General features: G+C 31.9%; 8 protein-coding genes and 1 pseudogene across 10 annotated transcripts in view; 5 read left to right on the plus strand and 4 right to left on the minus strand.

Moving 5' to 3' along the window:
* Window positions 1-4,655: 4,655 nt before the first annotated feature.
* LOC129904298 (uncharacterized) lies at window positions 4,656-10,165 on the plus strand. Of its 2 annotated transcripts, none has more exons than XM_055979844.1 (10): window positions 4,656-4,972; window positions 5,068-5,135; window positions 5,825-5,921; window positions 5,999-6,127; window positions 6,406-6,514; window positions 6,610-6,754; window positions 7,151-7,193; window positions 8,373-8,546; window positions 9,424-9,539; window positions 9,688-10,165. In XM_055979844.1, exons 1-9 carry the CDS (start codon window positions 4,712-4,714, stop codon window positions 9,523-9,525), a joined length of 1,128 nt encoding a protein of 375 aa, XP_055835819.1. In that variant the 5' UTR covers window positions 4,656-4,711; the 3' UTR covers window positions 9,526-9,539; window positions 9,688-10,165. The 2 variants fall into 2 exon arrangements, with proteins under 2 accessions (XP_055835819.1, XP_055835818.1); XM_055979843.1 differs by having other exon boundaries at window positions 9,718-10,164.
* A 3,385-nt stretch (window positions 10,166-13,550) lies between these two features.
* LOC129902921 (BEL1-like homeodomain protein 3) lies at window positions 13,551-18,380 on the plus strand. The gene is made up of 5 exons (XM_055978368.1): window positions 13,551-14,274; window positions 14,766-15,784; window positions 16,622-16,989; window positions 17,076-17,136; window positions 17,508-18,380. The coding sequence occupies exons 2-5, from the start codon at window positions 14,876-14,878 to the stop codon at window positions 18,153-18,155; spliced, it is 1,986 nt and encodes a 661-aa protein (XP_055834343.1). The 5' UTR covers window positions 13,551-14,274; window positions 14,766-14,875; the 3' UTR covers window positions 18,156-18,380.
* A 2,509-nt stretch (window positions 18,381-20,889) lies between these two features.
* Window positions 20,890-23,549, plus strand: LOC129902924 (BEL1-like homeodomain protein 11). The gene is made up of 5 exons (XM_055978370.1): window positions 20,890-21,903; window positions 22,272-22,651; window positions 22,733-22,793; window positions 22,893-23,037; window positions 23,266-23,549. Exons 1-4 carry the CDS (start codon window positions 21,223-21,225, stop codon window positions 23,034-23,036), a joined length of 1,266 nt encoding a protein of 421 aa, XP_055834345.1. The 5' UTR covers window positions 20,890-21,222; the 3' UTR covers window position 23,037; window positions 23,266-23,549.
* Window positions 23,550-24,032: 483 nt separating this feature from the next.
* Window positions 24,033-30,374, plus strand: LOC129902922 (uncharacterized). Its single transcript, XM_055978369.1, has 13 exons — window positions 24,033-24,483; window positions 25,343-25,485; window positions 26,052-26,168; window positions 26,434-26,548; window positions 26,624-26,761; window positions 27,563-27,658; window positions 27,742-27,855; window positions 28,055-28,123; window positions 28,237-28,307; window positions 28,390-28,483; window positions 29,024-29,152; window positions 29,280-29,369; window positions 29,842-30,374. Exons 1-13 carry the CDS (start codon window positions 24,109-24,111, stop codon window positions 29,932-29,934), a joined length of 1,644 nt encoding a protein of 547 aa, XP_055834344.1. The 5' UTR covers window positions 24,033-24,108; the 3' UTR covers window positions 29,935-30,374.
* A 945-nt stretch (window positions 30,375-31,319) lies between these two features.
* Window positions 31,320-33,188, plus strand: LOC129903241 (peroxidase 9-like). Its single transcript, XM_055978746.1, has 4 exons — window positions 31,320-31,596; window positions 32,087-32,278; window positions 32,377-32,542; window positions 32,656-33,188. Exons 1-4 carry the CDS (start codon window positions 31,372-31,374, stop codon window positions 33,066-33,068), a joined length of 996 nt encoding a protein of 331 aa, XP_055834721.1. The 5' UTR covers window positions 31,320-31,371; the 3' UTR covers window positions 33,069-33,188.
* A 6,143-nt stretch (window positions 33,189-39,331) lies between these two features.
* LOC129903231 (uncharacterized) lies at window positions 39,332-42,082 on the minus strand. Its single transcript, XM_055978736.1, has 6 exons — window positions 41,821-42,082; window positions 41,389-41,529; window positions 40,835-40,954; window positions 40,595-40,690; window positions 40,365-40,477; window positions 39,332-39,541 (listed from the first exon to the last, which is right to left on the minus strand). Exons 1-6 carry the CDS (start codon window positions 42,037-42,039, stop codon window positions 39,535-39,537), a joined length of 696 nt encoding a protein of 231 aa, XP_055834711.1. The 5' UTR covers window positions 42,040-42,082; the 3' UTR covers window positions 39,332-39,534.
* A 2,818-nt stretch (window positions 42,083-44,900) lies between these two features.
* On the minus strand, window positions 44,901-46,271 carry LOC129902366 (uncharacterized; annotated as a pseudogene).
* Window positions 46,272-53,098: 6,827 nt separating this feature from the next.
* On the minus strand, window positions 53,099-54,486 carry LOC129904289 (bZIP transcription factor 11-like). The gene has a single exon (XM_055979836.1). The coding sequence runs from the start codon at window positions 53,807-53,809 to the stop codon at window positions 53,378-53,380; it is 432 nt and encodes a 143-aa protein (XP_055835811.1). The 5' UTR covers window positions 53,810-54,486; the 3' UTR covers window positions 53,099-53,377.
* Window positions 54,487-68,733: 14,247 nt separating this feature from the next.
* The window catches only part of LOC129902173 (mitogen-activated protein kinase homolog NTF3), a 6,841-nt gene continuing 4,287 nt past the window's right edge, over window positions 68,734-71,287 (minus strand). For both annotated transcript variants that reach the window (XM_055977249.1, XM_055977248.1), the window contains one exon: window positions 68,734-69,660. In XM_055977249.1, the coding sequence (XP_055833224.1) occupies window positions 68,965-69,660 (696 nt within the window). In that variant the 3' untranslated portion in view covers window positions 68,734-68,964. The remainder of the gene's footprint in view (window positions 69,661-71,287) is intronic.

Raw genomic sequence — 71,287 nt, forward strand, 5'->3', positions numbered from 1 at the left:
GAAAAATCATGATAGTAGGTCTGTTGGTTCTTTGCTACTTTCTAAAGTGAATCAGGCAAACTATAACCAATGAGAAAGAGATCATGGCCCCAGTCGTGGTCGTGGTCGAAGAAGAAATTATAATCATGATGCTCAGCTGGCACCGAGAAATGATCAGCAATATAAAAAGAAGAGTAAAAAGCCAAAAGCTATACCAAAGAAAAATTCAGAAAGTATATGTCATAGATGTGGAGGTATGGGGCACTGGTCACGGACCTGTCAATCATCAAAACGTCTAGTTCAGCTATATTAGGCATCCTTGAAGATGACAGAAAATAATCCAGAGATAAAATTTATCTCTGAAGATAATATTGAGCCTATGCATCTGGATGTAGCTGATTTCTTTAATTTTCCAAAAGAAAATATGAACATTGATAAGCCTAATAATATTTAAATAGTTTTCTATTTATTTGTCTGTACTAAATAATATTTTGTATTTTTCTAATCCATATAAATAAATAAAATTTGTATAATGAGTCATGTTTTAATTATAATATTTACTTTATTTTTTTTTGAAGAAAAATAGGGATATGCCTCAAATTTTGTTTGGATCAATGATCAATCACGAGGATATTTGTGTAATTGATAGTGGAACAACCCATGCCATTTTTAAAGACGGAAAATATTTTTTCAACCTGCTTAGAAGAAAAGAAAATGTTATTACAATTTCTGGTAATTCAAAAATGAGTGAAGGCTCCGGAAGAGCTACTATATTTCTGCCTAAGGGGACAAAGATTGTTACAGTAGATGCATTATTCTCTTCTAAATTCCCAAGAAACTTGTTAAGTTTTAAAGATATCCGCAGAAATGGATATCATGTAGAGACACTAAATGAAATGAATATTGAATACCTTGGTATAATCAAGAGTATCTCAGGCCAGAAATATATTTTGATAAAATTACCAACTTTTGTCGTCTGGCCTATGTTATGAAAAAATTAGTGTCATTGAAACACATTTGATCGTAAACCAGAAGTTTACTGATATAAATACATTTGTGCTATGACATGATCGAATGGGTCATCCTGAATCAATAATGATGAGATGAATTCTTGAAAATTCAACTAGACATCCATTAAAGAACCTGAAAATTCTTACGAATAATGAATTTTCATGTGCTGCTTGTTATCAAGGCAAATTAATTGTCAGACCATCGACCTTGAAGGTTGACATCGAATCTCCTAGCTTTTTAGAGCGTATACATGGAGATATATGTGGACCTATTCATCCACCTAATGAATTATTTATATATTTTATGGTTCTAATAGATGGTCTCATGTGTGCCTCTTATCATCTTGCAACTTGGCATTTGCGAAGTTGCTAGCACAAATAATAAGATTAAGGGCGCAATTCCAAGATTCCAATTAAGGCTATTCGCCTTGATAATGCTGGAGAATTTACATCCCAAGCTTTTGATGATTATTGCTTATCAATTTAGATAAAAATTGAACATCATATTGCTTATGTTCATACTCAAAATGACCTTCCAGAATCATTTATTAAGCGCTTACAATTGATAGCACGACCTCTACTAATGAAAACAAAATTGTCAATTACTGTTTAGGGTCATGCTATCTTACATGCAGTAGCACTTGTACGTCTCAAACTGATAAATTATAATAAATACTCTCCGTCACAATTAGTATTTGGTCATGAGCCAAATATAGCCCATCTAAGAATTTTTGATTGCGTGATATACGTGCATGTAGCACCACCACAACGTACAAAGATGGGGGCATATATGTTGGGTTTGTCTCACCCTCCATAATTCCCTTCCTTGAACCGTTGATAAGAGACTTATTTACTGCTCGATTTGCAGATTATCGATTTGATGAAATAACTTTTCCGCAATTAGGGATGAGAAAAAGGATCCCGAAAGAGAAATTGCGTGGAAAGTTTCATCACTATCTCATTTTGATCCACGTACCCGCACATATGAGCAAGAGGTCTAAAAGATCATCCACTTACAGAAAATAGCAAATCAAATGCCAGATGCATTTACTGATTTACAACGGATAACTAAGTCACATATCCCCACACTGAATGTGCCTGTCCGAATTGATATCCCCAAAAGACCATCTACTAGTATCATAGCTTATGAATCCCAAACACGCCTGAAGCGTGGTATACTATTGGGTTCAAAGGATAAAAATCTTAGAAAGAGAAGTGTGAGAAATAATAAAGATGATACTGCAAAAGAACCTCAAGAAGAAGGTCAAGATTTGAGTAATCTTGATATTTCTGAAGAAATTAGTAAATCCGAGACTCAAGTAAATGAAGAACTTTCAATAAGTTTTACCGGTGATGAGATAAATTTAGATCGATCAAAAATTATGGTGGATAATATTTTTGCATATAATGTTGCACTTAACCTCTTGTAAGATAGTGAAAGTCTTGAGCCTAAATCCGTCGAAGAATATCGACGTAGATGTGATTGCCCAAAATGGCAAAAGGCAATCTAATCAAAATTAGACTCACTTGCTAAATGTGAGATTTTTGGACCTGCAGTCCAAATTCCTAAAGGTATAAAACCAGTTGGCTTTAAATGGATTTTTGTGCAAAAACGAATAAGAGAAATGAAATTATAAGATACAAGGCACGTCTTGTTGCACAAGGATTCTCTCAAAAATCCGTAATCAACTATGAAAAAACATATTCACCTGTTATGGATGGAATAACTTTTCGATATCTCATCAGTCTAGCTGTACATAAAAATCTTGAAATACATCTAATGAATGTAGTTACAGCTTACCTTTATGGTTCACTTGATAGTGAAATTTACATGAAAATACCAAAAGGATTAAAATTGCCTGAAACAAGTACTAAGTCTCGGGAGATGTACTCAATGAAATTGCAAAGATCATTATATGGCCTGAAACAATCAGGGCGTATGTAATATAATCGTCTTAGTGAGTACATGATAAATAAAGGTTATATAAATGATATCATTTGTCCGTGTGTTTTTATTAAGAAAACGGAATCAGAGTTTGTTATATTCGCCATTTATGTTGATGACATAAATTTTATTGGAATCCGTGAACGGGTCGAAAAGACGATTGAATATCTAAAGAAATAATTTGAGATGAAAGATCTTGAAAAGACAAAACTTTGTTTGGGTCTGCAAATTGAATATTTAGCAGATGGGGTCTTTGTCCACCAATCTGCTTATACTGAGAAAATCTTAAAACGATTTTACATGGACAAAGTACATCTATTAAGTACTCCAATAGTTGTTCGATCACTTGAAATGGAAAAAGATCAATTTCGATCTCCAAAAGAGGATGAAGAACTTCTTGGTCCTGAAGTACCATATCTCAGTGCTGTTGGTGCACTTATGTATCTTGCTAACGCAATCAGACCTGATATAACATTTTCTGTTAATTTGCTGGTAATGTATAATTCATCCCCAACGCGAAGACATTGGAACGATATCAAACATATTTTGTGATACCTAAAGGGTATTATTGATATGAGTTTGTTTTATACTAACAAAGGTTGTGCAGACCTTATTGGTTATGCAGATGCAAGTTATTTATCAGACTCACATAAAGCTCAATCGCAAATAGGCTATCTATTTACACACGGAGGAACTGCTATATCATGGCGATCTACAAAACAGTCTATTGTTGCTACTTCTTTAAATCATGCTGAAATAATAGCAATTCATGAAACAAGTAGAGAATGTGTGTGGTTTAGATCGATGATACAGTTTATCAAAGAAAAATGCGTCCTGAAAACTAATGTCAAAGTATCCACAGTGATATTCGAAGACAATGCTACATGCATAGCTCAATTAAAATATGGCTTCATAAAGGGAGACAGAACGAAACATATTTCACCAAAGTTATTTTTCACACATGATCTCCAGAAGAATGGTGATATTGATGTACAAAAAGTTTGTTCGAGTGATAATCTTGCAGATTTATTCACAAAGGCATTATCAACATCAACTTTTGAGAAGCTAAGGTATAAGATTGGAATGCATCGTCTCCAAAATATCAAATAAAATTTTTATCAGGGAGAGTAAAATACGCTCTGTACTCTTTTTCTCTTAACTAAGGTTTTGTCTCACTAGATTTTCCTGGTAAGATTTTTAATGAGGCAACAATCAAGGCGTATTATCAGATGTGTGTACTATTTTTCCTTCATTAGGCTTTTTCTCATTGGATTTTTCCTAATAAGGTTTTAACGAGGCACAACATCTATGGAGATTCAGAATAACTATATATTTTTGTTCTTTCACTAGAATTTTTTATTTTTTTGAACATCCAAGGGAGTGTTGTAAAAGAAAGTGGATGATTTCCATTTCTTCTTTTACTTTTTCTTTTCTTTTCCCTCTTTTCCTCCCTTCCACTCATACTCATCGTTGTCCCCCCAATTATTATCTTGTACGTATAAATAAGGTAGTGTAAAATAAAAAAAGACTGCACTCAATTCTCTGAATTCTCTCGTTTTTTTTATTCTCTTACTATATCTTCTTCTTAATTTGTTAAATTAATTTATTTTATAACAATAAAGAAATCTTCGGATACGAACACACCTTGCATTTATCTCTATCTAATATAACAAAACCCCCCCCCCCCCCCCCCCCCCCCCAAAAAAAAAAAAAAAAATCAACAAAAAAATTAAGCTTCAAAAGGGCTCTTCTTTTTTCTTGAAGAGCAGAATCAAGAATGGTGATACGGCGCTATAATCCCCTATCCATGTTCTCCTCCTCTGTCTTCATCCCATTTCCCCGGCAGCAGTTTTACAGATGCAATCTTCCAATATTCACTCAATCTCTCCAACCCCACATTCTCCCTTCCCTTCTTTCTACCACCACCACCTCCACTCTCGGTAGACATTTCACCCTTTCATTCTATTCCAACAGTGCTCAAACCTCCACTGATGACTCCCCTGATGAACTGCAACATCAGCTATCCAAATCTAAACAAGTAAAGTTGCTATCTTTGTCTTTCTTGATTTCAATTTTTAAAATTTTCTGAGCTGGTGCCAGTGTGAATGAATTGCCCTTTTTCTTTTGTTTTAGTCCCCTTTGAAACCAGGTTTGTATCTCGTGGGAACTCCAATTGGAAATCTTGAAGATATTACTCTCAGGTAAATCACTTGGATGCTTTACTAAATGGAACATGACACCAGCTAGTACAAACCCACCCTGCCCCTTTGGCTTGAACTATACATTATAGCTGAGTAAACGCCCGCAGACACTAAGTTCTCTCTTTTATTCATGCTTATCCATGTATTAATAGTCCTTGTTTAGTTATACACCTTATAATATTGTATAGGGTGGTTATACATATGCTGAAAATACTACCAAACAAAGGATTAAATAATACCATGAGTAATATATGTATTATGGTTTTTAATATGTTCTGCCAAACGACCCCTAAGTTCAAACCTAATGTCACAACGTGGAAGAATAGCATTACACCTGTAAAGTTTCATGGATGTTATACACCAACTACTATTGCATCTCAATCCTGAGCTCGTCGAGGGTCCGTTATATGAACTTCAGGTTCTATTCACTTGGACCTAGTTTCATTCTAATATGAGTTCTATAACTTTGAGGTCCTCTATATGTGTTAGATAAGGGTATAATGGATATTATAGTCGAACAATTTGAAATGTATTTGGAATAAGTTCGCATTCATTACATGTATTTGCCTCTGCTTAGGAATGGATTAATTATTGGTGTTTTTGAAGCTCTAATCTTGAAATCTGGACGTCAAGATTGTTTCATTCTTCCATATTCTCTGCCTTTTCGGTGAATTTTTCGATGCTTTCAGGGCTTTGCGGGTCTTGAAATCGGCAGACGTGATTCTTTCGGAAGATACAAGGCACTCTGGAAAACTGCTACACTATTACAACATTAAAACTCCTCTTGTAAGTCACTTTGGGGTTATGCTTGCCGCTTTTCTTAGAGTGCTTGTTTGTGTCAAAGAATAAACTTAAGGTTTCAGCTCAGTTATCACAAGTTTAACGAGTCTCAAAGAGCACAAGCGGTGCTGAGGAAATTACAAGATGGTGAAATTGTCGCCTTGATCAGTGATGCTGGCACACCAGGCATCAGTGATCCCGGAATGGACCTGGTGAGCAAGGAAAACCCTTAATAGTGATCTTGTGGATTATTCGATTCTTTCTTCCAATTGTGTTGAATATCCATTACTATAGGCTATTTCTTAGGAGAAATATATTGGTAGTTGTTTGTGTTCCATGAATCATGGTTGGTACATACAGTGCGGAATAGTTTTGACGTGAACATTCCTCTATATACTTGCGAAAAGAGCAGTAATTAGGTTTATCAGGCTTCACGTCCCACATCTTGTCTATTGAAAGATATGCACGTGAAATAATTTTTCAATTGTAGGCTAAGCTGTGCGCGGATAAAAATATACCTGTTGTTCCCATCCCTGGGCCTTCTGCTGTGGTAACTGCTCTTTCGGCCTCTGGCTTACCCACGAATGAGTTCTCATTTGGTAATGCTCCGATACACTGTGTTTCTTAGTTTCTTAATTTCAAGAATATTGAGGGAAATACTGGTAAAATTGATTACATGTTCCCCATTATGCAGTTGGTTTTCTTCCAAAACATAATTCTTCGAGAAAGGAAAGGCTGATACTTTCAGCAAATGAATCTGCCACACAAATCTTCTTCATTCCACCTCACAAGCTTTCTCAATTTCTTGAAGAGGCTGCTGCTATATTTGGTGAGAGTAGGTAAATCTCTTCTGTTCATGGTTTCGTACTCAACTATGGTGTGCACAAATACAAGGGTTCCCCTGACACTCCTTCTATCAAATAAGAGCTGACACTTACACTTTAATATCCTCACCATATCTTGGTTAGCTGCATGACATGGAAATCAGCGGTTGCAATTGCTTCGTTCCTCTTTGCTAAATTTCAGAAACTCTAGTAAATTTTCTTCCTTAAGATGGCGGAGGGACCTTAACATGGGGTGGAGAGGGTGTAAACATTTCCCCACCCTCCACCGAGCTCCCCCTTCTCCCTTCAAAAAAAATTAAAAGACAATTAGGGAAGGAGAATTCGTACTTCCACTTTTACAGTTCAATTACTTTTACATGTTACTATTTTACATTTTATGCTTCAATGTAGGCAGTGTGTCATGGCTCGGGAGATGACCAAAGTTCATGAGGAGGTAAGTATTTATGATTTAAGCTTACTATCCCAAGGAAGTTTCCATTATTTCATTATCATACTTGTTAAATTTAGAAGCTAGTGCATAAGTAGCTATCTAAACTGGAAGAGGCATAAGTGAGCTCATAGATATTTGGAAGAGGGGTAGACATTAATACTTGTTTCTTCTGGAAGAAGACCGGGTTGGGTTTTCCTTTCTGTGTTTTGTATGTTTCAACTCTATAAAATAGTTCGTATGTTGGTTAATCTTTCGTATTTTCTGGTGTACTCTCTTGTTGTATGTCAGCACTGGCTTGTATAATTTATACGATTGATTCGAATTATTAGAAAAGTAGCTACCTGCACTGTAAACAGAATTTTAAAAGATACAGAAAGGGGGTGGCATACTCTCCTCAAGAAAGAGACTAATCTCATTATAGACATAAAAATATGATCATCTCACTGACTCTACTAGTCATTTTATGCATCATACCTATAATAAGTATTTGAGACTTTGTGGATTGAGTACACACACATCTTCCTACGTTGAAGTAACGCTCTGATGTTTAGATTAGTGAAGCATCTCCGCAAGTAACACTGCAACCTTGTTAGTTATTTTAAAAATCTTTTTTGGGCTGTTCAATTGACAAGAAGTGACTCATTGCAAACGGACAAAGGGAAGAAACCATGTTGTGTTTACTAACATTGAAGATTTTCTTCTTAATTTGCCTTTTCTATGAAGGGTAGTGTCATTTAACCTCCGATGTTTTCGTAAGTGTACATTGTTTGCTAACACCATCTCCCAAATTGTGCTTGTTCCCCATCACCCTTCCTAGCAAATGGATAAAACAAATCCTTCTCATTTATCAAGTGGAACCTTAAAAATGAAGCTTCTTGATTCAATGACCTTCTTTATTCATATATTTTAGTTCTTCCAAGTGCATTTTTCTGGACCCTGCGCATAGCGGGAGCTTAGTGCACCAGGCTGCCCCTTTAGTTATTAAGGTGATCCGTTATAATTGTATATTTTGTAAGTTCAAAAGGTTTATTCTGAGAATTTTTTTCATCTCATTTAGTCTTGATTGGGAAAAAGCTCTTGTGAACTCTGTTAGTCATGCAAATAGTAATTCATGATGTTTCCTTGCAACCTCCACGTTGTTCCTGATTTCTTAACTTAAGTATTGTTATCCAAATTGATTAGTTCTGGCGTGGAACCATCAATAAAGCAAAAGAAGCATTCTTGGCACACCAACGAAAGGGTGAAATTACTTTCTTAATTGAAGGCAAATCGATCAGTACAGATGAGGGCCCATCAGAGTCCCAGCTGGAGAACGAGTTGAGAGAGCTGATTTCGGAGGGACATTCTCTTTCAATGGTAATTAAGTTTCCCACAATGCAGATTTTATTTCTTCAGATCTCACTCTGTAGAGAAATCAAAATTTTCCTGAGTGTTTACATAGTTTAGTAAAGATTACTAGTTACCACACTTATCTTGAAAAATCTCTTCATTCGAAATTGTTCATGGAGACTTATGGAGTTAATAACATACTTATTTTTTGTCAGCTTTCTTAAATAAACTGTGCTTAGAAAACAAAAAAATAAGTACCAATATTAGGTGACCCATCCCATCCCATTCTTTTGGTGTTTACTTTAGTTACATTTTACCATCAAAATTTGGTTGCTAATTCCATGAAAGAACCATGTCTGCAAATTCACTTGCTCAAGGATTCGGAAGCTGTGTAACATCAATTTGTTGTAAATCCTATTTTTTTACTCATTTTCATGGTTTACTTGATTAAATCAAAACACCTTTCAAGTAAATATGTAAATGATATTGCTGTTTATATATGGAAAATTTGTCTCAAAACACCTCTCTGATATCTCATTTTACTGATGATTTAAGTCTATAGTTAGAATGAGGGGTTTTGCTGCTCAGTAATGCGTTTCCTTGCACAAATGTTTTTTATTCTTTTATACCAGGGGGAAACTAAATATCATTAAGAGGATGCAACTAGAATGATATAAATATATGCTTGACAATGATAGTGGAACAATATTTAGCAACAAATTGATGGACATGGCTGGGTTTCCCTAAAAACGTTCTGTAATGGTTCATTGAGATGCAAGTTATTGTTAGATGATATTTACATCACAGAAGTTGGGAGTATGTTTTTTTTTTCCATTGCAACACTTAGTCTTTGTATGATTCGAATCTTGATCTTCACTACCTATAAGATATCATTTGATCACAGGCCGTCAAGTTGGTAGCAAGTGGAAAATTGATGAAACGAAAAGCAATATATTCTCTTGCATTGAGGAAATTCGGAGGACAACTAGATTCAGAGGATGACTAGACTAACTCTATCCGGTGAGTGTCTGTCTGTCTATTACCTTCTCTCTCTCCCAACCACTACCCCACCATCCTCCCAAAATTAAGAAAATGGAAAGATTACTCTGTTGCTTTCTTTGTAATTTAAGTAACAACTTATGTTTATTGTTGCTTTGATGTTGACCAGTTTGATATTTTCTCCAACTGCTTTGATTAGGAAAGTTCTGCTATCTTCCATGTCCGTATGATAGCTGAGTGCAAGTTAAGGCAAAGGGAGTGCAGCACACTATAGTACTGAATTCTTGTTAGAGAGGGGTTATTTTATACTAATGTGGATACCATGGAGCTAAAAACTTCTTTGTTATAGGAAAATGACATGAAATTTGGTAAGAGAGCAACTTGTTCCTATAGTAGCAAGCAATTGTTTGTTAAACAGTCTATAGTCTTAGTCACATATATCACATCTGATTAGTTTTTCTTCTTCTTATTGTTACTCTATTGTACTTGGGGCTGCTACCTCGTATCTGTCAACATTTTTCAATTAGTTTTTGTACAAAATCGCGCGCGCTTGGTGCACATCAAGTAGTTTTATTTCTAGTCTTTGTCAAGTGCCATTTTGGTTATTGAATTATTAGTGAACAGTCAGTTTTAACTCATCTCCTCATCTCTTGTAGTTTTGTTGTCCTCCAATTTATTTCTGTTCCTTTTCCCAGAAGGATTTCTCATGCTTTCTATAGTACTTGTGCCATGATTTCTTCACTTTCATTATTTTTTTTTCGATCTGTGTTTATATGCTTTTCCTTGAGCTGGTGGTCTATTAAAAACAACCTCTCAAAATAGGGGTAAGGTCTGAGTATATTCTATGATTACACTGGTTCGGTTGTTGTTGGAATCAGTTTTAACTCATGTTTGAACAACTTGTATTTGTATTCACATTAAAATATGTACTGTGTGAAATGTTCTTAATACTCAAAAGTAATCTCCAATTTCTTCTACTAGAAGAAGTTACTTACCTTAATATATACATAACCAAAAATATAAATAAATTACGGACCAAAGTTTTCAAGATATATTTTTGTGGGGGAAAAGTTACCAAGTTTTCTTTATACCAACTTTTCACTTTTGGTGTTAAAAGACTTTATGAAAGTAACAAAAACCATTTAAAAATCTTTTCCAAGCAGTCATTTGCTAAATTAATTCTAAAACATATCCTTTTAATAATTCACTTAACAAAAAGAATAAAATCTTAGGGGTTTGTTTATTCCAAAAGTCAAACATTTCTTTTTCACTAAAGCTTAATTCTTTATTTATGAAAATTAAGTTAAGGTTTCTCCTAGAAAATCCTTGGGGTTTATCTATTCCAAAGTCAAACATTTTCATTTTTTATTTTATTAAAAACCCTCTCTTTTACAATAAGAATGGAAAAGCTGACTATTGAAAACTTTGTTACTACGTTTTCTTTGAGGAATAATAAGTTGGCAGACGTTTTTAAAAGTTAAACTATTATTGTAGCCTTTAGAATATTCACTTTTTAAAAAGAAATATAAATTTCATCTCTCGTATATATTTTTTATTGGCATAATACGTCAAAAATTTCATTTAACTTGGGTTCAACTAACATCTACGCTCTTCAACTTTTGATGTATATAAGTAGATATTTAAACTTGTATAAAGTTGAACGCGTAGACATATACGTCCTACGTAGTATAATACACGTAGTATACCACATGGGATGATGTGTAGGACATAAATTGTCACGTAGGATGCGAAGTAGGACGTGTGTGTCTACTTGTTCAACTCTACAAATTTAAATGTCTACTTGTGCACACCTAAAGTTGGAGGGCGTAAATGCCAGATAAAATTTAGTTAAAAGACACGTTTAAAATGCCTTTTTATTTCTCATCCAATGTAATGCCTATTTTGAGGGCAGATCACTTTAATCCGTACTAGAAAGTTCTAATTTAGAAGGTAAAGTGTTCTCAACTTAAGATAACTTCATATTCATGATTCAAATTCGAGAACTCTTTTGTTAGTTTCTTTTGATTTTTATTTTTATTTTTTTAAAAATTCCCTCGGTTTATATTGGAAATTGGAAATGGAAACTCTTCAGTTACAATCACTTTAATTTTCTCCTCAAGTTTCTATTTTAAATTTACTCATTATCCATAACTTAACATATTAAAATAAAGAAACTCACTAAAAATAAAATAAAAAAGGACATTTCCATTCACATGATCCCAGGACAACTCCAAACTGGTCGGCTGGTCGCTATATAATTAAATGTATACTGATGACGTGTAGCCTATAATAATTAATAATCTTCTTAAGAATTATTAAAATTTTATAAAAAAAATTATACCATTAGGTTAATTTTCTCACGACATGCAATTTCCCAATCCAAGTCTTATATGACAATTTGAAAAATTGAATTACAATCTCCGTTTGTAAATAGAAAAATATATTTTAGGAAATTCTCAAGTTTTCGATCACAAAATTTCAATTATGTTTTCATAGGATGAAGAGAAAAGAGAAAGTGAATGTACAAGACTATGAAGTTTGGAGCTTGAACCTTTTATTTCAACTGTCAGACAGAAAACTCACCAAGTAAACTAGCCTTCAACCTTATTTTTTTCAACTTAATTTTAGGTACTTTTTCTTTAACGAAAATTTTAATAAGTCATATCTAAACACCTACTTAATATAAATATTTCTCAGATTATCGATATATATAATTTAAATTTAAAAGGTGATTACGTGCAATTATAATAAAGTGATGTGTAAATATACTACTTAAACAATGTAACGTTTAAATACCATTCTTTCTATTTTCTACTATTTAAATCCAAATTATTATTATTAAATAGAAAAGTTGGAAAGGACACGTAACCCGCTTTGTATTTACCGAAACAACGCGTAATATCGTTCGTTTTTTCGATAATCGCCAAATTTTCAAGATTTTGACATATTTTTTAAAACATTAAACTACAACCTACCACTAAATATTTGATATTTATATTAAAAATTTAATTTAATTTAATTATATCTATTAAAAAATTTCACATATACAAATAATGTATTTTAAAAGATGACTTAATTAACAAAGCTCGAGTCTATAGCCATACCTTTCTAAACACGTCTGTTTAGACTTGTGACTTTTGTCATTGTTTTTCTTCGTTTAATTTCCAGTTTTTCCAGACGTCTCTTTTCCACACACTGAACAACAGGTGGATAACGAGGGCCCCACTTTAAAGAATTTTGTGTTATAGAAATATACACATTAGGTAGATATTTTTTTTCTTAGTTTGAGGATTTTTTGTTTTTTTGCGCCCGATATCTTGGAACTTGACTAAATTTGAATCATGCATTATAAAATTCATTTGAAGTTGACTCTCTCAATAGGTTTCTTCTCTCCATCAGAACAATAGGGCTGTTATGCTCATTATTTCTCTATACACGAAAGTCAAACTTGAGATCTCTGGTTAAGAATGCAGAAGAACTATGATAAAGAAATTAAATAGTCCATCAATTATTTAGTACTTAAAATTATCTTGGTTCATTCTAGAGTATTAAATATGAAGATATGGTGAATAAATGATATCTTTTTTTTATATAGATTAAAAAGAAAAACTCATTACATAAATTAAAATAAGAAAAAACTTGTATTACTTATTTTATTTTGATATTGATAATTCTTGGATTGTCTCACATTTTTAATGCAGTATAAAAAGTATAACAAGAATCCAATATCAAGTTACACCTCCTATTTATATCCAAAATAAAAATACAATCAAACATAAGATAAAATAATGTATCAATTATTATTTCCATTGTATTCCTCTCCAAGACCTTTCTCCTCCAAACACTGAACAACAGGTGGGTTTAGAGGCCCCACTATTTTTTTAAAAAAATAATTCTAATTTTATAATTTAAATATTTTTTGGAGGGTGGGGCCTACCTTAAGGAATTTTGAGATATATAGAAATACATAGTGTATGGTGTGTATCACACCTATACATTGTATTATATAATATTGTATATGAACAAAAAAAGAAAAAAAAAAGCAACTACCTAACCAAAGCAAGCTGTATCATCAAACTGTTTAACAACACTTTGGTAACTACTAGGAACAAAGAACAAAACTTTGTTTATATTTTAGTTTTAAGGAACCCTTAAGACTAAAGATCAAATTTTTATTTTCTTGGTTTAGGTCTACCAACTGGTGGTTACTGATTCAGACCCTTAACCATCAAAAAAATCCAATATTCTCCTCACCAAGATAAAAACAACTACCATCACAATACCAATTTTTTGTTCTTAGGAGAAATCCCTCTATCACAAAAAAAAATATTAAAAAAAGAAGAAGAAGAAGCTTCTGGTTTTTTTTTGAGTTTTGAGCTGGTACTTTGAGACCCCACTTGAAAAAAGTTTGGTATTATTGAAAAGGAATATATTATTATTATTATTATTGTTGTTCTTTTTTGGTTTTGATGTAATTTCAAGAATGGAAGGTTGGAGTTGCTTTTTATTGTTTTTTTTCATGATTGTTGTTTGTTTTTGAATATTTTTTTGGGTTGGTGTCATTGTTCAATGATAAGGAGTGGTTGTTGTGCTTAGGATCTTTGAGATCATTTTTTGTCTCCATATTGGGAAGCTTTGATTTTGAGCCAATTGGGAGTTCTGTTTTCAATCTCTCTCTTTGCCCCTCTCTCTTTTTCTCTGTGCAGTGTGTGCCCCCTCAGTTGAAAGCACAACGATTTGTCCTTTCACTTTCCAGGTAATTTCAATTCTTTGTCCTATCCTTTTCATTTAAATATTTTAATAGTACTTGTGCAATTAAGTAATGTTTTCATTCATGAAGTTCTTTTCTTGATGATGGAATTTGATTTTTGTTGGTTTTTAATATTGTGGAATTTCTATAGCTACTGTTGCTGTAGTGGTGTTTGATCATTTCATTTTCTTCTTATTTATGATAATCTGATGGAAAAGAAAGAAACTTTCTTTTGATGATTCACAGTCTTTATTTTCCCCCCACCCCACCCCCAAAGAGAATCAATAGTATTCCCACTTACCTTCCTGTGTGACTCGAATCAGTGGAGGTGCTCAACCACTTGAGCAAGCTTCACTTGTCTAAAACATGTTTTGATGTTATTTCTGATATTAAGTAGTAGTTCAAAATGGTCGATTGATGATACGTCTCTTTGAAATTTGGCTTTTGTCTCTATGAGGAACATGTTGGCTGAATCTTGTTTTCTTCTTAATTGACAGCTCTCAAAGAAATTCGTCGAACATTCTGCTAATGATTTGTAGTTCAAGTGAGTCAGTTACTTGAGCAGAAACCTGTAATTCTTGAGACATAATAATAGGGGATAGATATAATGTCGGCTTACTATTCGAATTTGTCCAATCAAAGAGAGGTCTTGCCAATGTCTTTTTTAACGGACCAGAAATTTGCTTCTTATCAATCAAATGGTCTTTCTGATAGTCCGGCTCATCTAAACCAGCATTCTGCTTCAGTCTCATACTCGGAGTTGCCTAGTCAAAACTATGGTGAAGTTCAAACAATGAGAGGCAAAGATGAGATGTTATTCATTCCACCAACCAGTGATTCAGGAGGTATGCAACCAATTGGTAGGGCGGTGAATGCTGTACCAAACTTTTTGGAGAATTCAGTTATGATGGATCCCCATTCTTTTCCAATAAAACAGCTTCTTGTGCCTAACGGTGAACAAAGCCTTCAAAATCAAGGATTATCTCTTAGTTTGGGTACGCAAGTTCCTCCTTCGCTTCATGTGTATTCATATCAAGATGACTATACGAATTCTAGTCTATCTTCTCTGGTGGGTACCCATGTTTTGCACTCAGAGCAGGGATCGGAAAACAAGGAATCTAAAGTTGCTGAGTACTTGTCATTTGATCTAGCTGGAGGAACTAGAGCTGCAAATAATCCCCAAAGCTCCATGACCCTTAGAGAATTGAATTCTGGTGCACGTTCGCATGTAGGATCAGGAGCTGCAGCAGCCATTTACAATTCCAAATATCTAAAGGCTGCTCAAGATTTGCTTGATGAAGTAGTTAATGTTCAAGAAGCTCTAAAACAATCAGATAAACTACGTAACTTCAATTTGCTCGGCCACGATCGCTCAGAAGATGCTGATCTCAAATCTAGTTGTTCAGCTACTGGTATATCTGGTGATCATAATAATTCAACAAAAAGTGAACTTTCACCTACGGAACGACATGATCTTGAGAGCAAGATGACAAAGCTCTTTTCAATGTTAGACGAGGTAAAGTTGGATTTCTCCTGACTCATCTCAAGGTATATTTTTTGCTAAGACAGGATAGATTTCTTGCTTGTAATGTCTTTAGATACATGTTGTAGCAGTGATCTGTTAATCGGTTTGTCTTGAGTAATAGCTCCAAGGAATCCAAGTCCAAGGTGATTTATTTGTATTTCGGTTTTGATAAATGATATGTGCCGAAGGTAAAACTAAGCCTAAGGGAATGAACTAGGACTTTGCTTGCGCTCTAGCCTAGACATGAATTCCTTCTATGTGACAACTGAGGTTCGACATTCTTTCTTTTTTCCTTTGTATTCCTCAACTATAGACTTTAACATCTGGTTGAATTGCACAATTAGGATGTTCCTCTAGTCTTGTGTCGCTCCTAAATATTCATAAACCATTTGAATTGTCTGTAAATTTGTCATATATTGATGAAAGACTTCTCTGAAAATTGTTGTTCTTTCACAGATATTGAACACAGAACATGTCCAAAGCCATTGCTTTTGTGCTTTGCAAGTCTTTTTTTAACATTAGCTGGCACCCTCCCTGAGTGACAATCATGAAATAACTCTACAGGAAATAGTCTTCAGAAGAATTAAACTCCAAACTAATATTTCTTTTATTAAGAGGATTTATTTCTGTATTTTACCTGAAAAACCGGGAGAACAAATTTCGAGAACTTGGAATGTTTCTATCCCAATCTTGAAATCATACACAGGTTTGGTTTCAAAGTTTCCCTTTGTTGTGTTACTTAAGTGCTTGTTATATGAATTATTAGCACATTCTTAGAAAAGTTTTCTGAATGATAACTTGTCAATTGTGATTATATTTTTGCTGTAGGTGGATAGGAGATTCAAAGAATATTACCAGCAGATGCAAGTAGTGGTATCTGCATTTGAGATGGTTGCTGGACTTGGTGCAGCTAAACCATACACATCGCTTGCCCTTAAAACCATATCTCGCCAGTTCCGCTGCTTGAGGGATGCAATCAAGAAGCAGATTCAAGTTACTCGTCGAAGCCTGGGGGAGCAGGGTGATAGTCAAGGGGAAAGGTTATATCGTCTCCGTTATGTGGATCAGCAATTGAGGCAGCAAAGGTCCCTTCAGCAATTTGGTATGATGCGCCAGCCTTGGAGGCCACAGAGGGGCCTGCCAGAGACTGCTGTTTCAGTCCTTCGTGCTTGGCTTTTTGAACATTTCCTCCATCCGTACGTCTCTCTTTCTCTTTCCTTTTTTCCCAAGTGTCATCTGTTAACATGCATTCTGAGTCATTTTAGTTTTGGTGTTTCTTCAGCTACCCAAAAGATTCTGAGAAAATCATGCTGGCTAGGCAGACAGGTTTAACGAGAAGTCAGGTATGTCAATCCATGGCTATTCCACTTTGAATTATAAAAGAAACTTAACACTCTTCTTTTGTATGGAACTGACAAATCTATTACTCCCTCCATTTTCAATTTGTTTGTCTACTTTCCTTTTTAGTCTGTTTCAAAAAAAAATGTCTCTTTCCTTTTTTTGCAACTCTTTGAGTTCAATTTCACACATGTCATGTTCCAATCACAATGTATAAAAATTCTCGGACAACCTATCTCCATGTATTTTCATATAGCATTCTAGTTGTATCTCTTAATTGTTAGTTCAATATTGTACTTGGCATTGAATTTAAGTAGACATCTTAATGCTCAACTGATAGTCAGCTACTAATTAATGAAACTTGTGCTTGAGTCAGGTGGCAAACTGGTTCATAAATGCTAGGGTGCGCCTTTGGAAGCCCATGATTGAAGATATGTACAAGGAGGAGTTTGGTGTGGCAGAAGCAGGATCCGGAGCTTCACCAGAACAAGTACCGGTAGACTCCAAAGAGAAGTCAATAGCTGAAAACACAGGAGAAGAGATTCCGGAAAGCTTTACTACTCCAGCTGCTAATTTTAGTCATCTTGACCCATCTGACGAGTCAAGTAATGTGGTTGCTAATGTAAAAAATAATTCATTTACAACCAAATTTAGCTTTCAAGACGGTGTTTATGAACCTGAGAGGATTGATTGTGGATCAAATAAGTTGCAGAGCGAACAAATTCCTATTACTCACAGCTTTGGTCCTAAACCGACTAGTGATGGAAGCATCATTGGTGCTGTCAACACATACCATCCTTCCATGTTAGGTGATATAATGGGCAATCAAGTATCACTCGCTCTGCGTCTGCAAAACAGTCAAATGGACCAGCAGCCAATGTCTGGTAGGCCACAGTTAAGAGAGGACGAGAAGACGGATTCTACTCATGTGGACATTGGCAAAGGCGAGTATTACTATATCGACCCAGTAAACCAGCAAGAAAGGTTTTCAGGTCCTCATCTGCTATCCGATTTTGTAGTGTAAAAATGTGGTTTCTTGCATATATTGGTTATAAGACCTTTTTGCCACGTGTTATATCAATGAGAAAAGGGTTACCAAATATGTAAATATACTACTGGATAATCCATCTGTATAATAGTGAGGAGATTGTGAATGTTAGTCTAGAGATAGAATCCTCCATTCATATACAAATATTGTAATTTTGTGTTTGAATATGAGAATAAAGCTTGCAGAGAATTTGAATTTTAAGTTTCTGTTAGTGTATGGAATCTTGAACATTGATTACATCATTTTTCTCTAGCAAGGGTAGAGTGATCAGGAAACATTCTTCCTCATGATCAATCTGAAGTGCTGCCCGATTTTCTCGGAGATCAAATACATTACAAGTAGGCCAACATCATATCCTTCATTCAAGAAACACGTTGTTTCAGCCCTGGAATCAAGTAAGAAGAACTCAGACACAAGAGAGGAGATACTTGGAGTTGCACTTCAGCATTTATCAACAAAAATGATTTTTCCCCTCTTATTTCGGGGAGAGGTGATTAGACATGACATGACATATCTTTAGCTTTAAGAGGCATGACCTTAGATAGGAGGTCTCAGATTAGGGTAGAAGGTTAAAAGTTAGTTGAACGTTGTCTCATTTCCAAACAGAATAGGCTTGGGGGTAGATTGGTGCATTGTACCTGTTTCCCCATTTATACCAATACTAGTACCATTTTTCTTGTATTTGCATGTCTTACGATTTTTGTTACTCCTCGTTATTTACTGTGCTTCAGTTATCACATTTGTTGGTTACTGTTATTGCTCCTTTTTATTTTGAATGCTATGTTGTGTTTTCCCTATTATTTTCTATGTCCTCCTTACTTATGCATTTTTCTTTTAACTGCTCTAATGTACGTGCTCGATCCGAAGGTCATTCAAAAACAACCCCTCTACTCCTTGAGTTTGAGATAAAGTCTGCATACACTTTATCCTCTCCACAACTCCTTTATGGGACTACACTAGGTTTGTTGTTACTTATTTTGAGATTGCACCTATTTGTTTCCTCTATTCAGAGTTTTTCCAGGTTTTGATGACTTGTAGATTGTGGAGGGCATAGGCTCTGAGTTTTAAGATTGACCATCTTTAATGCTAAGCTTCCTGTAACATTAGATTTGTGCCTGTACACTACTACTCTCTAGCACTCATATTTTGGTGGTGTTAATTTTTGTCACTCTTATCTTTATGGTGTAAGTTGCCATTATGATTCAAAGGGTAAAAAGTGAATCTTTTTTTATGATGTTAATATTCACCAAAGAAGATTACAAGGAAAACACAACTTTCTGCTGATAAATTTCATTCAGCTATTCAGATTTGTGGCAGGCACTTTAATCAGTGAGTGGGCCTTTAGTAGGCTTCTAGCAACCAATATAATTAAGGAATGAGAGAGTGACAACTGGAAAGGCCAATAGAACAAAGATAGTAATCATTACACCACCATCACTAATTCACAACTAACCAAACTCCTCACCTCGTTGAGTCAGAATTTTTAATATAATTCAAAATAATTCGAACATGCCACTTAAACCATTTTTTTCTTCATTAGCTTTGCCGAAAATTGAGGTTTGCTCAAGTGGTTGAACATTTTCATCATTATCTGATTTTAATTTGACATGAAATTTAAGAAAATAAGAAAATCGACAAAGGAATTCGATTGAACTGTCCAAAACCAATCAATCACATAAGCACACCATATCAAAAATTAATCTACTTGTACTTATCCATAGTGATACAATCTCAACCAAATCTTCCGAAAAGCCTATTTAATAAGATTTGTTCATTATTATTGAGACATATGATAGATTTTCTAATATATAGGTCAATCAAATAGGACAAATGATAGATTTGTATGCAGTCTTACATTGCATTTATGCAAGAATTTGTTTTTACATTTATGACCTTTTGATTACATGATAATAACTTTATCACTTACGTCAATACTTCTCACACTCATTTTAAAAGAAAATAAAGAGAGAGTTAAGTATAAGAGGCATTGGTTTGATAGTCACACTTTCCATTGGAAGGATTCTGCATGCAGTGTCCTTTCAACATCTTTATGTAAGATAAAATAAACAACAGCAAAACAGGAAAAAGAAGTTAAATATTCCAATATATATTATCACAGATTCACAAGCAGACAATCTTAAGACTGGGAGTGTGCAAAAGACACTTTACTTTTTTCCTTCTCTTTTTCTCCCATATGTCACAAATCTATTCAGCACAAAACTGCTATCATCCATATTTGCTTTTGCTTCCTTTCTATCTACCCCCTCTCAAGGTACTTTTTGAGTGTCCCAAAGAAATGCAACAGTTATGTACTTTTTTTTTACTAGCCAAGGAAAAAAAAAAGTGAGTGGGGGACCATAAATTTCATGTCATTTTCAGCATTTTCTGCTTAAATAGTTAAATACTTTTTCTTGTTTTTTTATGAGCTTGAAAGAAGGTCTATAATACTTTAGGTTCTATAGCTTTCAGCTGCTAGTGTATAGGGTATGCTAAACTTCAGAAACAGAAAAAAAAAGAGTGCATGCAGGGGAATCTTTGCTTTCTTCATTCAATGAAATATGTCATGTTTGTATTATTCATAAACTAGTGTTCTTTTTTTCTTTCTAGACCAATAACTTCTTTAGTTTTATGCTTATTACTATCATAGGGCTGGAAAATACAAGTTACTCCTCCCCTCGTATCAATTTAAGTGTCTTACGTTCAATGACTCTTTCTATATTTAGTAAGTTTTCCAATTTTAGATCACAAGATTTAAAAGTTTTTCTATATTTCTTAAACTCCGTGCTTAGTTAACTAAGACACTTAAATTGGGAGGGAGGGAGTATTATAATACAAGTACTTAAAAGGACTTTCTCATGTTAAATGTTCTCCCTTTTTAATCCCCTCTGATTTTCCCCTTTCTCCAAGTTTTCTTCTTTAATGTAAAATGAAGTGTTTGAATACTTTAGTGATCACATTTTCATGAAATCTTTGAGTTGCAATGCATAGGTTCCTAGTGTTCAAAATTTCTTGATTATTGATTTTTGTTAACTCTATAGCAAAAATGGTTTCAAAAGACTCACCCCCACCTTCACACTCAAGCATTTTACACCAATTCATAAACTCAGACTCCATCATGACTAGTCAAATTGGAAGCCAACATTTTGACATGTATCAATCTACTACTACTACCTATCAGCCTCATGGTGGACTGTCCAGATCCATAGAGTTAGTTAATCCTCCTCATTTTACTACTGATTCTCATGATGTTAACCACAGTAGACATTTGATGGATCTTCTTGGAGCTTCACATGATGCTACTAACCAACAAGCACAAAGACTCTCACTTTCTTTAGGGTCTCATTCACTTGTTTCAAGTTTTACTAATCCTAGTTATATGAGCCAAGAAATTGATCAAAGGAACAATGAGTTTTCTTTCTCTGCAGCTGCAATGAATCAATCTTTTTCCACTGTTTGTGGAACTGAATCTTTTGTTTCTTCTATTGGTAACTCAAAATACTTGAAACCAACTCAGTCCCTCCTGGAGGAATTGGTTTGTATTGGTGGCAAGACTATTGATTCGAGTAATGAGAAATTTATCAGGCGATTATCGCGTAATAGCAAGAAAGGATCTTTAAGCCTTCGCGCTATGTTGAAAGGAGAGATCCCACAAAGCAATGAATTGTTCAATGAAAGACATGAACTTTGTGTTAAAATCATGAAGCTCATAGCCTTGTTGGAAGAGGTATGCAAGAATAACACCCTCATTCTTGATTATTCCATCTCGTCTAAAAGTTTAAGGGGTCGTTTGGTAGGATGTATACAGTCTATGTATAACTAATACATCCTATTCAGTAATATGGGTGTATAATAATACATAGCAAGCCATAGTATTAGTAATAGAAGAGTTATTAATACATGTATAAGCATGGTTAAAGGCAGAACTGACATTGATACACCAAACCAAACAACATTACTAGTCTCATCATTACTAATATATCCTATTCGATACAATTCTTATAAACTCTACCAAACGATCCCTAAGTTGTTAAAGATGGGCATATTTTGATTCAACTTTTTTGGTTTATAACATTAATAATGCTGATTTTTCAGGTGGAAAGGGGATATGAGCAATATTATCAACATATGGAAGAAGTAACTTCAACATTTGAGGTAATAGCAGGATTTGGAGCAGGGAAGCCTTATACAGCACTTGCACTTCAAGCAATGTCTAGACATTTTTGCTGCTTAAGAGATGCCATCATATCTCAAATTAATGTCATTAGACAAAAAATGCCACGAGACGTGCCAAAAATTAGCAGTGGCTTGTCACACTTGAGTCTTTTTGAGAGAGAGACTATGCAGAACAGAATGTCTCTTCAGCAACTTGGAATCATTCAAAGTAATCGACAAGCTTGGCGACCAATTAGAGGATTGCCAGAGACATCGGTGGCAATTCTTCGTTCTTGGCTATTCGAACACTTCCTCCATCCGTATGTACTGTGACCATCTCATCTAAAAGCTCAATATTTATAACTTGTATATTGTATTAAATGATTATCTTTCTTAGGCAGATATCCAAATGACTCTGAAAAGCTTATGTTATCATCTCAAACATGCTTGTCAAAAAATCAAGTAATTTTTCTCTTTACCACTTTGTGAACATATAATTTAGCATAACATTTTCAATATTCATAATTTAATTTGGTTCTATCATATTGATCTTGTTTTAAGGTTTCCAACTGGTTTATTAATGCGCGAGTTAGGCTGTGGAAGCCAATGATTGAGGAAATGTATAAGGAAGAATTTGCAGAGTCTTCAATTGAATCAGATCATTTGTTGAACAGAGAAGGCGTTACAGATTCTGCAGAAGAATGAAGTAAGCAAGTAAACTCAAGCTCAAAAACCATAATTATAATTTTAATCTTTTTTCTAATGATCATTTTCTAGCTTACTCTGCTACAAATATTGTGAGCGGCGATTAAGTGCTCTGTCGTAACAACCTTTAGTCTTTAGTTATGGGTCTGTTTATAGTCACGACTATTGGCATAATCAACAAGGTTGTTCGTTTAACTGATTGGTTTTTTTTTTCCTCTTGTGATGTTAGGGGTTGAAGTGAGAAGAATGAAGACTATATTTTATGTAATAATACTATGATTTTACATAGTTGGAATTCATTGAGAGACGGAACTGTGGAAGAAAAGTTGAAGAAGTACAAGGTGTGGCAGTTGGAAACATGTTAGAAAAACAAAAAATCTAGCATGAAATGGGAGGCATTCTTGTACCTTTTAGTACTTGATGTTAAGAAATAGTAATAGTATAGTAATAGTGTCTGAAAATTGTAATGCTTTTTACTAAATTATCTGAATTTTTTATGCTTAGCATAGCCTTTATGGGGGTAGCCTTATCCCACGTTAAAAGTTTAAGGTTTTGCATGCATTGTTAGCAAATTCACAAACATTGCTACAAAAGTGCTAAGTTAGAAGAGAATATTTAAACACCCCTTGCCCCCTCCCCTTCGGAAAAAAAAATAACAATCTTTTTCTATAGCATAAAATTAGTTAATTCATGATGAATTCTTACAATATAAAAAAAAATCAAACAAATTGTCCAATAGAAAGGGGTGTTTGCAAACTTGTGATAAATCTTAGTACTTAGTAAGTTTACCTTTCTTATTTCTAATGTACCAATGGGGAGAAAGTGTCCTAGAAAATTAAGCTATCATGGCCCCAAATATCGTACGAAAATAAGATTCAAAAATATTACATAACATTATTTTTAATATTATTGCTAAAACTGCATTTGAACCAATTTTATCACTAATAATAATTAGCAGCAGATAAAATTAATAAAATCGATTTTTACATGAACAAAAATAGGACTCGAAGATGTTAAATTAAAGCTGAAAATAGAACACGCCATAATATCCACAAAAAAAATCCCTTTGATCATGAGTTTATGCTTCTGCTCCAATTTGAAACCATCCATTCTCTTTCCAGAGTCCGATTTCCGATGGATTCAGACCCGTACCCGACGCGTTTCCTTCACTAAGTTAATCCCAACAAAGCACAGTTACCGTGGGTTCATGAAAGCCGTCGGAGAAGAAATCGGAGTTCTATCGCCGGACGACAACTTACCGGTACCTAATCCGGCAATTGAAGAGGAATCGGTACCGGAAACTGAGGTTAATGAAGTAGAAAATGGAGTTGCTAGTGTTGTGGCTGAAGAAAAAGCTCAAACTTGGATAAGTAAGAGTGAGAACAAGGAAAAAGTGGATGAGCAAGATGAAAATGCTACTAGGTTCAAGCTACGTAATGGTAGAGAGGTGAGTTTATTTTTTTCGAATTTTATGTTTTTCCATTTTTTCAGTAAAGGAATCTCCTTTCTCGCCTGTATATATTTTCTAGGGCCAAATCTTAGCAGGTTGAAGTATTGTATTTTATTTGCTATTTTCCTCTGCTTTGTATTAATTAGTTGAGTTCAGTGAACATATAATATTTACATAAGAGAAAAGTTTATCAGTAACCCTATGCATACACTAAGTAACTGGTAAAGTTGCTGTGATGTGACCAGGAGTTCACGGGTTCAAGCCTTGGAAACAGCCTCTGGCAGAAATGCAAGGCAAGGCTGCGTACAATAGACCCTTGTGGTCGGGCCCTTCCCCGGACCCCGCGCATAGCGGGAGCTTTAGTGCACCGGGCTGCCCTTTTTATGCATACACTAAGTTTAGTTAATTTATCCGGATTAGTGTGGCTCTAATGCCGATACCTGACATCCAATGGGAAACCAAAGAAAAGAACTCTAGGAAGAGCATTAATCATAAACCAAGTTGTGATATGTTTTCTTTTCTTTTCTTTGTCATTCCTATAGTAATTGAGTCTCTTGTGTGGTGCTAGTCTTCAAACATAAATGGTGCTAGTCTTTTGTGTAGAGTTTAAGTGTAGTGAATAAGCATTAATAGATTTTCATTTTTAAATTTTACATTATGTGCAAAATTAATCATCCATACAAGTTTAGTGAAAAGAATGATGCATGTTACGCATTTATTGGTGTGCATAAGTTTTTCGATATGGCATGACTTCTTTTTGTTGATTTTCCAATGCAAAACATGGTTTTAGCAATGCCAACCAAATTTTCTTGTACTCCGCATTTCTATTCTCCAACTCAATTTTCTGCGGCTTTAGGTTTTTGAAGAGAAAGCCTACCTAGTGGGTGTTGCGTGCAAAGGTGACACAGAAGATTCATTCGGTATAGAGGAATCACTCAAGGAATTGGCTCAGCTGGCTGATACTGCCGGACTTATGGTTGTTGATTCTACATATCAGAAGTAAGTATTGTTGCTATAATCATTTCTGATTCACTGGTGATGGTTTCTATAACCTTAGCTTGATAAGTTCCTTTGAAGTATAATCCTATATAGATCAAAGTGTAAATAGTTTATAGGTCCACTAACCATAGAGCTCACTTTTAACTGCATAGACATGGCATTTTTATTATACAGAAAAACATTCTTACCAAATGAAGTTCTGTACAAGTAATCCGAATACCAGACCAGTTGGACAGGAGCCCCAGCTGATCATACAAGTCAAACATTCAACCCGAAAACCTCTATCTATGTTACCTTCCCCTATGGATAGAAACATATCATTTTAGAGCTGTTAAACTTGGAGTCTTGGAGTTGTCAAAAAAAATATGATTTCTTGGTTATGACGTGGGACCTGGATTGTATAATCATAGAACATGTTTTCCACACTATCTCCTTTGTTTATTCTTTTACACTTACTGGGATGGTACTGTTAATATGCAAGAGAATACATTATTTTCTTTTCCTGTTAAATTTCTTTTGAATTTTAACTTTTATATATATGCTGCTTACTCTTTCTTTTCTTCTAGGCTATCTTCTCCTAATCCAAGGACTTACATAGGATCTGGAAAGGTTTCAGAAATCAAAAGCGCGATTCGTGCATTTGATGTTGAGACTGTTATATTTGATGATGAACTTTCACCAGGGTATTCCTCAGCAGATTTTTGCCCATTACATGAATATTATACTCTCTAGGACATTGCTGTTATATTCTGAAATTTTCTGATTTGTATTTTACTTTTGTTCCTGCAATGCTCTCAGTCTTATACAGTTTTTTATCCACTCTGGCTACTTTTGCTTGATTATTTTTTATTTTGATTGGTAGTGCTTCATCTAATTCTATACTTGAAAGAAGGGTAAATTCAACTTGTGGCAATCCATAGGCTGATTGTTTTATGGTGCTCTTTTTAGACAATTGCGTAATTTGGAGAAGGCTTTTGGTGGAGATGTTAGAGTGTGTGATCGCACTGCTCTCATACTGGATATTTTCAACCAGCGCGCGGCAACCCGTGAAGCATCTTTACAGGCTAGTCCACTTTTATTTTCAGTATTGCATCCTGAAAGTTTTTGCACTTTTGCATAACCAGTTGGTTTTTCTTAGGTATCATTGGCACAAATGGAATACCAATTACCACGGCTAACCCGTATGTGGACTCACCTTGAGCGTCAAGCTGGAGGACAGGTCAAGGGTATGGGTGAAAAACAGATTGAAGTAGACAAGAGAATTTTACGTACTCAAGTAAGCGATTTTCACTTATTCATCATAAATTATGTATGTTTGTATTGGTTAGTAACTTTTGGTCCAGTCCAGATTGAACTACAACTAGATATTAACCCTCTATATTTGTTAATTTTCTGGACAATTGAAGAGGTTGGATTGTAGTGAGAGTAATATTTTGATCATTGGTTCTCTGAATTTTCGCCTGTGATAGCTTTCAATACCTTACTGGTTTTAGTGATATTCTAGTGGCCTTTCTATTGCATGCTTTTGGCCTCTTATTTCAACAGCAAAATGCTTCCCGCGAGCACCACCACACCAAATTTTATTGAGATGAGATACTAAAAGTTCACTGATGCACTGCCGTCACTTTAATTGAAAACAGATCTAGTCCTCTAGTCCTTTCTTTGCAAACCTCTGTGTTAATGCTGAACTGAGCTCTCAGTATTGCTTTTCCCTCTTGTTGCTTATCTGACCATGCCAAAAGTTAATGAGACCTCTATGACTAGTGAAATTCCTTGGCTTAGTTGCATCGGGTCTCTTGGTGATGACCCTGCTTTTAAGGTTAAACCAATCAGTCATGATTGCCTTTCCTCTGTCAAGAGCTCCTGACTTGTATTGGTAATTACCCGGAAAAGTGGATGAACCTGCTTTTTCATCCTATTTATAACCCTCTTTTGTCATAGTTTTATATTCCATTTGTTTTTGGAGTTCTCTACTCTTCCTTTCGTGTTAATAATGTGTAAATGTGGGGTAGATTTTTTGGGGTTGCTTTTGCACCTTTCTATGACTAACTTCAGATTTTACTATAACCTTTTGTAGATTGGTGTACTTAAAAAAGAGCTAGAATCTGTTCGAAAGCATCGAAAACAGTACAGGAACCGTCGGGTCTCTGTACCTGTCCCTGTTGTATCTTTGGTATGGAATTTATCTTCTATAGAATGTTTGTAAACCATGCTCAAGAGAATGGATAATTGATACATAAGTGCTTATTGCTTTAGGTTGGATACACAAATGCTGGAAAAAGTACACTTCTTAACCGGTTGACTGGGGCTGATGTTCTTGCGGAAGACCGATTATTTGCTACACTTGATCCTACTACAAGAAGGGTGCAGGTGAGGATTAACCCTCATGACAGCTCAACTCATTGCTTGGGCATGTTTCCTATATTTGGTGCCCTTTTCAATCACATAAATATCTCATTTGCAGTTGGCTGAAAATTATGCACATCTGGATTAATTCTGCATTATCAGTATAATTAGTTATCTCTATGGTTGTAATGTATTGTGCTTGTTGTAAACTCTTCTGAGCCAGATGAAGAATGGGAAGGAGTTTCTGCTTACGGATACGGTTGGCTTTATCCAAAAATTACCGACAACTCTGGTAAACACCTTTGCAACTTTGAACAGAAAGCGCATCTTTCTGTTAAAGACATGGCTCATTAAATAAGTTAAGATATAATGGAATTGGTCTTTATATGATTCTTTTTGCAATAGGTTGCAGCCTTTAGGGCAACACTCGAAGAAATCGCTGAGTCTTCAATTTTAGTGCATGTGGTGGACATCAGGTAAAGTTGATCCATTTAATAGAATGAGTTTTTAATACAACGTTCAACATAAGCTCCTTATCTTCTTTTGCCATCTGTTTAGTCACCCACTAGCAGAGCAACAGATAGAAGCTGTGGAGAAAGTTCTTTCAGAACTGGATACATCATCAATTCCAAAGTTGATGCTGTGGAACAAGGTATTAGTGTTGCATGTCATTTGGTTTGAATACTGTTTTATTTTCAGTGAGCACTCTACTTCCTTAATTCTAAGCCATCTTGTTGTTGATTGGTTTGTTCTTCCTCCGGCTGATCATGATCTTTTTAGCTAGATTCTTGTGTTGAACCTGCAAGCCTTTGTTTTTATATTGTTCCCTGTTAATGTTGAATGTTGATGGTTTATTGTCCATCGACTGCTGTTTAATGATGCTTACTGTACAAGATTTATCATTTTACTTTTAAATTTTTCCTTCCTCTTATATGTGCCTTGTTTGTCCTTTCCTCACTGACCTCGGTGCATATTGAGAAAAATATTGTTTTCCCTAGTTAAAGTAGATGGTCTAGGTTTGATTGTAGCATAGATGAGCGTGTTCTGTGCATAAACTTAAAACAGTATCATCTTCCCTTTCTTTCCCATTTACCACAATAGATAACCTTTGCTGATAAAGATTGTTGGCATGTGATCAACCTGACTTCTGAAGCTGAAATTACTATGTAATCAGACAACTATCTTTTGACAGGTTGATAAAGCTGAAGATCCTGAGAAAATCAAGTTAGAAGCCAAGATGAGAAACGATGTGGTTTGCGTTTCTGCTTTAACTGGTGAAGGGTTGGATGAATTCTGCAACGAAATCCAGAATAGACTAAAGGTATGTAACTTGTTTTATTTTCTCAAAAAGAAAAATAAGGCATATACATTGCTGTCTAGCTAGGGAATAATCATTAATCAATAGTTTTAGGAAGGGTTTGATGGATAGAGCTTTCCTTATTTGGCAGGATGCAATGGTATGGGTGGAAGCTTTGATCCCATTTGATAAAGGGGAAATCCTCAGTACGATACATCAAGTCGGAATGGTTGAGAGAACTGTAAGCCGCATATTCTTAGTAATTTAAAAGTACTAGTCATTTCCACTTGTCACTTCTCTAAACTTTAAGGGAAGTGAAAGTGACGAATCCCCACCTATCCTGTCACTTATGCTGAAGTTTGAAAGTGTCCTTGTTCATGAGGTAGTTGGTTTTCTTTTTTGCTATTATCACTATGAAACTAGCTTGGGATTGAGGCGTGGCTGTTGTATCACCATGACTCACTCCATAGTGTTCTACAATAGAGCTCTACAATTCTGGTTAAGAATTGGAGGATTTGCGTGCCAATAGCCTAGCCACAAACTACATGAGAAAGATAAGCATACCGATAGTGACACAGATCCATTTCTTCTTTCATTTCCTGCATGGGTTCAAGCAATATGGAGATATTTTGTTAAAATGGTACTAACATTGCCTTCTATCCCAAATTATGGCATAATACATAAATATGCCCTTTAACTTTTTGATTTTATAGGAATACACTGAGAAAGGAACTCTGGTGAGAGCACATGTTCCCCTCCGATTTGCAAGGCTTCTAACTCCAATGAGGCAAATGTTGGTATCATAATTTCTTCAAGTCACCAAAATACATACTCTTTGAAGGGCGACGACACAAGCACATCATGATTATGGCCAGCATAAATTGAAACTCATATGAAACCCCCAACACAAGAATCTGCTGATTGTGGCTTCTGACAAATATGCATAACAGTAGTAAACAAGAATCACTAGAAGTCATCTATCTCTTCAAATCAGCAATCCATTGACTGAAGAAAAAGCTGGCATGCTTGTTCAAAGGAATTTGTGCTAGTACATTGTTTGTACTTCTGTTCTCACCAACTGCTGCTTCTGTACATATAAATGTCTCGTCACATGTAACTACTTTGTAAGACTGTTCCTACTCCCCCATTGTACAAATTGACTTAATATTCCTTGTTTGACCTGGTTTGTGTATGTGAGCTGTATGAGAATGTAAAGTTTTATCTACAAGAGGATTAATTTGTATTAGCTTTCTTCTCTGTCTAAGTCATGTTAGTACATTTACTTTAGCTCATATTTCTTAAAGAAGTCTTTTAGTTATATTAGATATTTATATTTTAGTTCGTTTACTCACTATTTTTACTTTGTATCATAGAAGTATGAGATGAGCTAATTGAAGCGACATAATTAGAAATGATATAGTTCACCTTAGCTCGCTTGAAATCAAGACATTTTGTTCTATGGTTTGAAAACCATATGTTTTTCTGTAGCATCATAGTTTAACTATAATCCCCGGTTCCTCTCAGAGTAACCTCTTTTCCTAATGGATGATTTGTAGCTGCTCTTAGCTTATGACGGACATAATCATTAGTAACTAATTACTTATGTCATGAAGAATCATGCGATGTGAGTGGATTAGCAAGCTCGAGCTAATTAATCTTCAATTTATCAAGACACTTTATTTAAGCAATCAACAATTGCAATTGCAACTTTTTGAAGAAATAGCCAAGACAATAAAAGTTCAAAAGTTGTTCAAACCTTACAACGTGGTTGACGTATTAATATTTCTTATTTTGTTCATTGGAGCAGGTAGAACTAAAACTCAAACCAGAAACACTTGATAAACAAACCCGGTGCATAAAGCATCCTGCGATAGCAGAATCTGGAGAAGGTACGCACTCCAAGGAGTGTGATGTAGAAAGTCTACCCTAATGTCTAATGCAAACATTAGTAGTTGCTTCCACACCTCAAACTTGTGACTTATAGATCACACAAAGACAGCTTTACTATTGCTCCAAGGCTCCCTTCAAACGCTTAATAAAAAAGATATTAATTTCCTCTAAAATTGATCGAGTTGACTACTATGAAAAGTAATCTGACTTACTATTATTAGAGGATTTGGTAACATGGGAATAGTTAGTTGATTTGGTCACATAAACCCTCTATAAATATTTGTATACATTTGTAATTAAAATCATCATACAAGAATTTGATTTTTCAATTTCTCACTCACCAATTAGTTAATATGGCTTCTCTTGGACTAGTAATGTTCTTTTTATCTTGTGCAATATTCCAAGCCTTTCCAGTTTCTAGTTCCAATAATTATGGTAGTCTTTTCCCAGAGTTGTACCAATTCTCATGTCCTCAAGCAAATGAAATTGTAATGTCTGTTTTAGAAGAGGCAATTGCTAAAGATCCAAGAATGGCTGCTTCTTTCCTTAGACTTCATTTCCATGATTGCTTTGTCCAGGTATAAACTTTCATACACATTTTCGTATACTCCGTTATATTTTGGGGTCGTTCATATCCTGTTGTTAACAATTCGTCTCATATTTCCCTCCTTATTACTAACCACTACTAAAAAAACGGAATTCATCAGAAATTGGCTCGTCAGATGGAATTTCATCAGAAATATTGAATTTTTGTCATGTTTCTGACGAGCCAATTTCTCATGAATTCCATTAAAAATTCGTGTTTTCTTTAATTGGTGTAATAACGGAGCTCCAATCTGAAGCATACAAAGTAATTTTATATTTTAGTAAAATATAGAGTGGTAAATTTTGACTTTATTATTAAATATTTTGACACGTGGAATTCATCTAGTCCACATTAAAAGTCTATTAAAGTCAAGGACAAATACGAGACGATTAAGGTCCATTAAATTTGGACCTTTTCCCTCAATAAATCAGGTGCTAAATTTAGCGACAAGTCCAATAATTTCTATTTTTCTTGTGTTATAGGGTTGTGATGCATCCATATTATTGGATAAGAGTAGTGCATTTAAAAGTGAAAAGGATGCTGGACCAAACAAGAATTCTGTGAGAGGATTTGAAGTAATTGATGAGATCAAAGCTAAATTAGAACATGTTTGTCCTCACACTGTCTCTTGTGCTGACATTCTAGCCCTTGCTGCTCGTGACTCTGTTGTCCTAGTAAGCATACATCTAAACTCTAACATTTCTTTCTCAAATCATCTTTAAAATAGTAGTAATTTGCTAATAAGAATGTGTTAATCAATATGGTTGAGTAGAGTGGTGGACCATATTGGGAAGTACCACTAGGAAGAAGAGACTCAAAGAGAGCAAATTTCAAGAAAGCAAATGTAAATATTCCAGCACCAAACTCAACAATTCAAAATCTTATAAGCCTCTTCAATAGACAAGGCCTTAATGAAGAAGACCTTGTTGCTCTTTCTGGTAAGCTACTTCAATTTTGTCTTGCAAAAATCTTTGATCATCATATATTTATACAGGATGTATTCGATACATGAAAGTCATTTTTTGCTAACACACTCATAAATGTTAAATAGGAGGACACACTATAGGGATGGCAAGATGTGTGTCATTTAAACAAAGGCTATACAATCAAAAAGGTGACAATTTGCCAGATGTAACTCTAGAGAAAAATTACTACAATGGATTAAAATCAATATGTCCAACAAGTGGTGGAGACAATAATATTTCTCCTCTGGATGTTGCATCACCAGTCAGATTTGATAACACATATTTCAAATTATTGGTATGGGGCAAAGGTCTTTTGAACTCAGATGAAGTGCTTCTTACTGGAAATGTTAAAAGGACTAAGGAATTGGTGAAGAGTTATGCTGAAAATGAGGCAATTTTTTTCCATCAATTTGCTAAGTCTATGGTGAAAATGGGGAATATTAATCCTCTGACTGAGTTGAAGGGTGAAATTAGGAAGAATTGTCGCAGAATTAACTGAAAATTTTAGTTATTTACTACGTATTGTTTGGATTCTTGACCAGTTTTATTATGTATGGATTATGAATTTGTAAGTTGTTTATTGTTGTTGTAAAATGTTATATACTAAGTTGTTCATTTATATGTTTTGAATTTTGCATTCTCATAAATGAAAAAAAAAATTGAAATATTCAAAATTTGAAATATTTTTTAAAAATAAAACTTAATTTTTTTGGGGGGTGGGGTGCTGGTAGGTGGGGATGGGGTAAAAAAATGAAACTTTTAAAATTTGAAATACTAGGATAAAAAAATGAAAACTTTAAATTTTGAAATATTTTTTTTAAAAAAATAAACTTTTTAATTTGTTTTTGAGGGGTAGGTGGGTCGGGGTAGAGATGGGGTAAAAAACTAAATTTTCAAAATGTGAAATAATTTTTTTTTTAAAAAAAGAAATTTTAAAATTTTATTTTTTGGGGGAGGGGGGTCGTGGTAGAGGTGGGGTAAGAAAAACATTTTTCAAAACATTTAAGCCAATCAAACATGAAAAAATTGAAAAATATTTTTCATTCATACCAAACACACCCTAGATACTACATCAAAATAATTGCTTCTATACTACAAATAATTGTTCAATTAGTGGTGTTGGTGCTAAGGTTTAAGTTGTCAAGCGTACAATATCCATTCATTGATCGACATTTTTCAGTTACTTAATTTCAAGACTTATAACTTCTTTAGTTTTATGCTTTTTAGTTTTATGCTTATTACTATCACTAGTTTAGAGTACGTACTTTGCGTCAATTAATATAAAATGATAAGAAGAACAACCGTTTAAAATAATTTATAACCTTATACTAAATGCATAATTTGTTCAAATAATGAAAATAAATGTATTATATTGATAAAATGATTGGAATCAATATATTTTGAACACGTATTAATTGGTTATAGAAAAATTTACACAGGATGACAAATATGTGATATGTATTTGTTGTACATAAATATAGTTTAAGCGAATTACAATTTGTAGATATAGTTATGATTTTATAGCAAATTTTTATCTCTTCTCTCCCTCTCTTCGTCCCTCGCTTCTCTCCTCTCTCTCCACTGTCGCTCGCCTCTCTATATGGCGTCTCTCGCTAGCCTCTTACCCTTTTTTCTTTCTTTTTTTGCATATTCTCAAACATTTATTACATCGTGCTTTTTAATGTATGTGCCTTAAAGAACAACACCTTCATTTATGAGACTCTATCACAAACTATCTTTTCTTGGTCGTTTTTTTTTAATTGAGTTAGATAATTCTAATTATGATAGAAAACGTTTTAATGTAATTACAAATATCAATTACTCACTTATCTAAAAATAAATTAAAATACTTAATATAAAAATTTAATAATCAAAGATGCTAATTATTCTTCTTTTCGAATTAAAGTGCCGTGTAAATTAAAGTGTCATGTAATAAGTAATTTAAACATATGAATTATTACAGTTTAATATTTTTAACTTTAAAATTCTAATTATATATTATTCTCTTATCATATATTTTAGTACTCTTTAAATTTTAAAAATTATATTTTTCTCTTACATATATTTTAAGACTACTTAATTTATTAATTTTTTTAATACCTCTCACTATATATTTTACTCTTACCAAATATCTTAGGACTCTTTTATTTTTGAGATAAGTGTCAAAAACATACATAAAATTATTCCTCTTTTTTTTTCATACCTAAACTATTGGGAGTGTGAGTTTCATACCTAAACTATCACTTCTTAGTCATAGTTTAGGTATGAAACTCACACTCCCAATAATTTAGATATAAAACTCAAAAAAATAAATAATTTAAATGTGTTTTTAAAATATATATTTTTCCTAGCCGAGAAGATGGTTGAAAATTTTCTTGCGGACTTCATATTGTAGTCCTACGGGCAGTCAAACATGTACTTAGTGCCTTTATTATTGAGTTTAACTTCTTTTTCAAATAAGAAAATAATTATTATATGATAAAAGTTGATGAATTTTAAAGGTGGTTCCTACCTGAATTGGAAGTGGACTAATCTTGTTACTTCCATATACTTCAACGTGCACCTTAGTGCTTATATTTGGTTCTACGTATCCCTTATGATTTACGACATTATTATTATAGTTCAAATATGGAAGTTTTAATTGATTTTAAATTCTTAAATATTTTTAAAAAAATAATAAAATGATAATTTTATTTATTATAGTCTTTTAATGACAACATGAATAGTAAACTTTAAATTTTAAAATATATATATTTTTTCATATATTTTATGACTCCTTAATTATTAATTCTCTTAATACCTCTTATCATATATTTTACTCTTACCAAATATTTTACGACTCCTTTATTTTTAAAGTATATTTTTCACTTTACCATATATTTTGGTGAAAAAACGATTTTGTCTGAAGCAGAGTCTTTTAATGAAGGGTTCAATCAATATTTTAAGGGTCTTCATGCTTTTAATATAATATAGATAGGGCTGAAAATTACAGGTTACTCCTTCCGTCATTTCAATCTAAGTGTCTTACGTTAAGTGATTTTTTTTATATTTAGTAAGTTTATTTGATTCTTACATTCTACATAACAAGTCGACTATAAAATTCAAAAGTTTCCCTTTATAATTATTTCTTGAACTCTGTGCTCAGTTAAACTAAGACACTTAAATTGGAACGGAAGAAGTATATAATATAAGTACTTAAAATACTTGAAACCAACTCAATCACTTCTGGAGGAATATATTGGTGGCAAGACTATTGATTCAAGTAATGAGAAGTTTATAAGGCGATTATCGCGTAATAACAAGAAAGGATGTTTAAGCCTTCGCGCTATGTTGAAAGGAGAGATCCCACCAAGCAATGAATTGTTCAATGAAAGACATGAACTTTATGTTAAAATTATGAAGCTCATAGCCTTGTTGGAAGAGGTATGCAACAATAACACCCTCATTCTTGATTATTTCATCTTGTTTAAAAGTTTAAGGGCTCGTTTGGTAGGATGTATCTAGTTTCTATATTAGTCATGATACTATTTAATCCTTTGTTTGGTATGATTTTCCATCTATGTATAATTAATAAATCCTATTTAGTATTATGGGGTCTATAATTAATACATAGCAAGCCATAAAATTAGCCATACAAGAGTTATTAATACATGTATAAGCATAGGTAAAAGCATTTCTATCCTTGATAGACCAAACCAAATAGTGAATAAGAAATACCTCTGATTTTAGCATTTGCAGAATAGAAAGTTGAGAGTAGAATTCAAAGAAATGTAAAGGTCTTAAATCTAATAAAAGATGACACAGATGAGGAAAAGTAAGAAACACTGAAACAGAAACCTATACAATATTTCCTTTAAACAAGCAATAACACTATACCTTTTCACCCAATGTTTTGTATCTAATGTCACATCTCACACTATTTAATTGCACTATATAGCTTCCACAGTTTTTTCAGGAAGTCGAGAAGATCTTGTTGGCTCTGAACGTTGCACATAACGTATCCTAATCCAAATTTCAATTTCAATTTTAAAATAATTAAGAAAAGGAATTTGAATTAAATATGAATTTACCTCCCAAACCTCAATATTCTCTGAATCATCCACACCTTTCCTAGAAACTAAAATCCTAGGAATGTCCGGAGCATGAAGATCCAGAAAAGGTTTCCACGGCAAACGAAACAATCATACAAGTAAGTTTCTATCACATTATTAAAAAAGGAAACAATGTACTAAATTATTGAAATTAGCCAAAAAAGGAATTTACTTAGCTCACCTTTGCAACTATTATATCCTCAAAATCTGATTGACTATAAGGATCAAATTGAAGTAGAATCATGTCAAATGTTGGCATTTTTCACTTTAATGTCATGTTGCAAATGTCTCCTCTAAATTCCCACATATTAAATTGGACATCTTTGGAATTCACATTCAAGTTCATGCTCCACATGTCCAATTGTGAATAGGTAACATCCTACCATAAAGAAGAAGTTTAGGAAATTAAGCACATCGAAGGTTTAATATTTTTGTTTTCAGTAATCTCCAAAATAATATCACTATCATCGTGTAAGGTGATATATCTGATGTCCTGATACATCACGTAAATGATGTATCTGATCAATACATCTTGTACAGTGATGTATCAAAGAACAGGAAAGAGTAAGGATTTTTGTAATTTTTTCAAATGATAATTTTTTTTAATCAATAAGACAAAAGAAGAAGTTTGTGAATTGAGTAAGGAAAAAGTTTTGTCAAATAATACAAGACAATACTTAAATTATATAGTTATTTAAGGAATTTTCATATTTTTTTGTAGGTGTGATAATCTGTAGTATGTCATAACTAGATATATTATTTAGAATATTCCATTATCATTTGTATATTGTTATATTATGATTGAGAGTTAGATAAATTAAATATAAATAAAGAATAAACGTATAATGCATCTTATTTTGTATTGTACTAATTACTCAAGCTTGGAAATTATTATTAGTGAGGCTATTTTACATCCGCTTAAGTTTTAACCTGTAAGGGGTCGTTTGGTGTGAAGGATAACATCAAATAGTTCCGGGATTAAATTATAGTATCACTTAATTTGTCGTTTGGTTGGCAAGTTCGAAATAAATTGTCCCGGAATTAATAATTAGTACCGGGATAAGTTGTCACTCCTCTTGGGTGGTATAGTAATCCCGGGATAACTTATTCCGGGATAAAATAGAGAAAATGACAAATATATTCCTTTATACCCTTTTTATACATCACTTTTCATATTCATGTATATTCACATTATTTTTAATACCATGTATAATAACATTTACAATCTTTACTACTCCTTATTTTTATGATAATTCTTTATATTTTTTATTAGAAAATTAGACTATGCAAATATAATTTTTATTTATTAATTTATTTAACTAATTCTTATGTTTATTTATGTTTTGATTTCTCAATTACTAAATTACATATTTTTAATTCTATATATTTTCAGTCACTTGAAAGCTTGTATTTTATATATCAACTAAAATGAAAACTTTAGTATTTTACAATTTAAGAGTGATATGTTCTTATATGAAGTGATACAAATAATAAGTACTCTTTTACTTTAACAAATTTAAGATGAAAGTTCTATTTTTAATCTAAATAGATGAAGATTTTATTTTTAAATACATATGGTACCATCATGGAATGCACACAAAAATATTTAAGCTAAATATGATGATTTTTTTAATTTTTAAGAATGAATAATTAAAGCTTGCAAAAAATTATAAAAAACTATCTTGGGACTCTCCTTTAAAAATCATAAGCCTAGATTAGATCTATCAACTCATAACTACTCCTCCCTTCTATCCAGCACCTACAACTGGTCTTTACTAACAAGCTGACACATCGACATAAACTCCTTGCTAGGTTCAAGTTCTAACCAACAACTCTTCTTCTATCTTCTATCATAAAAGCTAGACGGTAATCAAAGCCAAAGGGACTTGACCCTTAACCCCATTACTTACCTTATAGATACATAACTCTAGTTAAATGCCTCAATCAACAGCCATTCTCACTATTTGAGTTCTACTCTTCTAAATTCCTCTTTCTTGCTCTAGGATCATCCTACTAATTATAACTCACAATGATTATAACTTTCCTCTCAAAGATAACATCTGAAGCAAGGATTTACAGAAGAGAGTATGGAAATACATCTTATTCTGTCTCAACGTACGATTCATATGATGGTGCATTCTTTCAAATCAATAGACTTATGCACACTAATCTACTCTTCTCAAGTCTAGTGTAGTCTCTTTACATTTTAGAAAACTTTATCGGAGAGTAACCAATCAATAGGTATCTGAGCTTTACTGTTCCAACCACCTTGAGTATAAGGAGTAGTCGAATGAATTTGAGCAGTGGACAACTTTATTGCACGATCTAGGATTTGAAAGAAGAGAATTTTTTCTTAAATGCTCATAGTCCCTCATTTATAGAAGTGGGGCCCTCACAACCATAAATAAGATCCTACAGACACGACTTCATAGACACCCTAAGACACTTGAGCTCTGTGCTCTGATACCAAAATTTTTCACGTTCCAAATCTACACCTTGAACATAACACGGACTTGAAACCACGAGTGGCCCCAAGTTAACCCTTGGCCTAGAATGAAACATACAAACTCAAAAAGAAAAGAAGTGTGCAAGCTAATACATGTGATGAACTCATATAACATACACAAATACTAAAAAGATACTGTGACGGAGATATATATTTATTTGGAAAATTAATATAACTATTGATTGACTGTGTATGAAGCCTCTATTAATATTGATGAGCAGCTAAGACAAATCCTAAGCTACTCTAAACAATAGATAAGAAAAGTATAAACTAGAAACTCTGAATAGATTTGCCCTCGAATAATAAAGGCTCGCCATCTACTGATTGGAATCACTGCACCTCACTTGCAACGAGTTTGAGAACGGGTGTCAAAAACTACATTATAAAAGGATGCAACGCAAAAAAAGTATGCGTCAGTAAGTAGAATGTACTGAGTAAGTAAGAAACACTAGCATAATCATGAAAATGGTATAACGAGGACAGTGAAATAAGATTTTCAAAAATCATATACATAGTGAGAGAGCTTGAAGAGAAAACAATTGGAGTTCATATCTAAATACCATTCAAAATCTTCTTTCAAAAGCATATATATAGATAAGTCTATTTCAGAAATCTTACATAAACATATACATAACATAGCATACTTAAAAACAACCATAATATATGAAGAATGTACATAAAAATGCATAACTGGAGTTTCTTATAATCGATACACAACATGTGAGCTCATGATGTCCAACAGCTAATCCAGTTGGGCAGCCTGGATTCATTTGAGGGGGATCGAAAACTGCTACAAATTAATCACAATCACAAAATAGGCATTTTCTTGTAGTTATTATATATAAATAACTTATAAGTAGTAAAATCACACATCATTTGTCACACATGGCAACGATGGTCAGCAAACTATGTGGGTTTCAATCAGCATGGCGAGGTATTTATTTTCTTGATTATATATATTCCAAAATAAAGTAAGCTTTTTTATACATTTAGATTATTATTTCTCATGATTTGCGCTTATATTATTGACAACTAAATGAAGTACCTGTATAAATCGAAAAAAGACCTTTTAATTCATTCTCGATACGCAATAATTTATATTTGTTCTTTCATACAAATTATGAGCAAATTACTTTAATTCATTCTCGATACGCAATAATTTATATTCGTTCTTTCATACAAATTATGAGCAAATTACCTATTTGAATGAGCAGTTTTAGCTTTATTTCTCCTAGAAAATTTGTACATGATCATCCTAGCAATCTTATAGAACCAAAAAGCACTAACAAGTTGCAGTCCTAAAGCCATTGCCTGAAAAATCATACAAATAATATGTCATCAATTTGCTATATATATTTTGAAATGAAATTTTGTTAAAGTAAAAGAATTGTGTATTAATACATAATTAAATATTTGAAAGTTAATTACCTTAATGAGGATTGGATTATCAGCAGAAAGAGTGACATAAGTTAGATATGGTCCCCCTATCATCCTAGCACAACTAAAAATTATTGCAAATAAGACCTGTAAAACAGATCAACCATAAATTAATTATAACTTAAATTCTATGTCAACTAAACTAATCATTATTTAAAATGTAATTTATTAACAGGGATTTTTTTTTTCTTTAAATTGGAAAGGAAATAAATAAGAATATGAGAAGCTAACATCGGCTGCAAGATTAAGGTCAGTATCTTTATATCCAAGCTCTTTGAGAATCTCCCTCATGTGTAAAAATGGACTTGAAATCTCTGTCACACACAATGCTGCTACCATTTCTGAACCACACTGCCTACCACAAACATTTTTTTAGTTACAATAAGTAAGAATTTATAATTTATATACACTGTTAATATAAAAAAAAAAATACACAATTAGAAGTCATTGATTTGCTACGACGTGGAATGGGGTAAATAGGGATATCCTATGAGATTAGTTGTCTTGATCACCTTTTATATGGAATAGCTAATTTCATTATTTTCGTACAAAAGATGAGATAAAATAATCTCCGAATTATCTAATATCTCAAACCAAACATTCTTATTTTCAGGTTATAATATGGATAGCTTTAACTTTAACTAAAATTTTCAATTCTAGCCTTATTAACAGGGTTTTATCATAGTCACACAACTATTAAAAGATATTTAATGTTATGAGATTTAAAAATTTTATTTATTTATTTGGTGCTTAATCAAACTAGTTTCATAGAGGATCTTACTTACCCATTCATAGGCAAGGCCAGCTCCAAGTCCAACAACACTCACCAAATGATGTATCAAGTTATCAATCTTCACTTGCTTGTCAAAAAGACAACATACAAAATCATAAATAAGGTATGCCACTGTCACTGCCAATGCCTTCATCTGTTCATTAGTTTTTATCAAAAATCACCATTAGAGCAAAATTAATTTGGCCATATTCTTGAGAAAAATAAAAATAAATTTATTTCCTCTATTTCCATTTATATAAAGATATTTAACCTGAAAACAAGTTTAAGACAATAATAAAGACTTTTGAAATACATGCCATAAAATAAAACATCGATATTAAATCATCATAAAATGAGAGATTTAAAATGAAATTGTTACTGAATATACAAAAATGACATTTTTTTAACTTGACTGAAAAGAAAAAAATATCACGTAAATTGATACCTGCTTGTGAGAAGATCTTGAAGCTAAAGGACAAAGTGGACAAGTCCAATCTTGAACAGAGATTGAAGCCAAAGTTACTGCTAAAATTGCATGAAATGTAGAAACCAAACGGTTACAAAAATCAAAAGAACGATTTGGGAACAATTTTCTTGTTAATAAAAATAATGTTGTCCATGATACAACTCCAAATACTATCAAATTTATGATTGAATCGTCCATCTAAGCAGCAAATTCTCTTGGAATAAAAATAGATACTATTAGATTATATAAATTTAAAAAAATGGATCTGAATGAGGAAAAAAAATAAGAAAAGGTCGGCAGCAAAATTCATTAAATGCATATTCAAAAAGTTGGGCAGGTAGTGAACGGTTGAAGTTCAACGCATTAATTTTCCTATGTACTCACGTAAGTTAACCTACTTCTAGCTAAGAATTAATTACTTTTCCATTTGGGGAAATTATAGGTAACCTACTACGCAAAAACTTTTTTACAAAAAAATTAATAATTATTCAATGTCTTTTGTATTGTTGCTCAATTCGATGAGATTAATTATAATGTGGCTTGTCAAAAATTAGTTCAAATTATGGAATGTTGGCTAGTAGTTGGTGGACAAAATTGATGAATGGAATGGAATACTACACATTGGTGACATACGAGAATTCTGGATTTTTTTTGTAAGCCTTGAATAATCTTCTTTCCTCTGAGTTAGCTTTTGAGGTGCGAATTAGGCTCAACACCTAATTTGTTATGATATCAAAGTTAGGCCGATCGATGTAGGTTCCTAGGATCTCAAACAATTGTGTGGGTCCATGAATGTGTAGTTCGAGATTGGAGAGTGAAACCTCAAAGAGAGATGATACATGTAACACCCAAAGAACAACTCATCCAAGGCCACACTTCACTTATCTTTATCAAAAGTTAATTAGCACTTTTAGTCGTTCCAATTTCAATTAGGCAATATTGTATTTCGACGATAATTGTCCAAGGTTCTTTTGCAGGAGTAGCTTTATCCCAACCTATATCCTTTGTTTCTTGGGATGAATGTATATTGCAGCATTTATTCCTTAAGTTTACCGTTTTTGTCTCTTAAGGATTCCACTATTGTCGGGGCGACGTTGTGTGCACGCACCATCCATTTATACCTTATACCTCTTGCCCTTACTGTGTACCCAACACCGGCTTTTAATTTTCTCAACAATATACCAAGTTCGCCTCAATCAGGGCCTTACCTTATAACCATGTAGTCGTATTGCACTTTTTAAGTTCATATTGTACGTTCCCCTTTCGTTCCGTATCTGCATTCATTAAATCATATCTATCTTGGGTGCTTCCGTAGATTTCTCTTATTATTTATCCTGTCTATGTTTATCTTTTGTTCCGCACAAGAGGGATCTTATACTACCTCTGTATTATTCGGAACGCATTACTTCCACATAATCCTTTTTCTCATTTTCAAAACGTATTCTGTCCATCCATCTTTATTCGTATCATACCAATCATTCCCTAACACCCATTCTATCTTGTTGCTCATTCTTCTACAGCTTGGTCTTTCGTAGTTTCGTCACTTTTAGCATCGTATCTTCGGCTCCATATGTCATGACCTATTGTTACACTGTCGTCTCGCTTTCTTCTTGCTGATCCCTTTCAGTTACTCTTTCTTTCCTTGTGCTCGCTATCATTTTCGTTATCGCATAATCTTTATTCGCAACTTTCCCTACGGAACTTGATAAGTTTTTCTTATTTGTTTCCTAGTCTGCTTTTCCTTTTCACACTTACCCTTATATTCTTATTACACGGATCACGTCCTATCACTAGCCACTTTCTCACTAGGCTTTACTTATTTTCATAACGATCCTCGTTATATTCACATCATATCCTGTTCGTATTTCACCCCATAGTATAACACTTCCTAACCTTTTTCACGATCCTTACTATGAGTTACTTACCCTTTTTAGTTAGTCTTATCCTTAATATCTCCCAAGCTATCCTATTAATACTTCATATCCGTCACAATTTTGTTTCCCTTGCACTCTTGTCTTAATCATGTTGTTACTCTTTTTAATTATAGTTCATCACAGTTTATCCCTGTGTATCAATTCCGTCGGGGCCTTAATATATCGTTCTATCCAGAACTACCAGTCTTCTCTAAATCATCTCCCTAGGGTCACAAGTCTTTTCCAACTTTGGTTTACCATATCAATATCGACCTCTTAGTTTCTATTGCCATCAATTCAACAATTAACTTATTTCTCGAGATCAGCCATACTCGTGGTTTAGTCAAATCGCATCATTATTGTGGGCACGACCTTTTAAAACATACTACAGCCCTGTATCTCATTCTCTTTTTATTTCTAGGAAAATTTGGACAGAGTTTCCTCTGTATTTCTTACGATCTCAAACCTGCACGCAGAAAATACCAACAGTACCTCACAGGGCCAACATGTATAAAGATACATATATATGTATCATATCACATCATATCGCAGCCACACAGGGCGCCCACAATCAACATTATGAAAATGGACTTACCTCGTACGTCCACTATAACTTCCCCTGTTATACTTTCTTGTCTACTCTTCCTTTCAATTTACAACTTTACATTTCAGTTCTACTTCAATACCTTACCCAACAGATATCTTTTGTGCCTTTGCTTACCTGCGTGCCTTACCTCCCACTTCTTCTTTCTTCTTAATGAGAATATGAGCTTTTATATAGGCTCCAAAAATCGCAAATTCTTCAAGGATTTTCAATGTGGGAGATTGGCAATTTTATTTTTATTTTTATTTTTATTTTTTTTAGAAAAAACTAAAAAATTTTAAAAATGCAAACTATAATCAAACTAACCTAACTAACATTGTATTTTGTTAAAAATAAAATCTTTTTGAGATGATTTTCGAATAACTACATAAATAGTAATCAAAGATATAGTTATATAGAAATATGTATATTATACTAAAATTTATAAAAAGATAAAAATAGTTAAGAATAACATAAAAATATCTTTGTTTTTATAAAAGCCAATTATTTCAAAAATGTTCAAAATTCAAAGAAACTCGATAGTTAATTTGCGTTGTGAAGGATCAAAATTGGGTGTCAACGGGTAGATTCTTATATCCATCGGCTGGTTTACCCCTTATCATCTGCAATGCATGTTCCTTAGCACGCCAAGCTTGATGGTAAGAAATATAAATCCCGTAGACTTCTCTAACATCATCAATTATATCATTTAGGGTGTGAATTCTTTTATGATTGACCAATTTAGGAGTTGTCACCCCACTAACAAATTCAACAGTTGTCTGGACCTTGGTTAATTTTCTATCTCTCAATGGACATGTATGTTCACCATTGAAGTACCTCATTTTGAATACATCTAAATTTTTCCGACAATATGACTTCATACACCAACTGCAGTCTTCTAAAAAATATATTAATACATAGTTGCATTATATGTATCAGATATATTACAGATCAACAACGTCACACGTAAAAAAATTCAACAAACTACTGAAAAGGAGGAAAAATACAATATTAATAAATAATAATTTAATAATTAGAATTGTTAATTTCAAATTAATATAGTTTGTATCAAATAACAAAATATCCATACTGATTGATATATGTTACGGTTATTGATATATTATATATGCCATAACAATTCGAGCACTAAAGAATAGAAACACATTATCATCATCATTTAAAATTATTGTATCAAAATATCTATTTACCATATTAAAAAGGTATTAACAACACATACAATGTCAACATTTATCAATTTACCAACAAAAAAATAAATTACAATGTATCATTACTTATCTATATAAAAAAAATACGAATATCTTAATTGCCGGTGCACTACTAATACTTACATACCTCTTTTTATCAGATCTCTTAACCTTGAAATCGAAATTATGCTCAACCTTGTACTCGCTATCACAGATACGAGTGTTGCTTTATCCTTATACAATAGTTCCTCCTTCACATCAGTATTGTTTGTATCTGTAATGTAATTTGTTATATCTAATTTCGGTATATAATACGAATCACCAACTCTTGCTTCAACCACAGCAAGAGCTTGAGTATTATTAACCGAACCTTCAACACAAACGATTTCATCGGAAGTGCCATCAAACAAGCATATCTCTCCAACCATTTTACCCTATGTATCAACACAAAGTGGGTACATTGAGAAATCATGCACATTTTTTTTCAACTCAACGTACAATTTTACTCCCATATCATTCCTAATAGTCTGGAGACGAATTACCTTCTACTATGTATCGAATTTCCATATTTTTCCTCGACACATCGATATCCAATTCAGCAGCAATGGCAGTTTTAAGATTCATAAAAGAGATATTTTTCCCAATAACTATTCCATTACTCTTGTATCGTTCATACTTCATATCGTTTTCCCAAAAACCTGAATGTCTCAACAATATTGATATATTCATCATGTAGCTTTAAATTGACTTTTGATTTTTTCTGTTTTGATGCGTTTTGGAGAGGACTAAGATGAAAACAATTTGAATTTTGAAATGATGTTGGAGTTCATACGGATTACAGCTTCATATGAAACTGACTGGAGTGAATAGTGAAAATTAAATTATAATTAAAGTTTATTTCCTTATAAATCGTAACAGAAAATGTTAAGTAATGTATCAAAACTATGCATCCGGCAGTATACTATGTATTTGGATCTTTAAAAAATAAAGGGATTTTTGTAAATATTGAAAGGGTAGGAATAGGATACAATTTGTAGCTTCATTATAGGATTCCTTAAATTTTTACACAAAAAAATCAAGAAGACATTTAGTCAAATATATATAAAAATATTTAAAGATTTTGAAGTTTGAATCCAAAAAGAAACTAAATAGGTATGACGTTGTCATAGATATTTGAAATTTTCTGAAAGAGACACTTACTTGTATATAAAGAGAACGTAAAGGGCTTAGGTGATAGTCAAGTTCAACAAACCTTTATCAAGACAAAGTGTTTTCATAATTAGAAAGGATCATTAGTGAACCCTCTAGCTTTTTTAGGGGACAAAGTGCACGGATACGTAATTTTGATGCCTTCATTTAATTTGTATTCGACTTTTAAATTATTTTTTTATGTGTATACTATATATAGCGTCTAGAGTTAATTTTGACAAAATCTAACTTGAGACATAAAATATCAAAAAATTTATATATAACTAAACTTCAAGCACAGTATATAATATTTCGAGTTTCGCTCTCGATCTCCAAATAGAAAGTACCAAAGTAGAATAAGACTTGCTTAAGTAGAAAAGAAAGTAGTGTGTACTAACGTCACAAAGCACATAACTAAAGATTGATTAAAAAGTAAAATTGAAAATCAAAGTGAAAAGGGAGCAAATTGTACTTTGGATTTTGTTTGGGCAGAAGCGGAGCGAACCGAGATTTGAAATTTGTGAATTTAAAATTCTAATTCTTTTATGTTATTAAATTTTAAATTAACGATTTGACATAATTAATAAATTTATTAATATAAGTAATATAAAATTTGAACTAAAGTTATTTAGTTCAATTGAATCCGTACACACTAACTCTGCCCTATGATTCCACACTCCATTAGTGTAACAAGAAAAGCATAAAGGGTTTTCACTATTGGGATATTATTTAAACATTTCACCATCAACTTATGTAGTACCTAATGGTACTCATGAAGATTGTACTCTTAATTTACATCACATACTTATATCATGTCCAACTTCGTGCTGCAATTTGTCCTCAATAATAATGATATCATAGTATATTAAAATTGGAGCATTCGCGTCCATCAAATAAATAGAAGTAATTTAGTAAAGTAATTACGTTTTGTTTTTTAATGGATATGAAAAAAGTTAAAACGATAATTAAAATGAGATAGAGGGAGTACTAGTAAACCTTTTTTAGGGAAAAAATTAAACGAATGAGGTCATTAATGATGTTTTGCATGTAGTCCATTCCTTTCTATTCTTCACAAGAACCACCTTTTTAAAAAATAACTAAATAAATAATAATAATAATAATAATAATAATAATTATTATTATTATAAAAAAAAAAACTCTACTTGCATGTCAATATCATGCCTTCCAACCAGAGAAATTTACTTGAACAAGAAGCATTACTTTAGCTTAATTATATATTTGTTGATTTCAAATATTATCCTTTTTAACACTTAATATTTGATTACTCTCCAAAGCTTTTCTAAAGGCTAATTAGGGCTTCATTAATGATGTTGTCTGAGACTAAGAAAATGACAACCAAAGTTTTTTCCATAGCAACTGATATATTACTTTTATATAGCCTGACCACACTCTTCATAATTTCATTTTGCATAATACAAAATTCATATATTAAAAGGGCTGAATGGATCAAAATTTTCTGAACTTGACGAGTTTTATTTAATGTACATTTATACCTTTAATTTAAAGATTAAATAATCACGATCCCCCTAGTCGTTGATAACTCGTGAAAGTGTGACACACGCTGCCACATGGATTTTCTTGTTACGAGCCTTTGCCTCTCGTTATAGCCTAATTATTTTTATTAATCAGTGTCAATATTTAATTAATCATTTAATTATAAACTCTCAATAATATAATAACGTCTTTGTGATATAGTGATAAAACTTCCACAATTATAGAGGATAATTTCCTCTCTTTATATACCTTTCATCTAAACATAATTTTTTTGTCTTTCTTAAAAGTGCTTAGGTCATAGTCAATTTAGACTAAACATGTATGGGCCAAAGTGTCATAATTAAAAAGTGTCATTTAGCTATAACCCTCTAGTATTATAAGCTATGTTTCCAACTTTAATTTTAATCAAATTGTTGTTATCATGAGGTAATTCCAACTAACTCCTACATCTATTGGAGCTGATGCTATCATTATTTACTTTAACAACGATTGAATTTGCATTTCCTTTTTTTGAACCAATAAAATTTGTGTTCATTTGATCCCAAATTGGATTTGACAATAATCTCCATTTTACTTCAACTTTATAACCACTTCCTAGTTTTTATAAATAAGCAATAATGTAAAATAACATACTTCAACAAATCAAATTTCAAAGATTAATTAATGAGAGACGAAAACTAGGAGAACGAATAGGATTAAATACCTCAATAGTCCTAGCCGTAAACAAATATTAGGCAATGTGTGTATCGATCCATGCAATGTTGTAGCTAAAGCATTAAGTATCTTGCTTGGGGAGTACGTTCGCAGCAATGAAACTCAAAGAAATTGATTAGGGCCGTACAAATGGTGAAATCTGTGGTTTAATTTTAATGCAAAACGAATATCCTTATCGTATAGAAATTTAGTTTCTTTAAAGCACAAAACAATGGACCCCACACTGATCACCTAAAAACATTTTTTTTAAAAAAAAAATCTCCATTAACTTAATCTAGACACGATCAAAACAATTTTCTAATCTAAAAGACAAGTAATGGATTAAGAAGTAAACCAGAATTTAAAGAAAAAAAAAAGGAATATGTTTGTGTTTGGTTTGGGGAATTAAAAGATTTTTTCACATCCCACCAACTTATTCAGAAAAGCATGAAAGGCAACAAGAGATTTCATTAATATATTTTCAAATAAAAGGTTAAACATTTCATTATCAAATTACCTAACACTTGAAGATTGTCTTATTTCACACATTATCACACAAATCATGATATTATGTTGAATATATTCCCATTTACGTGGCGTAATGCAGTTGGTTCTCAATAGTATTGATATGATATGATTAGAATGATAATTGGATCATTTGTGTCTTAGGAGATAAGATTAAACATAGAAGAATTTAAGATAATATGTTATACATTGTGTTCAACTTCTTTAATTTCAACAAGTCACTGAAGAAGAAAAACGGATGATGCGACGTAAAAGAAATTAACTTTGAAATTCACTGTAACATAAGAATAAGTGGGGGGAAAAGAAATTAACTTTGAAATTCACTGTAACATAAAAATAAGTGGCGGAATCAGAAATTTGAGTAAGGATATTTTTAAAAGTAGAAACGTTACACCAATGATATGAACCTACATCAAGAAAATTCTAACGGTTTATATATTAAAAAAAAATGGTATGTCTGGCATGCACTTCTCTATTGAAAATCTATAGTTGCATTTCATTACCATGCCTTCCAATCAGACAACTTTTCTTGAACATAATTTAAAATTTAAAAGAGAAGGTTAAGCTTAGCTTAAATTTTAATTAATGTTTGTTGCCAATAAATATATGTATGATGTCTCTTGCATGAAAACTATTGGTTATTTATTAATCTCCATAGCTTTTAGCTGGTTTATAAAGTCATCCAAAACAAGTTAGGGATAATCCACCCATAATTTCCTAATTAATTTGAAGTGAGCCATCCTTTAATTAATGGTGGCCACATTCTTCATCATTTCAATAGCATAATATTAACAAAGAAACATTAATTAATAAATCAACATTTTATTTCTTTACATGCATGCAATCATTTCCCAAAAATAAAAAGATTAGTTGATGCTTTCATCAGAATGAGCTATAAGCTAATTTTGCCTCTTAAGTTATTGGGATAATAGCTTTGTTGGTCCATCAGTTATTTATAAATCCTAATTTTTATGTTTGTCAATTAGAGGCGGATCCAGGATTTTGAATCTCTGGGTGCCACACTACTTTGAATAGTAACCTATGGCAAAAACTTCAGCATAGAGCATAATAATACTTAATATTTATTAGCAAATTTGCATACAAAATTTAGACTTGTTCTGTTGGTTTAATTAAGATTTTACTTACAAGAGATCTAGGGTTCTAATCTACTTGAACTTGCATCCCTTAAGTGTTACACATGAGATTTAACCATGAAAAAATTATCAAAGAGAACACTTTTTAATAAATAATTACTGATTTTAGCGATATTTTTTATTTATTACCATCTATAGCAATACATAGCAATATTATGATATATATGTCATTTATTAAAAGTGAATTATGCATGCAATATAAATGTATTATAACTGTTTTAAAATATATTATACTTGTTTGGTAAGAAATTGACACAATGTATTATAAGTGTATTAAAGTGTGTGATAAATATATTATCCATGAATAAAACTTGTTTTATATGAGTTTTATAAATTATTCTCGCTAATATATATTAAAACTAGAAGGGGAGCCTTGGAGTAACTGGTAAAGTTGTTGCCATGTGACCAGGAGGTCACGGGTTCAAGCCTTGGAAACAGCCTCTGGCAGAAATGCAAGGTAAGGCTGTGTACAACAGACCCTTGTGGTCGGGCCCTTCCCCGGACCCTGCGCATAGCGGGAGCTTAAGTGCACCGGGCTGCCCTTTTTTTTTTAATATATATTAAAACTGTATTATAAGGGTCCAGTGAAAAAAATATTATTGTTATAAATGGTAAATATTTTCTTAATATAGTATATATATGTAAGTTTCCCTCACTATATATAAGAAATGTGTGGTATATTTTGACTATTTTCGGGACTATATTACTCTTAAATATGGAGTAACAATACAGAAAAATATTTAAATTGGTCTTGAACTTTTAAAATGACAAGTATTTTGAGACAAATAATTTTAGTAAAGATACAATAATTTTGAGAAAGAGGGAATAGTACCTAAAGCTATATTAAGAGCAATTCTTTAAGCAATGTTATGAAGGCTAAGTGTATCTTTAAGGCATTAATCATCATTATTAATTTTCCATTAGTTGAAAAAAGGATCAATTAACTTTTGCTTTAATTTACTTTGGATGCATCCCTTTTAATGATGCAAGCAGCTAATTAGAAGCTGGCAAGCAGCTAATTAGGAAAAAAGTACATTAAATATTAATATCATAACTTATGCACTAAACATGTATCTTCATGACTACTCAATTAAAATGAAAAAAATAAATTAAAAGACAAAAAGAATTATTTAGAAATTTAATTAATGTTAGAAGACATAATGACTGAAATTCCAAGGACTCATTATACCACAGCCAGGAAAATGTATCATTTTTATATGACTTCAATTGACATTTATTAATTAGTCAATAAATAGATATACAACCCAAGTGAAAACAAAAAGTTTATATTGATGAATACCTAGCTAGGTAGGTAGCTGCATTATTTATTCACATGCTATACACAATTAAGTAACTGAATTAATTGGTTGAGTAAATATGACAAATAGACATTTGCTTTGAGAAGATAATTGATGTAACCAAAGGTGTCAGTGTCGCCGTGATAAATATTTTTTCATCTTTAATTAAAAGTCTTGAATTTAAATTCTAAATTTCTGATACAATTTAAATTTAATGAAACCCATATATATATATAAGACAATCGATGTTATGTTCATGTGGTACTCTTTCTGACTCTTATGGACAAGGTTCTGCAAGATTTTGAATTAAGCATATGTCTTTCGTTTATTATAGCACATGGTTTTGGTACATGAAGCCTGTACAGGAGATCTAAAATAATTACACCAAATTTCACTCTCATTTACCACTGTCAAGTGATAGAATAAGATAAAATACATATTGATTAATTATTATTAAGTGACAAAAGTACAAAAAGAAAACACATGCCAAATTACTTTAAACTTGATGCGAGCATAGAGTGTAGGTATATTTTGTCAATCTTCATCTTTGTACTTTTCCATAGCAAAAATATAAAAGGGACCGCTAACCATATTTGTTTGGATCTCAAAGTAATATTATTTCATCTCGTGTTAATTTACGTTATATTATTTAATTTAACATATATTTTTTGTTTTAATTTGTTATGAAATTTTTAAAATTAAATAAATTTTCTAGATCTTTTAATCTTAAATGAATTAAAAATTAGAATTGGAGATTAATCGAAAAAAAACATTCCTTTTAAAATGTATTAAAAGAGAAAACGGGATTAAGAAATTGAAATGAAGAGAGCAAACAAGGAGTTGCTCTAAGCAGTTTTCAATGTCAGTCCTAAAATTCTATGTTCAAGCCACCAACCCAAAGCTTTTAGGGTGGAGTTAAAAAAATGAAGCGGGTAATTTTTAAAAAAAATAATAATTGAAATATGAAATATAAAATTAAAATAAATCTTAAATATTTACATAGAAATCATTAAATTAAATTATTTCTATAATTATGACATTTTGTTTTGAAAATATATATTAAAAAAATTGTGTTACATAAACCGAGACCAATCAAGTAAGATATTTGGCGAATTTCTATCAATCAAAAATAAAATAACAAAAAAGCAAGAAAAAACAGGGAATATATAATAATAGTAGCACATAGAAAAAACTTGTATTTTATTAAAAATAGAAAGAAAAAAACACAATACAATAACAACCATTCATTCCAATATATCATCACATGATCCCATTTTTTTTACATGCCCAAATACCAGTCAAATCATCCTCTTTGACTGCTTACATTTCATATTAAAACTCATTCTAATTACTCATAATCTTACTACTAATACTTCTTAAATAATAAAAAAGACACTAATAAAATAACCCTTCAAAATTCCAATGATAATCCCAACAAACAACAACAATCATTAACTGAAGATTAATACTGATATAGCATATCAGCAGAAGCCATAATTGGCTGATTAACATACATCAAATTCCATGGATTAATCTGAAAGTCCTCTTGATGATTAATAATGTTGTTGTTATTCATGTTTGAATTATTGATGTAACTGAGGATTTCATTAAGAGATTGCAACCTTTGACTTAATTCCATCATTTGTGCTCTTAAAACAGAGTTTTCTGCTTCAACCTTAGCATATTGCTGTGTTGTCATGTTGATGCTGCTGAGGATGTTGCTGTTTTCCTTCTTGAGTTGTGTTACTTGACATACTAATTCATCAAGATGTTTCTGTTTTCTCATTCTTGATCTTCTTGCTGATTCACGATTTGATTGCATTCTCTTTCTTTTCCTTTCATCAACCACCATTAAAACCTCATCACAACCTGAATTACCACTAGAACTAGCCATATTTTTTTCTATATGTACACAAAATTAAAAAAAAGTTGTAATATTTAAGGTATGCTAGAAAATTAAAAAAAGTAGTACTACTAATTAACTATGGATCAAGATTTTTAAGGGGTGATGATGAATTCTGAGAAAACATAAAACCAATAGAGGAAACAAACAGAGAAAGATTGAACAAGATGAGTTCTGCGTCTAAGTGATGAACTGATTATATAACCAGAACGAAGGATTTCACTAAGAACTGGAGACATGAATCTGGTACATCAATAAAAATTTCTATTTAGCATTAACTTTTTTCCTTTTCACAACAAAAGAAACAGAAATATTGCTTAACAAATTTGTTTATAAAAAAGTTTGGATCTTTAATGGGTTTCAGCCACCAAGACTAAAAACCCAGAGAACAGAGCTTAAAAGGAGAAGAAATAGAGAAAAGATTGGATCTTTAATGGATTTGAGCCACAAAGACTTAAAACCCAGAACAGAAAAGCTTGGATCTTTAATGGATTTTAACAAGAAAGATTAAAAAACCCAGAACAGAAAAGGTTGGATCTTTAATGGATTTTAGATCCAAAGACTAAGACCCAGAAATCAAAAGCCTAAAAAGGAGTAGAAAAACAAGAAACAGAGCAACAGAAGAACAAAACTCAAAAAAAATGTAAGCAAATGGGAAAGGAGAGAAGAAGAGGAAGGAATGATCTTCGAGATTGTGGGTTAATTTAAAGGCACAAAAAGGTAGGCAAGAGAAAAAAAAATCAAGAAGAAAATACAATAAACAAGTGGGTTGGTGGGGTATGGGGTAAGGGGGTGGGTGGGGGAAAAAGTGAAGGAATCTTCAAGGAGAGTCGATTGTATTTTTTTATATTATTTTGTAAATTTGTAGGGTGGAGATGAAAGCTGAGACACAAGTGTACAATTCCAGCTGTGTATGTTGTCTATTTATGAAATCAATGAGAGTAAAAGTAGTGCAGAATCTGATGTATTTTAATTTAATTTACCTTGTTTTCATCACCCCCACGTCCTTTGTCTCCTTTTGATTTTTTTACTGGGATTTTTATTTTTATTTTTACTTTAACTGACTTGACGGGTTAACTGAATGTCACAAGGGTAATTGTTGTAATTTTTTTTATGGAAAATGAATAAATTTTTATTTTTCCAAGAGTTTTGAAAATGTTGTTTTTATAAAGTGATTGTAAGAGATTATAGAATAATTTACTTTTAGTGTATATGGTCTTTGCCATGTTATGATTTTTGTATAAAATATATGTCAATAAAGGTAAAGTAGAAAACTTAACTTTAAAGAATTTTCGAATATGAAAATGTGTAAGTTTTTTCCAAAAATTAAACAAATTAAAAAGGAAAAATATTATATTTAAATTGGAACATAAGAGTAATATTTAATTTAGACCCTTAATTTGGAAGATATTACTGAATTAAAGAAAAATTGGTAGGTATTTATAGAAAATCATAATTTTTATTCTTTCTCCCTTATATATAGGAAGAAAGTATATATATGAATTGAATGCAATTAATACATTTTCCTATTTACGCGTTTATATGAATCGAGACATAAGATACAGAAAATTCAAAATGAAATTTAATAAGTTTAACTTGGTTCATATATCTCACAATTTTATTTTATTTGACCAGTGTTAACTTGACATTTTTCTTAAGAAAATATTTGTTAAAAATTTATTTTATTAAATTATTTTTATTAATTATGTTTTGAAAATTTAAGTTTAACTACTATTACTAACCGTTAGTTTTAGCATTTTAATATCAATATTGAGTGATATTAATTTGCATAAGTGGCATATGTTATAATTCTCTCTTTAGTGCATAAAAATGTCTTTCATTATCATCTTTAGTTAGTGCAAGACTATTCATTCCATTATGTATTTTTAACCTAATTATCACTAATAAGTGGTGCACTAAATGATAATAATAATAATAATAATAATGGCATTCCATTATTTTTTCATCTTTGAATGATTTCCTCTCCTATAAATAGAGAGGTCTTCTTTTTTAAAAAAAATAAAATAAAGATTAAGTGCATTAAGTTAGTTAAAAAAAAGAGTTCTTATAAGTTGTGTTCTTATTTGTGAAGCTTTAAACTCAACTCTTGTCCAGAGTTTGCTGAGTTACATTTTGTGATAAGGCTGTTGTATCCTGAAGGGGACAAGTCAAGAGGACTACTGTTGGACCGGTGAAAAGATTTGCTGCAGTGGACTTGAATCTCCTTAAAGAGAACGAGATATCGCCTCAGCCAAGAAGTGAATTTATTTTCTTCATTTTATTTTTTTAATTGTAATTTGTAATTTTGTAATTCTTATATGATACGTGTCATGGCATCATTGGTGCGGAACTAAGTGGGTTTATTTGAAATTTATTTGTCAAGATTTACAATATATATAATAATAATAATGTAGTGTGTAACTTCTGCCAGTAAGTACTGATTGAAAATTTACAGCCGTCTATAAACAACTTAATTAATAGTATATTAGTCGCTAATATAGTTTGACAAAGGACGACCAGAGAATAAATTAATACACCCTATTTGTTTAATTATTTCAGAAACCGTATAGTGCCATAACAATACAACTGAGAGAATCAAGTGATTTTAATATGTAAACAGAGTTCCTAATACAATACTTTAGAGTTTAGACCGTCATTAGTTGGATTCCTGCAACTATAATATTTTATTTATATACATTAAAAAAAGTAAGTGTTGAAAGGTAAATCAGTGGGATTTATGTCTTCGTAGTACTCTTATAGATTTAGTTTTACTTATTCAGTTTTTTTTAATATTTTTTTAATTTTATTTATCATATTTTAACATATCAAGGAAAGATTTAAAAAAATCTATTTTATCTTCAACATTAATTACTTCAAATTATTTTTCAAAATCTAAGACAATACATTAATTAATATAAATAAAATATTCATATTAATTATTATTTCTCAAGGGACGTGTAAAGTCCAAAGTATACAAGTAAAAGCGAACTAATGAAATATATACGTAAAGATCATGAGTTAATTATATAGGATTTTAAATATTTAATCAGATCTTTAATATTAAGGATTTTAAATATTTAATTCCATCACATTTAAATCATATATATGCATTTGTTGAAGTTGAATGGGTGCAAATAAAAGTCACCTTTCTTCCTTACCTTTTTATTTTCTTTTACTCATTTGATATCGAGAAAAAAACCATATTTGTAGTTGTAGAATATCAGGATAAGAATTTATAAAGTTCACCAAATACATTAATGGAAATAGAAAGAAAAAAAAACTTGAGTGGGTACTTTTAGAGACCATTCATAACTATTCAAAGATTTATGAAGATCAATGAAATAAAAATAGAGTGTCCCACCATTTAGCTATGTTGGTGAAAGGTCTTGTTATGATGAGAAGCCACGTTATATTAGTTGTTGTTTGATATTCCTTTTGGTTTAATTGAAGTGTCATTATTTAGCTGAACACGCAATATAAAAAATTAAAAGGGGAGATTCACTATCATATATAAAATTGATAATTTCAAATCGAATTCACCAAAATTTAGCTTGTTGATAAACAACAAAACCTTTTAGCAATAAGTTGAATTTCGATGGAACGTCTACTAGAAATTAACAGTTTTGTTTGAAGTATTTGAATCTTGTAATTTTAAATTAACTATGTATGTAATTATGTATTAAAATGCCTATTAATTAATTTTGTGATCTTAAATATGCACAAAAAAAATTATATGAGAGAGTTATCAAATGTAAAAAAGAATTTTTTTTAGAAAATACATTAATAATAAAAATAAGACCAATAAATGTAAACGAAGAAATTATTTTATATCTTATCAAATTAAAATGTGTCTTTTTATTTGGAGGTAGGGGACCTCCATTTTGCCCTTAGCCCTAAGTCTTGATTGAAATTTTATTGCTTTTAATACTAGTGATACTATGACTTAAAAGTCTGTGGTTGGCTATAAATGTTCGTTGTGATCTTCCTATTTTGCCCTTCTTCATGTTTCTTTTTCTCTCTCTATATATATTGATAATAAATATGCCTCATGATTGCATTTCGTTTTCTCAAGACAGTTGGTCTTTCTTTGTCATTATTATATTTCAAGTTTAATTACGACCTCAAATATATAGTAATAATTATTTTTTGTATATTTACAAGGTAATTTTAAAGTTGATGAATTGTACTTGATTCATTTTCTAATCCACTTACTATTGTCTTTCACTAATATAGTCCATCACTTGTTCAAATTATAATCAAATTGCTAGTTAATTAGTATAATAGTACTGTTTACTAAACTAGCGAGATTTTTGTTTTTAAAAAAAATATAATTCCTACTGAAATTCCTATCATACAATCCCTACTGAAATTCATTCAAAGGATGCATAGGTGGTGGTCTTAATTAATTGATCTTTAATTAGAATAATAATTGAATTTATATTTTGAAGATTAAGGATACGCAATTATTAAAGATCAACGATTAATTTTATGCTAAAAACTTGTTTATTATAATAAAAAGATAAATAAAGATGCATTCTCAAGTAGTAGAGAACTGTTAATCGAGGAGCGTCACCAAGAAATTGAGAACTTACGTATTTATTACAAATTGAGAGATTTCAAAGTGTTTAAGGTGAAAATCAAATGGATTCCAAAGTGAGGGAGAATGGGATATTTGTAGTCTGGCCCTAAGTAACGTTTTATATATATATTAGGTAATGATAAAGCACTTAATTAATAAGGACAGGCATGGAAAAAGTAATTATATAGTGGGAGTACATACATATAGCTAAGACAATCAAATGTAGGCAAACATATCATTTTGACACGAGTGGATTAAATCTTTAACTTAACAACATGTTTGGCATCAAAATTCATAGTAAAATTAAAGCTAAAGAAAAATATGAACTCGAAACACTAACTGACTAAAGCCTAGATACCTATGTTTATAAAGGAATATGCTTCAATGCCTAAGTTTTCGTTTTTGCTAAGCTTTAATAGTTCAGTTTAATATTCCACAATGCCAACCATATCTTAGGTGTATAAGCTACAAGTTACCACTACTTGTAAACAGAGGGGACGGATGTAACATTATAAGTACGGAATCAACTAAACTCATAACTTTTGACGTAAAAAATAAATTTTATTAATATTGTATAATAAATAACGGACATGAATTTATAACTCTAAAATATAATAGGTTTAATTTAAAAAAAAATAAAAAATTTAAATCTCGAATCAATCAATGCGATGGTAAAGGATCCAGTTTTTTCGGTTACGGTGATTTTCCTTATGTAATAATTGAACAACTTTTTCCTTTTTTTCTTTGGTGTTGTATAGACAAATATTTTAGGAGAAAATAAGAGTTGCTTATCAGACCAAAAATAATTAGTCAAAGATATAAGGTTATACTAGGCAGAGAAAACTCAGTCCCGATATAATATAAAGATTTAATTTATAAATCATATGATTTTAATTTGTTACAACAGATTTTTCTAACAATACATATATTATTTGCAAATTTCATAACAAGTAATAACGACTTTTTAAATCCAGTTAATAATATTGAAAGTGAGAGGAAACTTTACATGATTCAGTATATATAATGTAAATTAGTTATTACTCCACTTTTCAAATTTATCACATCAAATCTAGTTACTATGGGTAATATTTTTACTTCTTGTTTTAAATAACTCAATCCGATAGTGTAGTTTTTTCTATGACCTATTTGGTCATAAAAATTATTCATTTTTTGCTGGAATAATTTTTTATATTATTTAAAAGATAGTAGTTGATTATGAAAATTTTCAAATCTAATTTGAAATTGAATTTCAAACTCAAAATATAACACATAAGGTGTCTTCAATTCACTTTTCACTTTTGAAATTGTATTTAAGTATATTCAAATTTAAACTTTATTTCAAATATTATTTATAAAATGTATAACCAAACTTAACTACATCTTCTATTTCAAACTTTATAAACTCTAAATCTACAGCCAAACTCTAAAATTAACATATACAAGTTAAACTCAATAAAATAACTTATACTTTCATATTTTTTCCCTCTCTCTTAATGGTGAAGTCAGAAATATCATATTTAAAATTTAATATATACGTATAAAAAATAATTTTCAACTTATAGATTTCATATAATTTTTTTTTATGTATATAATATAACTTTCAAACGAATAATACTTATCTGACCATCCTTTATTACATATGGCTACGCACTCAATGGCGGATCCACATGGTATTCAGGGGGTTCGGATCGGCGAAAAATTATACTATTTATACATGGTTAAAATATTTTTTTATATATAAATAGTAGATGTCGAACCCCCTTCGGCTAGTTCGTGTGTCTACTTTTTCAGATTTTGAACCCCTTTATTAAAAATTCTGATTTCGCCACTGTACGCACCACGCTCTCTAGGGATGCCAATTGAGCGGGTTGGGTCAAGTTTGAACGGATCATAATGGGTTAAGACAATAATTGAGTCAAAACCCAATCCAACCCAAATTAGTTTGAGTCAAAATAGGTTAGATAATGAATTATATAACGGGTCAAGACTCAACCCAATCCAATTTTTACCACGCTTAATTATTTTATTTGTTCCTTTAAACTATTTTAGTATTATTATGGCTATATATAACATATCAAATTGAAAAAAAAAAGTTTTAATAAAATTTCTCATAAGTCAATTCAGATTATATATCAACCCATTTTTTTTATAGAATAAAATGAATTGAATTAATAAATGACCGAATCAATAACCAATTCAAACTTAAATATATTAAATTAAATTAAACAAATTAAATTTAATTTTACATCAAAAACCTTCTTTCCAAAGTCGCTCGACACAGGAAAAGAAAAGAGGAAAGACGAGAATCCCGTGCTCTCTCCCCTCTCTTCGAGCATGATTAAATAAATTCTTCTTTCAACAATAATGGTGTGGGAGTTAGAATATTTTTTTTGTAGACCAAGTACAAATGGTCGGTTTGTGGGGTCATAAAGGACTTACTTGCAAAGAGAGAGAGAAAAAAAGAAGAAGAGAAATGGTGACTTCGATTTCCAAGTGTACCTTTTTGCAAATGGAGCCCCAGGCCCCAACAGTAACACTAGAATAAAAGTGTGGTACTTATACGGATTAGGAAGAGATTTCACATGGGCCTAAAAAGCACTGCTTGCTAAATAGGGGGGTCCTGAAAAGATATATAACAACTTTTGTAAACATTCTTTTTCATCTCATTATCAATTACTTCTGCCGTCTCAATCTGATGTAAGAATTTTAAGAAATATTAGAAAACTTCATAACATTTTGAAATTATCCTTAAAAAGGGTATATTTTTGTGAATTTTTTATCAAATAAATAACATTCAACATAGGTAAAATATTAATTGTATAAAATATTTACCAAATGAAAAAGATAATTTTTTAAACCGACTAAAAAAAATGCGTCTATAAATAAAAACAGAAAGGGTGTTGTTATTATTATTATTATATAAGGAAGTTTTTTGTTTTGGTTTTGCTTCTTCTCTGCAACTTGATGCATCTATTAACTTTTATGTCTTTTCCATTGTTTTGCATACTCGTGAATAGTGAAATTGCGACGCTTCTTTTTCTCCATTAATTAATGGTCCTATATATGTCATTCAATTTTTTTTTATTTTTTTTAGATGGGATGAATAGATGGTAAATATTTATTTATATTGAATGTTTATATTAAATTATATAAATTAAATTTAATTAAGTGATTTAATAAAATGAGGATGTATGTTGGCTAATTATATTAAATGCCAAAGTTTATTACAAACACATAGCATATATAACTCATACGTCTATTGAGTTGATGTACTAAGTGTGGGTAAATTTTATCGGGTGCATCTAGGTGAAAGGTGAAATTGTCACCATTAGGTAAAGTGACTTTTGAACCTCCTTAACAACTATTTAATAATTTTCCTATGATGATAAGTGGATCGAACAACTTATAATATAGTAAATAATAAAAAGTTGTTTTTATTTTAATGAATTAAAAATCCTCAATTCACTTCTGCTTAGTAATTTTTTGACTTACATAAGTGTTTTTTTTTTTCGAATGATTCCTCTGACGACAACTGATCCTCTATTTAATGCTTTAATGAAATATAGATCATCTTAATCAAACATTAATAATAATGTAAGTAATTCTTTACCAGAATACACACCTAAATATGATAACAACGTAAAAAATACTTCACACCTTCCCAATTTTATAAACGATATATATGACAATTAGGTCTAATATGTTTTGAGAGTTGAGACTCACGTAAGGCATTACGCATGCATAAAGAAAAAAAAAAGTTATAAGTATTTATTCGATGAATTTTTTAACAAATATACCAACTTTAAATTGAAATTATTAAATTCCGCAGAACTCTTCTGCCTTACATCTAGTTCCTCCCTTGATTATTGACAAATTAAAAGACCTGTATGTTTTAAGCATTGTGAATTTCATGATCAGAAGGCTAAGTTTTCATTTATATTTTTTGAATTTATGTGATCAAAGGAATTATACATAATATTAGTGCATAGATGGAACATATGTATATGTTTATATTAATAGTATACAAATGCTGAGCCCGTGAATTAATGGAAAACATATTGTTAACCAAAAAATATATATAAAACAGAAGAAACAAGTGGAGTAGCCATCACAACGTCGAAGATTTTTTAACAAATCATGTAATTAGTGGTGGAGTCAGGATTTTAACTAAGATGATTCAAAATCTGAAGAAATAGACACATAAACTAGTCGAAGGACGTTCGACATTTATTATATATACATAAAAAAATATTTTAATCATATATAAATAGTATAATTTTCCGCCGAATGATATTCGGATGAACTGGTGCTTGTAATTATCTTCATTAAGAAGGAATCTCTCTCTTCTTTTTTTTTTAAATTTATATTTTTTTTATTTATCTAACTTTTTATGTACCTAAAAGTTCTTCATGACTGTTTAGGAGCTTTTGTACTTAATTGAGTTACTGTTAGCTTATTGTCATCTGTCAAGACAAATCTATATTTTACTTCTTGTGCTTTTCCCTATTTAATTTATTCTGAATTTGGATTTATATGATGTATATATCGATAGTATAAAAAAAATTAAATGATTGATCGATACGTAGAATTTGAATTTTGTAATCTATTATAACATGTTAGTTATAGTTTTAATTGTTTGCTTATTAAGTAATGCATATCATAGCATGTATCTATAATTACATTGTAAGTGTCCTAATTATGAAATTCTTTTATGCAACGACAATTAATTTTAGCACATTATTATTTACTAAAAAACCCTCAAAATACTAATGTATTATTATAAGCATATGTCTAATGGTTATAAGAGTCCATTAATTATAAAAAGATTCATGCATTAGCTCCACTTACTTTAAATAATGGATAGATGCAAATAAAATAATGAAGGGAGCTCGTTCTGGCTGCTATTTCAAAGTCCAAATAATATTATCTTTCACTTACGTTATTCTCAGATAATTTTTATTTTTTTTACAAGAATGACAAAGGTTGACCATAATTAATTACAGCCAATATAAATTCCTTTTCATTTTTTAGAAATTTCGTCAATATTGTACGACCCATGAAAATGAGATAAACATTGACTTTGTATGTTTAATTAACTCATATACTCCCTCCATATTAAATTATTTATTCTGATTTTTAAAAATAGTTATCTCAAAATATTTTTTATTTTTAAAATTCAAAACGGAATTGATTATTCTAATGAAAAAAGATTATATAAATGAGATAAAAGTAATCAAGATTCTCCTAATTAATTAATAACTTTTTAAACAATACATAAAAGAGAAATACGACGATAATTTGAGACGGAAGAGTACTAATTAATCCTTTTTATTAACTAAGGATTCGGTTCATTCCCCATTACGCTCTTTCTGTCATATTCAAGAAAAACATCGTAGCCCACTAAACATAACTTTCTCAAAGTGATTAAAGTTAATCTGATTTTCATAGCTTAAACAGAGTTTATTACTCTATTTTAACTTTTAATAGTGCAAAATGGAAGCACGTGTGATAATATCAAAGAAGCCTCCAGACCAGAAGCTGACAAAGAATCCACATAAACGATTTTTTCAACTTTAATATGAAAAAAAAAAAAGACGATGTAAAAAAATTATATTATTAATTTAATTTTAATAGTTGTGATAGATTAGTTTTTTTATTTTTCAAGCTATCATATCAAGCTTGTTACAAAGATTAATCCGTTGTTATAAGTCTATTTAATCTAGTGATATATGGAAAAATCTATATGCGGAAAAATATCTCATAGTAGTAACTTTTTTTCCAACTCTAATTTAAGACTCAAATAATCAACTTGTATAGTAATTTTCTTTTGCAACTTTAAGACTCAAATAGTGAACTTTTAGCTATGAAGCTTTCCTCTCAATCAATAGAATTTGATCAAAACAAATAGCAAAATTCAGACTTTTGTTGACTTTTTTGTTTCTGATAATATTCTTTGTCTGTCTGGAGCCGTCATTGTGCGTGAACAAATTAATATTTTAAGGTAACTATATGTCTTAATAGGACTGAATTCAATGAATTAAGATACAGCAATTATATTGCTGGCTATACATTATTTCACCCAATACTCCCTCCAACATCCAAAAATAATAATTCACATAGTAAATTTACTATTTTATCCTATTAATTGATAGAATTCTAAATATATTTACGTATTCATTATATTTTTTAAAGACATTAAATCAATGTTAATAAATTAAGGATATAAAAAAATTGTCAGTTTTTGATTTATCAAAAACAACAAGTAAAAATAGAAATTAAATTAAAAAATATTTAATAAGTTGTAACGACCCATTAGGTCATTTTGAGTATTAGGAATTTTTAGTTCATAAAAGACTCATCCCGTGAATTTTTAATTGAGTATTTTGGACTTTTTGATAATTACAGTTATTTAGTTAAGAAAAAAACTTAGATAACTTATTTAATTAGTGGGTTAAAGTGTTAATTTAATTAATACTATATATTAATTATTAAAGAAAAAGAATAGGGTTTATAAATTTTTTATACATAATTAGTTTGAAAAAAAAGAAAGAGAGAAGAGAACAGCGACGCAGAATGCAGAACGCAGAAGCTGGAAAAAAAATACGGAGGAAGAAACAAAAAAAAGGGGAAAATAAAAATAAAGGAGAAGAGAAAAATAGGAATTTTTATTTCAAAGCGTCAAGGTAATTATTCTCATCCTTTCCATTAAATTTTTATGTGATTATGAACATATTTTTAGGGTATATTGGTGGAGAAATAACGCTGAAATAAGAAAATATGACCCTAGGGTTCTTCACATAAAATCTTGATTTGGGGGTCGAATAACGATCCGTTTTAGCTGAAATTTGACATGTGAGTTTATTTTATCATGAGTGAACATAATCGGAAAGAAAATTTTAGATTTGACTTCAATGACTCGGGATGACCTTTTAACCCAATTTTTGATCCGAAAATAAATATAGCTATATGGGTGTCATTGAATTTGTATTCTTATGAAGATTATGTATTTGAAAAGATTTTGATCGTTCAAAAAAATTACAAAAGGCTCAAGTTTCAAAGTGATTATTTAATTCAATTAAGGTTTAACCCTAGTTTTGAAATTTAAAAAAATATGAGAGTTGACATGTTAAGTGACATCAAGATTAGGAACATGTTTATAGAATTGGGTGAGTTATTGGGTCTAGGTTAAACATATATATAATATTGGTGTACAGATTAGTTTACTTATAAATATTATATATTTGATAGATTGAAATTGGTCTGAGGCATTGAAGAAAGGAAAGACATTGGTGGATTAGCTTGCTTTACTTCGGTTCTTCGGTTGAGGTAGGTTATAGTTTTTTTTTAATTCTATATCATAGATAAACTCTTAATAGTGATTGATAGTCATTGAGTAATGCGTGAAGTTTACTATGCATTTAATTGTTGTGGTTTGGATGGTTGATGTGTTGTTGTGATTGGTCTGAAATCTCGAGGCCATGAAATCCATAATCTTGAACTTGCCCTATCAAAAATGGTGCCTTGAATATAGAAGACTTGATGAAATATTATTAATGAAGTGGAATGTAATAATAAAGAATGATAAAGTAATTATATTTGGATCGGGTATCACATTTTGGCATGGTATATTTGAATCGGGTGTCACATTCCGACACTGTATATTTGGATCGGGTGTCACATTCCGACACGATATATTTGGATCGGATGTCATATTTCGAGACACGATATATTTGGATCGGGTGTCACATTCCGACACGATAATATTAAAGGAAAATAAATTCAAATGACTTAATACTACCCAATCTCCAATAACTCATTTTCAAAAGAGTGTGATGTGGAGGCTTGAGTCCTCATGTGTGATCTTGATATTGTTGACTGGTTATGTAATTGTTCATTGGTTGCCACCTGTTAAGTGTTATTGTTGATTTCCCGCTATTACTTTATGCATATTGATTTCTATTTTGAGTCGGCCGATGATACCTACTCAATACATATTGTCTTGTACTGACCCCTACTTGTATCTTTTCTTGTTTTATTTTGTGGAGTGCAGCGAGTGTTCCACCGACTTCGACTTCGACTCGACCTCACTAGTCAGTCTCCAGTTCATAAGATTTCAGGGTGAGTTATCATTCTAGCTGGCGATGGAATATCTTGTCATGGCATGATGTCCTTAGTTTTCGGATACACTATGTTAATTGTTTATTCTGGTGCTGATATTTTCGAGACTTAGTTTTAGAATTTAGATGTCCTTCATGTGATGACTTTCAAGTTTTGGGAAAAACATATTTATTTGAGCTTCCGCGTTATTGTCATATTTATTAGTTGGGGTTTGTATCGTTGGTTCTTCCACCTAGGAGGTTAAGTGTGGGTGCCACTCACGACCCATTTTGGATCGTGACATAAGTAAATCGAAACAGAGAGAGTACTATATATGGACTATGGAGAATATTTGAAATTTGATCCTCAAATCAAAATCTCACAAACATTACAATTTAGGAGTGTTCTAACATCGCTCAGGGTATTTAAAAATTAATGTATTTAATTATATAAAAAGTAATATTTAACCTATATATACATTAATATTATGTTTTCGCGAGCTACGCTTCGGCACACGTACCTAAGCGGGTACAATGGATCATAGTACATGGATATTCCTTCAACTAAGGTCATCGAAAGGATCTTAAAGATCCATCAAATTATAAAAATTAAAATCTTTCAGATTACGATATTCAGAAGAGTTTGAATAGATGATCAAGTGAGTAATTAACTTTTAGTCTTTAGAGTTTCACATATTACACAGTCTAAAATCCGGAATTAATATTGGTGTAGAATGAGATATTTTCAAGATGAATTAAAGGTCAAAAATCAAAATGTTGAATAAACCTAGAAAATTTTGATAAATAATTAGCAATATGTGTACACACGTGATTGGTGAACTGGACAAGTTGATTGATTGTACGGTCACTCAATTCAATCCGTCAACAAAAATTACAAAAATTTCATTGGATTTATTACTATATAAGTTCCATAAATGTCAACCCAATTTTCACTTCTAAATCCTAGCTAGTTAGCTAGATGACCTACCAAAATTATTACTTAAAATTACTTGAGTGGAGAGTACGCAAAATTAAAAAAAATAATTTACAGAATTAATGTGGTTTCATAAGTTATAAGTACATCGTCTTATCGATCTCCAACCAAAAAAGAAAAAAAGAAAAAAAGAAAAAAAAACTTCTAAAAGACGTAAAACTATTTTTTGTGATGTTTAATATGCACATGGACTGATGAGGCAAAAGAAAAAATGCTAAATATATTGACCGCAAAATCAGGAGAATTTTATTCAGTAACATGTTGTAGGTGTAGTTTGATGGGGAACACGTGGGACTAATTTGACAATATTAAAACCCAATTCACTCAATTAATCGTGCAAAATGGACCCAATAATTCTACACTTATCAACTTATATTTGTGGTGGGATGGTTGAGATTCTTCGACTCTTCATCAAAATCTTGAATTCGAGCTTTGAAAATGAAAAAAATATCATATTGGGAGCGTCGCCCCCAGAAACAAAGCGGAAATCCGAATTAGTTAAACTTCTTTGTGAATACAGAACATTGAATGAAAAACTAAAATTAAAAAAAAAAATTGAAAATTCTACACTTTATTTCCATGTGGGCCTGGTATGGAGCTTTGCTTAATTTTAACATAGGCCTAAGACCAAGAAGAAGTATTCACTCTTTATATTGGGGATAACTTTTTTAAATATTGCACTTGGTTTCTGCACTTAATAATTTATAATTAAGTAAACACATGGTCGATCTTCAATTATTTGATAAAGAAAATGGAATTAAGTTGCATAAGTTGATGTAAAAATATTTAACAATATCAAGATAGCTCAACCATTGTAGCAGATTACATATCTTATTTTCTGTCCCGAGTAGCTTAAGGCATGTGGAATACCGTATGCATCAGCATAAATCATCTTGCAAGGCTAAATACTCCAGATTACCCCAATGATCGGAGTATGTTGATAATTCCAATAACGTTACAAGATGTTTACCATCTATCATACGACTTTCTGACTTTAATTTCTTTTTCAGGATGCTTAGTGGCTTCATATATATGTACCCCTGCAAATCTCTGCACCAGTAACTTCTCTCCTAGTTAGCATATTGCATAGTCCTGCTCTGAATAGATTGTTACAGCTAGATATGAATTAACAGAAATAACAACAATCATCACAAGAGCAGAGTCAGTAACACCAACAATAACATATGTAGTGTAAGTGTGCGCAGCCTTACCCCTACCTTGTGAAGGTAGAGATAACAGTATCCGATAGACATCACAAGCAGTCAGTAAAACAATTAAAATTGTCAGTACATTCATTAAGCGTAAAGGTCCCTTAATTAGACGTACAAAAGCACACCTATATACAGATTAAGAAGTTCAAGCTTATGTAATTGAGCAGTTCTTTTTATGCATCGCAGCTCAAACTGTCGATGAATCAAGACTCGATATTTATTGAAAGCAGGGGAAAACATAAGTTACAAAAAGCTCTAACATAAGCTCACATAACAACTTCCATTGCAACCGTGGCAGCTTCAGGATGGTAATGAAGTATTTCCGTCCACATCATGTCCCTTATCGTCTCTTCTCCCAAGTCCTCGTCTATGTCAAGATTGATAGGAACCTGCGCTGGGGGATCAGTGTTTGGATCATACAAAGGAGACATGTACGGGTGTTGAAGTGCTTCCATAACGCTAATTCTTTTGGAAGGGTCAAACACAAGCATCCTCTGCAGGAGATCAATGGCCAACGGATGAGCTTGGGGATAGAGGCGGGAAAATGGTGTTCCGGGAGAGTATGGAAGTGATTTGATGTACTTCCTCGCCTTTGGATTGTCGATAAATTCTAAATCTTCTTCCCTCTGGCTACCAAGGATGTTGATAATCAATTTCAGTTGGTTAAGGCATTCGGTACCTGGAAAGACGGGTTTCCTCCCTAAGAGCTCCGCAAAAATGCAACCAACAGACCATACATCAATGGATGTTCCATAGTTGTCACAGCAAAGGAGGAGTTCCGGAGCCCTATACCAGCGTGTAACAACATATTCAGTCATAAACTGGTCCTTCCCACTGCTTGTACGTGCAAGCCCGAAATCACAGATTTTCAGATCACAGTTAGCATTGATAAGCAGGTTTCCGGGCTTCAAGTCTCGATGAAGAATATTCGCAGAATGCAGATACTTCAGACCTCGAAGCAACTGCAAACAAATCACATTCATTTCAGCGGTGAAAACAGTTAAATCAGCAAAAACGACCAGTAGCATGCATGCAAAGGAGATATCTCATTCCTATTTAGTTTTATAATCTTTTTAGCTCCTTTTTTTTCAGTTCTTATATGTTGCAGCTTGAGGATTCCTCCTTTATGAGATTTTTTTCCAGTTTATCCACACAGAAAAAGGAATAGCAAAGAATCTTTAGTCGAGAAATCGCCATCAGATGATGATGTCCATGACACCAACGGATGGGGACAAAATATGAAGAGTGCAGCCAGTAAAGCCATTTCCCATCTTGATGTGTCACACTCCTGGATAACTAGCAAAATTGTGTTCTACAAACAGAAACCAAATTAGATATGGAAAAAACCCATAACCAACTAAACCAAGGTTTCAAGCTCGTCAATGGTGGATTCTTGGAAGGGGCAAAGAGAACATTCTGGAAAATGGATTAGACAATTTGCACGAGTTGATGGATCAAATGAAGAAGAAAATCATGATTAATGTAGGCCGATAGGTGCGTATCGGATTCTCCAAAAGTAATGCATTTTTGGAGATCCAACACGGTTGCAGCATCATTTTTGAACAGACCAACATAAGGACATGTGTCTTGACTTCTTGAAGGTGTGAAGGAGGTAGAAACTCCTAAAATGAAGTTTCACAACACTTCAGCAGAGCCTTGTCTTGAAGAGAGAAGCCAGGAAACACGGATAATATGCCGATTTTAAAGTGGTGGTTTACTTTTGGACCTGGATGAGCATATGAGATCTGAAAAACTGGCACAAGCTGAGAACAGGAGCTCATCAAGATAACAATCTTACAATATTCTTAAATTGATGGCCTACCACCTACCATCATAATTTCATTCCATTTTGAAATAAAGGAAATATTACGACTATAAAAAAAACAGAGAGATACTATAGGCTAAATTGCTTTAAGTAGTAAGTTCATGCAGTCACGATTTCACACATGTTTTAACCCAAAGCAAGAAAACAAAAAGGTATGTCTACATATATGTTCATAGTTCCACGATGTTTTTCACTAGAGGAATGTTACTAAGAAACTAATGCTTCTGGTATTGGAAAAAGATGCTGCAAAATGCATAACACTTCAGATAAGATGTAGATTCAAATTATCCTTTACGTTTTTTTATCATCCAGAACAAGTGAAATAATCTTCCAGGCATATAAAATGAGAAATAAAACTACATTCCCGAAATAAAATGTGCATCAATATACTTTTATAAGAATAAGTTGTGCAATGGATTGGTTTGCATAAGAATGGAAAAAGTGATTCCCAAATATACAACTTCTAGACTTCATCAAAAATAAAATATACAACTTCTAGTGAACCTACCATCAAGATTCAAACTGCAGGTTGTTCCATAATACTTAGCTTGCTGTCTGATGGAGAGAGTAGATATTTTGAGGAAGGGAAGGATGACATGCAAGGGGTAGAACTAAGAGGAGCGTAAGTATTCGAAGAGTTTGATGGGCTTGTAAAGAGCAGAAAACATCCAGTAGCCTCATATTGAAGGGACCTTACCAGATAGTAATAATCTGGTACAACACCACTAGTTGATACAAGTAATGTCTCAATGCAGCCATTTATA

The sequence above is a fragment of the Solanum dulcamara genome, chromosome 9 (genome assembly GCF_947179165.1).
Source record: "Solanum dulcamara chromosome 9, daSolDulc1.2, whole genome shotgun sequence".
NCBI classification, from domain to species: Eukaryota; Viridiplantae; Streptophyta; class Magnoliopsida; order Solanales; family Solanaceae; genus Solanum; species Solanum dulcamara.

What these genes read in the sequence shown, in the direction of transcription:
- LOC129904298 (XM_055979844.1), top strand. Translation starts at nt 4,712, where the DNA reads ATGGTGATACGGCGCTATAATCCCCTATCCATGTTCTCCTCCTCTGTC. An exon ending in AGCTATCCAAATCTAAACAA is followed by an intron (nt 4,973 to 5,067) that starts GTAAAGTTGCTA and finishes CTTTTGTTTTAG; the next exon opens with TCCCCTTTGAAACCAGGTTT. An exon ending in TGACCAAAGTTCATGAGGAG is followed by an intron (nt 7,194 to 8,372) that starts GTAAGTATTTAT and finishes CAAATTGATTAG; the next exon opens with TTCTGGCGTGGAACCATCAA.
- LOC129902921 (XM_055978368.1), top strand. Translation starts at nt 14,876, where the DNA reads ATGTCGGCTTACTATTCGAATTTGTCCAATCAAAGAGAGGTCTTGCCA. An exon ending in TCTTTTCAATGTTAGACGAG is followed by an intron (nt 15,785 to 16,621) that starts GTAAAGTTGGAT and finishes TTTTTGCTGTAG; the next exon opens with GTGGATAGGAGATTCAAAGA. An exon ending in CAGGTTTAACGAGAAGTCAG is followed by an intron (nt 17,137 to 17,507) that starts GTATGTCAATCC and finishes TGCTTGAGTCAG; the next exon opens with GTGGCAAACTGGTTCATAAA.
- LOC129902924 (XM_055978370.1), top strand. Translation starts at nt 21,223, where the DNA reads ATGGTTTCAAAAGACTCACCCCCACCTTCACACTCAAGCATTTTACAC. An exon ending in TCATAGCCTTGTTGGAAGAG is followed by an intron (nt 21,904 to 22,271) that starts GTATGCAAGAAT and finishes CTGATTTTTCAG; the next exon opens with GTGGAAAGGGGATATGAGCA. An exon ending in CATGCTTGTCAAAAAATCAA is followed by an intron (nt 22,794 to 22,892) that starts GTAATTTTTCTC and finishes TCTTGTTTTAAG; the next exon opens with GTTTCCAACTGGTTTATTAA.
- LOC129902922 (XM_055978369.1), top strand. Translation starts at nt 24,109, where the DNA reads ATGAGTTTATGCTTCTGCTCCAATTTGAAACCATCCATTCTCTTTCCA. An exon ending in CCCGTGAAGCATCTTTACAG is followed by an intron (nt 26,549 to 26,623) that starts GCTAGTCCACTT and finishes GGTTTTTCTTAG; the next exon opens with GTATCATTGGCACAAATGGA. An exon ending in AAAAATTACCGACAACTCTG is followed by an intron (nt 28,124 to 28,236) that starts GTAAACACCTTT and finishes TTTTTGCAATAG; the next exon opens with GTTGCAGCCTTTAGGGCAAC.
- LOC129903241 (XM_055978746.1), top strand. Translation starts at nt 31,372, where the DNA reads ATGGCTTCTCTTGGACTAGTAATGTTCTTTTTATCTTGTGCAATATTC. An exon ending in TCCATGATTGCTTTGTCCAG is followed by an intron (nt 31,597 to 32,086) that starts GTATAAACTTTC and finishes CTTGTGTTATAG; the next exon opens with GGTTGTGATGCATCCATATT. An exon ending in AGACCTTGTTGCTCTTTCTG is followed by an intron (nt 32,543 to 32,655) that starts GTAAGCTACTTC and finishes AATGTTAAATAG; the next exon opens with GAGGACACACTATAGGGATG.
- LOC129903231 (XM_055978736.1), bottom strand. Translation starts at nt 42,039, where the DNA reads ATGGACGATTCAATCATAAATTTGATAGTATTTGGAGTTGTATCATGG. An exon ending in CAAGATCTTCTCACAAGCAG is followed by an intron (nt 41,530 to 41,820) that starts GTATCAATTTAC and finishes ACTAATGAACAG; the next exon opens with ATGAAGGCATTGGCAGTGAC. An exon ending in ACCTTAATCTTGCAGCCGAT is followed by an intron (nt 40,691 to 40,834) that starts GTTAGCTTCTCA and finishes TCTGTTTTACAG; the next exon opens with GTCTTATTTGCAATAATTTT.
- LOC129904289 (XM_055979836.1), bottom strand. Translation starts at nt 53,809, where the DNA reads ATGGCTAGTTCTAGTGGTAATTCAGGTTGTGATGAGGTTTTAATGGTG.